At 50.0% G+C, this 69,440-nt stretch overlaps 4 protein-coding genes and 1 pseudogene across 5 annotated transcripts in view; 2 read left to right on the top strand and 3 right to left on the bottom strand.

The window, feature by feature from the left end:
- Positions 1 to 3,825, top strand: part of LOC129641715 (keratin, type II cuticular Hb1) — a 5,423-nt gene extending 1,598 nt beyond the window's left edge. The window contains exons 2-10 of one of the 2 annotated variants that reach the window (XM_055566349.1): positions 1 to 182; positions 940 to 1,000; positions 1,760 to 1,855; positions 2,082 to 2,246; positions 2,506 to 2,631; positions 2,830 to 3,050; positions 3,308 to 3,339; positions 3,581 to 3,637; positions 3,764 to 3,825. The exon at positions 1 to 182 is cut by the window's left edge and continues 27 nt beyond it. In XM_055566349.1, the coding sequence (XP_055422324.1) occupies positions 1 to 182; positions 940 to 1,000; positions 1,760 to 1,855; positions 2,082 to 2,246; positions 2,506 to 2,631; positions 2,830 to 3,050; positions 3,308 to 3,339; positions 3,581 to 3,637; positions 3,764 to 3,825 (1,002 nt within the window). Of the gene's footprint in view, positions 183 to 939; positions 1,001 to 1,759; positions 1,856 to 2,081; positions 2,247 to 2,505; positions 2,632 to 2,829; positions 3,051 to 3,307; positions 3,340 to 3,580 lie in introns of both variants that reach the window. The other variant, XM_055566348.1, reaches the window with a different exon arrangement.
- A 7,158-nt stretch (positions 3,826 to 10,983) lies between these two features.
- Positions 10,984 to 15,368, bottom strand: LOC129651775 (keratin, type II cuticular Hb1-like). The gene is made up of 4 exons (XM_055580361.1): positions 15,144 to 15,368; positions 12,952 to 13,172; positions 11,928 to 11,959; positions 10,984 to 11,443 (listed from the first exon to the last, which is right to left on the bottom strand). The coding sequence occupies exons 1-4, from the start codon at positions 15,366 to 15,368 to the stop codon at positions 11,253 to 11,255; spliced, it is 669 nt and encodes a 222-aa protein (XP_055436336.1). The 3' UTR covers positions 10,984 to 11,252.
- A 12,831-nt stretch (positions 15,369 to 28,199) lies between these two features.
- On the bottom strand, positions 28,200 to 33,477 carry LOC129641714 (keratin, type II cuticular Hb1-like). The gene is made up of 9 exons (XM_055566347.1): positions 33,058 to 33,477; positions 32,083 to 32,291; positions 31,428 to 31,488; positions 30,952 to 31,047; positions 30,560 to 30,724; positions 30,165 to 30,290; positions 29,692 to 29,912; positions 28,848 to 28,879; positions 28,200 to 28,312 (listed from the first exon to the last, which is right to left on the bottom strand). The coding sequence occupies exons 1-9, from the start codon at positions 33,475 to 33,477 to the stop codon at positions 28,200 to 28,202; spliced, it is 1,443 nt and encodes a 480-aa protein (XP_055422322.1).
- Positions 33,478 to 38,352: 4,875 nt separating this feature from the next.
- Positions 38,353 to 48,675, top strand: LOC129654389 (keratin, type II microfibrillar, component 7C-like; annotated as a pseudogene).
- Positions 48,676 to 49,447: 772 nt separating this feature from the next.
- KRT7 (keratin 7) lies at positions 49,448 to 63,545 on the bottom strand. Its single transcript, XM_055583835.1, has 9 exons — positions 63,184 to 63,545; positions 61,311 to 61,522; positions 58,864 to 58,924; positions 57,621 to 57,716; positions 55,856 to 56,020; positions 54,628 to 54,753; positions 51,568 to 51,788; positions 50,127 to 50,161; positions 49,448 to 49,755 (listed from the first exon to the last, which is right to left on the bottom strand). The coding sequence occupies exons 1-9, from the start codon at positions 63,508 to 63,510 to the stop codon at positions 49,598 to 49,600; spliced, it is 1,401 nt and encodes a 466-aa protein (XP_055439810.1). The 5' UTR covers positions 63,511 to 63,545; the 3' UTR covers positions 49,448 to 49,597.
- Between the last annotated feature and the right edge of the window lie 5,895 nt (positions 63,546 to 69,440).

Raw genomic sequence — 69,440 nt, 5'->3', positions numbered from 1 at the left:
CTGCTGGAGACCAAGCTACAGTTCTACCAGAACCGCCAGTGCTGCGAGAGCAACCTCGAGCCCCTGTTCAATGGCTACATCGAGACGCTGAGGCGGGAGGCTGAGTGCGTAGAGGCTGACAGTGGGAGGCTGTCCTCAGAGCTCAACAGCCTGCAGGAGGTGCTGGAGGGCTACAAGAAGAAGTGAGTGTGGCTGGGGGTGATGTTGGGCACAGGAAATGGACATGGATTCAACCACTGGATGAGACTGAAGCATTTCATAGAAGGGGATGTGACCATGCAGGGCAAGTTGGTGGTATGCAGCAGGATCTTCCCATCAGGCAGTCGTTGCTCAGATGCCTATGAGTAGGGCCATGATTCCCTAGGAGGTCTCTTTCTCTGCTCCTTCAGGCTTCTCTTCTGGAAGCCTGATCACCCAGCAACAGTGCCCTGTGCTCTGTGGGAGGAGGCTTCTGCATTCTCCCAGGCCTGGCCCCTCAGGCGCCCACCTGTAGCACTTGGATGTGATATGAATCTCAGTGTCTCTCAGGGCTGCCAGGTCCTAGGTCTCTGGGTTTTCCACTGTCTAGGTTGCTCTAGTGCTGATGGCCTCTGAGATTCATAGGTCCTCCCCCAGCTGAGCTAGGTTGGACACTCAGGTAGGGAGCGGCTGGGGCTGCAGTGCCCCAGAGGGGCTGCTGTCCACTCCTGGCTGGTGCTGAGTCCTTATTTTCCTCCAGAGGTGACCTCAGAGCAGTTTGGGCAGCAGGGCTGTGAGGTTCCAGAAGTGTCACCCCCTGGATCCCTCAATTCCAAGTGGAGAGAGAATCACAGACACACCCCAAGTCTAACCAGGGAGGATCCAGCAGGGCTGCCAGGGATCTTGCTGTGTGGGGAGGTCCTTAGTGTTGTCTCCTTCATTCCTGTAAGGTGGTGACCTCCCTCTATCCTCTTTCCACAGGTATGAGGAGGAAGTGGCTCTGAGAGCAACAGCTGAGAATGAGTTTGTGGCTCTGAAGAAGGTGAGTAACACAGGATTGGGAAGCACAGACATGAGGGAATATCAGAATGACAGACTCTTGTTGGGGAGATCTATGTTCTCAACCTCCCTGTGGGGTGCAGTGACCTTGCTGAGTCAACATGGGAAATTCCCATAGACCAGATCATCAAAGGCACATTCAAGGCTTTGACAAGGGCAGGAACCTTGTAAAATTCACTAGCACCCTGACCTGATGCAGGGGTATGACTGAATTGATCTCTGGATGTTCTGTGCTGCTTCAGAGTTGATAGTCTGTGGCTGGGGTCCCATGGAGGCATTGTAAGCTTCAGTCTCTCTCTTGAGGTATGGTGTCCTGTCTAGTGTCTCAGGAGTCTGGTTAAGAGGAGGAGCAGAGTCCCAGGGTCTAGGGGGAGGATGGAGCAGAGCCAACAGTGGCCAGGTGGAGTTTTGAAGGACTACAGGGAAACAGGGAAGGGTCAAGGTGGTTGAGCAAAGGAGCCAGTCTGGCAAGCTTAGGGTAAGAAGGAGACATGGGAGGTAAGAGATCTCAGGTAGGTGGAGTGAAAGGCTAGTGGTCCACCTCCAAGGCACAAGGCATTTGTTCTTAGAAGGGGAGGAGGTTGTGAGATGCCTCCAGGGAAGGGCAGCATGGAGATAAGACAGGAAGAGGAACACAGGGAATCCTTTCCTCCTCACCTCCATGTATTGTGTGAGGAGAGAGAAGAATTCAGGTGATGATCACCAGGGGTCCTCTTTGCTCAAAGACTCCCCATCTTCCCAGGATGTGGACTGTGCCTACCTCCGCAAATCAGATCTTGAGGCCAACGTGGAGGCCTTGATTCAGGAGATCGACTTCCTTCGGCGACTGTATGAGGAGGTGAGTGATTATGGTCCAGGCAGAAAGCAGCAGCTGGCCCGGAAGAGAGGGCATTGCTCTGCGATCAGAGTTGGATAGGGGTTTGGGCAGGAGCTACAGTCCAGGAGGCTGTCAGAGGGGGCCAGGGCTAGAGACCAGGAAGGGCTGAGAAGGCGGGTACACACTGTGGTGGGGGAAGCCAAGGTGTAAACAAGACCCTTCCATCCTCCCGCCCCACCATCTGCAGGAGATCCGAGTTCTCCAAGCCCACATCTCAGACACCTCGGTCATCGTCAAGATGGACAACAGCCGGGACCTGAACATGGACAACATTGTGGCTGAGATCAAGGCTCACTATGATGACATCGCCAGCCGCAGCCGGGCCGAGGCTGAGAGCTGGTACCGCAGCAAGGTGAGTGGTCCAGGACACCTGCCTTCTAGACATGATGGAAGGGATGCAAGGTATGCATTAACAAGATTTCTTTTGTCTGGAGATTCTGATTCCTAGAGGTGGTAAAAGAAGTACAGACAGCTCTCAGGTTATAGTGGCAGAACAGGGTTGCCATTATGGTTTCACAGGCTGTGTTGGGCAACCTGAAAATCATCCGTGTCGTTCTGAGTGGGTGGTACATCCCATCCTGAGTTACATGAGCCTTTCTGTTTCCCACCAGTGTGAGGAGATCAAGGCCACAGTGATCCGGCACGGGGAGACCCTGCGTCGCACCAAGGAGGAGATCAATGAGCTGAACCGCATGATCCAGAGGCTGACGGCTGAGGTCGAGAATGCCAAGTGCCAGGTAGGAGCTGTTTGAGGCCCACCCAGGTTCCCACAGGCAGTATGTGTGCCCAGCTGGATCTCACCTTTCATGCTGCAGTCCATTTGCATGACTTGAGACCAAGGCTGTGGTCACTCTGGGTGATCCAGGTAATGAAGGGGAGAGATTCCTGCTGTGTGGAGAGACCATAACCCACCTTGTTCTCTCCTGGGCCCTTAGAACTCCAAGCTGGAGGCTGCAGTGACCCAGGCTGAGCAGCAGGGCGAGGTGGCCCTCAACGACGCCCGCTGCAAGCTGGCCGGGCTGGAGGAGGCCCTGCAGAAGGCCAAGCAGGACATGGCCTGCCTGCTCAAGGAGTACCAGGAGGTGATGAACTCCAAGCTGGGCCTGGACATCGAGATTGCCACCTACAGGCGCCTGCTGGAGGGCGAGGAGCAGAGGTAAGGACCATCCCAGCCTGGCCCTGACTACCCATTCCCACCCTTTACACAAATACCTCCCTTGATTCTGGCTGAGCAATGGCCAGGTCTGGGGCAACCCTATCATTTATCACTTTGAAGTGGGGTATTCTGAAGACTCTTCCTTCTGACACTCTGCTCCTTCTTACCACTCGTGGACCACACTCCAAGAATTTGTGGAGCTCTGTTTGCAGCTCTGGCTCAATCACTAATGTTGCCTTTTTCTTCTTCCCTCTCAGACTGTGTGAAGGCGTTGGGTCCGTGAATGTCTGTGAGTATCCTAGGCCCTGTGTGGATGGGTTTACTCGCTTCCTGTAAAGGATGGAAGCAGTGTTTTCTCTGACACCTAAATATGAGTGGGCTGGCATCACAGGAAGAGGGATTTGGGGTCAGACAGCAGGAAGGACCGCTTCTTTTGGACTAGAGTTTTTAAGATGCTTGGAGAGGGTCATAGCCGGGGACGTGACACCCTCGGTCCCCCAGAATTTTGACTCAGTCTTTGGGGTTCGCAGGTGTCAGCAGCTCCCGCGGCGGGGTCGTCTGCGGGGACCTCTGCGTGTCTGGCTCCCGGCCGGTGACGGGCAGCGTCTGCAGCGCCCCCTGCAGCGGGAACCTGGCGGTGAGCACTGGCCTGTGCGCGCCCTGCGGCCCCTGCAATTCCGTCACGTCTTGCGGCCTGGGCGCTGGCGGCGTGGGCTCCTGCGGCATCAGTTCCTGCGGCGTGGGTTCCTGCGCCAGCGTCTGTCGCAAATGTTAGGCCTCCCAACTCAGGCCCCGCCCGCGCATCTCTCCCGCGCAGCCCAGCAGGGCCCTCCCTGCATGGCCCCGCCCCCTCCCCTGCATGGCCCCGCCCCCTCCCCTGCATGGCCCCGCCCCGCCCCCGCCCCCCCCCCCCCCCCGCTCTGGGTGGAGCAAGCCCTAGGCAACCTCTCTCGTACTTCAAAAGGTCCGTCCCACTCCTGGCCTCTCAAGTCTGTGCGTAATGCCCTCTTCCTGGGTTCTGCCGCCCGCTCTGGGAAAGGCTACCCTAAAAAAAAGTCCCTTTGGCCACCACAGGAAGGGACCCCAGGGCAGGGAGAACCAAGACCCCACTCTGGGTTGTCGTGGGGCCAATGGCCAGAGTCCCCACCCTGTCCCAGCATCTCCCTTCCTTCTCTGCTGTGTTCATCTCTTCCAAGATCTGTGTTTCCAATAAACCAATGTAGCCAACCCTGAGCCTTGTCTGTACTTATGTTATCCTCCTCAGGGTCGAGGTTTGGGAGAGTCCCCAAGCATGAAGCAGAGAAAGCCCCAGATCTGGGGTCTCCACTAGAGTCCTCTGTCCCTGGGCTCACAGCAGTCTCGGGTTTAGCCAAGGACGGTGCTAGGCCACTATATCCTGGAATTTTATCCACACCACCTTCACGCTATGTCTTGCAGAGGAAGAAACTAGAGCTCAGGGACCCACAGTAGGCAGGGCCAGCCTCTACCCTGAGTTCAGTGGCACACAGCTGGGGTTTGAACCTCATGTGCCTGTTTAGTGGTCATGTCACTAAACCACAACTGCCTCCCTCTGTGCACATCTGTAAACTTATGAATAGATTCACCAGTCACTCAGAGCTTAAGGAAACATCAATCTTGGCTTTGGTGGAGAAGACTCATGCCTGAGTAATTCACGAGAATTCTTTAAGGGGTGAATATATGAACATGACTTAAGCTTTCAAAAAGGCTTTGATATGACTGCCTTTTTTTTAAATGGAGTCCTTTTGGGGTTTGGAGACCTGCCATCACTGATAAATTACCTCAAAGCTGGACAACAACAAGGAGCAAAAAGACCATGTGGCCCAGAGGTGAGTACACAGACCCTGGATCCAGACTGCATGGGTCCAAAACTGGGCTCTGTTCATAGCTGAGTGACTTTGAGCAGTTTACTTACCCTCTCTGTGCCTCAGTTTGCATACATCTAAAGTGAAATGATAAAAAGAGCACCTCTCTTTCACCTCCTAGGGTTATTGGCAGGATGAAAGAATTTAATATATGTAAAATAATTAGTGCTTGCCACAAAATAACCACAACATGTGTTTATTGTCAGTGGTATTCTTTTGCAGAGTATAAAATAGAAATCCTTCCTGGGATAAGGGCCATGGCCTGCCTATCATTACACTTATATCTGTGATCAGAGATGCAAGCATAGAGAGAAATCCCTACATCTTCTGGGCCATCAAGCTCCTCCCTGCAGTGAACTGTCCCCCCTGCACTGATGAGGATATTACAAGTGCTGGTGCGAGTGGGACGATGGCCCCTCAGCTTCATTAGAGACCGAACTGAGTACCTGAATGTACACGTATACAGCACAGTGAATCTCAAAACTTCTGGACCCGGGCCCAGGAAGCTAACAGAAATGGAAGTCCCCATTCCATCACTAAGGGCAATAGAAATAATTGAGACCAGAAGTGAGAGGTCTGGAAAGACACAGGCTCTTTTATTTATTTATTTATTTTTTTAATTTTATTTTATTTTTAAACTTTACAATATTGTATTAGTTTTGCCAAACATCGAAATGAATCCGCCACAGGTATACCCGTGCTCCCCATCCTGAACCCTCCTCCCTCCTCCCTCCCCATACCCTCCCTCTGGGTCGTCCCAGTGCACCAGCCCCAAGCATCCAGTATCGTGCATCGAACCTGGACTGGCGATTCGTTTCATACATGATATTATACATGTTTCAATGCCATTCTCCCAAATCGCCCCACCCTCTCCCTCTCCCACAGAGTCCATAAGACTGATCTATACATCAATGTCTCTTTTGCTGTCTCGTACACAGGGTTATTGCTACCATCTTTTTAAATTCCATATATATGTGTTAGTATACTGTATTGGTGTTTTTCTTTCTGGCTTACTTCACTCTGTATAATAGGATCCAGTTTCATCCACCTCATTAGAACTGATTCAAATGTATTCTTTTTAATGGCTGAGTAATACTCCATTGTGAATATGTACCACAGCTTTCTTATCCATTCATCTGCTGATGGGCATCTAGGTTGCTTCCATGTCCTGGCTATTATAAACAGTGCTGCGATGAACATTGGGGTACACGTGTCTCTTTCCCTTCTGGTTTCCTCAGTGTGTATGCCCAGCAGTGGGATTACTGGATCATAAGGCAGTTCTATTTCCAGTTTTTTAAGGAATCTCCACACTGTTCTCCATAGTGGCTGTACTAGTTTGCATTCCCACCAACAGTGTAAGAGGGTTCCCTTTTCTCCACACCCTCTCCAGCATTTATTGCTTGTAGACTTTTGGATCGCAGCCATTCTGACTGGCGTGAAATGGTACCTCATAGTGGTTTTGATTTGCATTTCTCTGATAATGAGTGGTGTTGAGCATCTTTTCATGGACACAGGCTCTTTTAAAGGACAGGATTAATCCTAGGTCTTCTGACCACCAATGTGTCCCCTCCACCCTCCAATGGAATTCTGAGGACAGAGCCCTCAGAGAGTTCCAGAATCCACAACTGTTCTAACCAGCCCTCTGTGCTGTGACAACATACAGCTCAGAAGTAGACTTTGTCTGGAGTCCAGATCCAAGGCCCCAGTACCAGCTCCATCTCCCAACCCCCGTTCAGGAGCCACCGGTCCTGGGAGACAGCTCCGTCAACTGACCCCTCCCTCTGCATCTCCCTAGTCTCATCAGCTCAGCTGGACCTCGATGACTTGTCATACTTCACTCTCTCACCCTCCCTCTGGCTCTGACCTCTTACCTACTCCAGCTCCACAATCCTCACCTCCCTATAGGTTCCCAGTCCTGGACAGGCTTAGGCAGAGGCACAAGGGTGAATGAATCACATACATGTTGCCCATGATGCAGGATGGTAAAGAAAATGAAACATCTTGCTGTGTGACGTACAGCAAGTCACTTCTCCTTTCCGGGCTTCAGTGTATTCATTAGTGGGGAAAAAAAAAAAAATGATTGGACCAGATAGACGCTAAAGTCCCTTAGCCATTTAAAGTTCTATTTTTTTTAATTGAAATATAGTTGATTTACAAAGTTGTGTTAATTTCAGGTATACAACAAAGTGATTCAGTATATATATAGATAGATATTATTTTTCAGATTCTTTTACATTTTAGGTTATTACAAGTTGTCTAATATAGTTCCCTGTGCTATACAGTAGGACCTGTTGTTTATTTTATATATAGTAGTTTGAATCTCTTAAACCCGAGCTCCTAACTTATCCCTCCCCCTGATCTTTCCCCTTTGGCTAACTGCAAGTTTGTTTCTAACTCTATGAGTCTAATTCTGTTTTGTAAATAAGTTCATTCAGTTCACTTCAGTCGCTCAGTCATGTCCGACTCTTTGCAACCCCATGAATCGCAGCACGCCAGGCCTCCCTGTCCATCACCAAATCCCGGAGTTCACTCAGACTCAGGTCCATCAAGTCGGTGATGCCATCCAGCTGTATCATCCTCTGTCGTCCGTCCCCTTCTCCTCCTGCCCCCAATCCCTCCCAGCATCAGAGTCTTTTCCAATCAGTCAACTCTTCGCGTGAGGTGGCCAAAGTACTGGAGTTTCAGCTTTAGCATCATTCCTTCCAAAGAAATCCCAGGGCTGATCTCCAGAATGGACTGGTTGGATCTCCTTGCAGTCCAAGGGACTCTCAGGAGTTTTTTCCAACACCACAGTTCAAAAGCATCCATTCTTCGGCACTCAGCTTTCTTCACAGTCCAACTCTCACATCTATACATGACCACAGGAAAAACGATAGCCTTGACTAGACGGACCTTAGGATCAGTTTTTTAGACTCCACATATAAGTGGTATCATATTTGTCTTTCTCTGTCTTACTTCACTTAGTATGATAATCTCTAGGTCCATCTATGTTGCTGCAAATGACATTACTTCTTTTTTATGGCTGAGTAATACTCTAGTATATATATGCCACATCTTCTTAATCCATCTATCGATGGACATTTAGGTTGCTTCCTTGTCTTGGCTCGTGTAATCAGTGAAAGCTCTATTATTCTTTAGTAGACGTGGGATGGGACAAGGAGCTGGAGGGAAGTAGGGAGCCGTGGTGCCATACACTGTACTTCATCCCTCACAGCTCACTGTCTGTAGCTTTCTGTCTGTGAGTGGAGCAGAATGATCGCATCCAGGTACATGTACATGTCTGGGCATCTGTGTGGAAAGATGTACGTGTGTGAATATGTGTATGCCTGTGTATATGTGCTGCAGAGAGGACATTTGTGGATGCACGAGGGTATGACTGCAGTGTGAGTGAACAGGTGGACTGGTTTGGGTGAGACGGGGTCACATATGAAGAACTGGACTCTGCACTATGGCGAGAGTGGTGATAGGCAGGTGCTGCTGGGGGTCATGCTGGGGAGGTACCCTCTGACTGGGGAACCCTAGCTCTAACTTGGGCTCCTCTTCCTACCCTTCTTGCCCTGTAATTACTGCAGCTCCAGCCAGGGCAGAGGGAGACCAGCTGGATTTCTTGAAGTTGGACAGCCTTCTTCAAAGGTACTCAAAACTTTCCCCAAGAACTCCAGTAAGTGAAATATTGATTATATTCATAGAATGCCTACTATGTTTTCAGCTCTTTACATATAGTAATATATTTAATTCTGAAACCTCCCTGTGTTAGGTACTATTCTTATTTTACAGATCAACAGTAGAGAGATTCATTAGGGAGGAAAAATACAAGGGATAAATGAATCTTCATTAGGTGTACGGAGAGCAGTAAAAGCAAGACTGGAAAGAGAATCTGGGCCCTTGCTTCTTATTCCAAGCTGGACTGGTTGATATACTGTAGCTAGAATCACATCAGGAAGGGCTGCATTTAGATGCATCAGGAGACTCCCAAGGAGGTCCCTAGGGTTAATAGTGGGAGAACAGGGCCCGATTCATCCAAGGACAGAGTGGGCCACACAGGACCACAGGGCTTCAGCCCATGCGTATCTACTACATGGCAGACTCTGGAGATGGATGGATGAGGTAGGTCACGGTCCTCAAGGGATGCTATGAAGTTGCATGCAACACTCCAAGTGCTGCCATCAAGTGTGAGTCAGGGGTGGGGGCAGATGGGGGCTGACCCCTCAGGATCTCTTTCGATGAGAAGCAACTGGTGACACCTCCTCCCTTCAGAAGTCACTCGACTCACAAAGCTTTGTAAATAGATGAGGACTGACTCTCCATAAATGCCCCAGACTGGAATGTGGCCTGTGGCCAGGAAAGCCACTCAGAAAATAGGTCCCCAGACCACAAGCATTGGCCTGGGCCCAACAAGTGACTAAAATCTGACCCCATGGCCCTTGGCGTCTCTAGCCTGACATCAGGCTTGGGATTTGGAAAGAAAACCTGTGGTCTGCAACCAGTCCTCAGTGATAATGGTTGCAGGATGCTCACCATCAATCCTGCCTACAGCTCCTAGGGCGCATGGGGTGGGTGGGTGGGGGGTGCAGGGAGGGGCATAGCTCTTCCTTCTGTACTTCCCATAATCTTCCTTCATTGACATGATCAGCAGGGCAGAAGGTGGAAAAACCTGACTTTGAATATCAGAGAATCTCATCACCTCCTAGCAAAATGCAGGGAACACAAAATCCACCTGAAAAAGGTGTTGGTCAAAATGTTTATACCATTGGTGTCGGTCAGAAAGGATCAAGGAGGCTGATGCATGAGTCCAGTGGGGCCCTGTTCCCTGTCCCTCAGGTGGATGGCAGGCTGCCAGCCAAGTTCTGGTCCCATTCCTCTTGCATGAGACTACTCTGTTTATCCAGGAGGTAGGCATTTTGGGTACCTGTTCTCTGGGCAGGAACCCAGAAAACACAGCAGACACTCTGGCACTAGCAAACCTTAAAAGGTAAACCTGGGGCCTCTGGCCAGTGACTCACCTTAGCTCCACCCAGGGAAATAGAAAGCAGGGACCACTGTCCGCCAGATAGGTTGGTGATGTAATCCTTTGTGCAACAGAAAAGAATGTGAGCTCCTTGAATGGAGGCTTCTCTCAGGCCTGTGTGGCAAGGAAAGAACCCAGAAACCCAGCCTTTCTCAGGTCACCCCACCACAACAAACTGGCCTACCTTCTGCACCCTCTCCCAAAGGTGCCTTGTGAAAATGCAAATCAAACTACACCAGAGACCTGGAAGTAGCCAAACTGGAACTTCTGATTCCAAAGCTCATGTTTTCCTCCTCTGTGGTATGTTGTTCCCATCCCACGGTCAGATGATTTGTTCATTTAAAGCCTGGACCACCCAACTGTGTCCATGTCCTCCAGCCCTAATCTGCCAGGGTCATTTTCCCCTGGGCCTGTCCTCAAGTGCTCACACCAGGGCGGTAGAGTGAGGCTCACCTTCAACCCCATCACTGTATTTTTTCTGCTCCATTTCCTGTTTAAGGCCTGCCCCCCACCCACCACCACCAGACCATTGCCCAGGACTAGAGTGCCTTGCCCACCAAGCACTATGCCTGATCTTCAGTGGCCATTCGGCACTTATAGAGTGAGTGGATCAATGAATGCAGTTCTCAGCAGCTCTGGCAAGATTAGCTGCCTGTGGACCCCAGGCTGGGAATCAGTCCACCATCATGCATGAATCAACCCCTTCTTTCCCTTTCACTGGGTTTTCCTGGTAGCTCCAGGAGCCCACACACACACACGCACACACGCACACACACACACACACCACAGAATATCCCTAACCCTTAAGATCCTGGTCCTCTGATATCACCATCAACTGAAGTCATATGGACCCACACACCCAAAGTGGGGTTGCTTCCTGGTAATGTCTCCCCTTTTCTTTTCCCTCCCCCAAATCCAGCCAGCTTTTGTCTTTGCTCTGGGGATAGAGAGCCTGAAGAATCTAGGCACAAACAGCAGGAAGGCTCCAACTGCTACATAACTTTTTATTGCAGAGGAGGAGTCCCAGGAAAAGAAGGGGATGGGGCAGTTCAGAGGGGAGGGGTGCTGGATCCAGGGAAAACAAATACCATGCTTCCCAGTGGCACAGCATCCAGCCTATCCCCACACTGGGGATGGGTCTACCATGGTCCAGTAAACTACATTCAAAGACTTTATAACCTAGGGTGGGGGACAAGAGGGAGAGGTGAGACGAGGGTCGGAACCGTGGGAGCGGGCATCTGAGACACAGGTCCAAGTCACTGGGGAGGAAGCTAGGGTTCCTTGACTTCTCTGGAGTAGGGCAGGAAGGATTCAGCATCTGCGTGAGCCGCCGCAGCGTAAACCCCCGACACAGCCGGGGGAGCCGCAGAGCGCACAGACGCCGCCAGGGGCGCTCGTCTCCACGGCGCTGGGACCCGCTCTGGGCGGCCGCAGTGCCTCAGGGCCCGAGGCTGAGCCCGGCAGGCCGGTGGGAGCACTTCCCAGGGCTGAGCGGAGAGAGGCTGTTGGAGGAAAAAACCCTGCCCTTTCCGCCCCAGAAGACAGACATACAGACATACAGATATACAGATGTGCAGACACCTCCCCCTACCAGATGACAGACGTGCAAACTCCTCAAAGTGACAGATACACAGACCCCATCCCCTAAGAAACAAACTCGGGAATGTCCCCTCCCTGGAGTCAGCCCCAGATTCTCCCCCACGTGAGAATAAAACAGTCTCTTCCACGGGGATAAACCCACAGACCTTCCTCCCACACCCCAGGACACATCTACAGATCCCCCACCAAAGAGCAGACCACAGAACCCCCTTTCCCAATACACACAAACACCAATTAACCACCCCCAAGAGAAAAAACAGCTCTCACAAAGGGGAGACACACAGGGGAAGAGGCTCCCTACTCCTTCCCAGAGAGGATACATGCCCAGGGTAGGGAGGGGATGACATGTGGCCCCTCCCACCCCAGGTTACTCTCTTATTTACTTACTTATATTTCCTGCCCCAAATCCCAGATCAAGCCTGCAGGGAGAAGGAGGGAGCAGGTGAGTGAACCCATCTACCAGGCAGAATACTCACCATTCTTCAAAACAAAGCACTTCTGGCCCTCTCCAGACAGGCAGAAATCCTTCCCTTCTGAAAGCTACTTGGGTCTCTCAGATCCACTCAGCCCTTTTGAGTAAAGACTCCTTCTGGACCTTTACACTCAACCCTTCCTGTCTTAAATTCAAATAATTCTTTTACTGAAGAATTCTTAGAGAAGGGAGAAGGCAGAAGATTTACACTGTCTTTAGCCTAAACTTATCTTGAAATTAGACCCCAGGATGGGGGCATTTTGAAGGCAGATCCCAGAGGAGATAGGTCAGTTGTCTGGAGAATATTGTTCAAGCCTCACCCAGTCTGTTTCTACTGGTAGGTCCCTAAGGTGGTCTTTTACTCTCTGAGACTCAGTTTCCTCATCTGTAAAATGGGGATAATAGAACCTCCCTCCCAGGAGTTTAAAGGAGACAATACATACAGCTTGTCTGCTGCACGATGGGTTCCCTTTCCTTCCCCTCAGCCTAGTGGGCCCAGCTGGAGCTGGAAGCCCTTGGGTCTCTACCTGCCTAATGTTAAAAGCCAGGCCCTACCTCTTGCCATAAACCCTGCCTCCCCCAGGCCTGGAGGAGAGAGGAGCAGAGTTGAAGGCACCCACACCAGGGATCTTACTCCCTCTGGCTGGGCCTTGGTCCTTGCAGTTGTCTCAAGACAAACTGGCTCCTGCTTTCTGATCCTGAGAGTGAAAGAGTTATTCATCACAGGTGCTAAAATTACTTGTTAGCTGGGACCCTTGGTCTAAAGGTCTGTGAGATGGAGGGAAAAAAACTGACTCCAGGAGAAGAGATCCCTAGATACCCAGCTCACCTCTCCTCACCTTATCCCCAACCCCAGCTGGCGAGGACCCAGGCGGTATCCTCCCTTAAGCTTCTCTACTCCTCTCCTTGACCACATCTGAAGCACCGCCTAGCCCTCACCTGCTCTCCTCACCCTCCAGCAGCTTCCTGTAGATGGCGATCTCGAGCTCCAGGCCCAGCTTGACGATCATGAGCTCCTGGTACTCACGCAGCTGCCGCACCATGTCCTGCTTGGCCTTCTGCAGGGCAGCTTCCAGCCAGACCAGCTTGCCCTTGGCGCTTCCTGAGGCCCTTTCCTCCTGCAGAGCGGCTGGGTCCTTGCCTCTCTCTGGTTCACAGGCCTGGGGGCAAAGGGAAGACCACAGACGAGGACATCCTCAGCCCCTCCCCACTCAAGGGTCCAGACCTTTCTCCATAGCCGGAGGGCCGAAGAGAAGTTAGAGATCGCTAAGAGGAATGAGTGTGCCTGCTCTGAAATCTGTGTTTGTGTGTCTGCCCCACTCCCAGGGTGGAGGTTGTTGGGGACCAGCCATCTTAGGTGACTGAGAGCCTTTTGCATCTAGTATGTGGGTGTGCCTGCTAAGTCGCTTCAGTCACGTCCAACTCTTTGTGATCCTGTGGACTGTAGCCCACCAGGCTCCTCTGTCCATGGGATTCTCCAGGCAAGAATACTGGAGTGGGTTGCCCCGCCCTCCTCCAGGGGGTCTCCCCAACCCAGGAGTTGAACCCGTGTCTTCCGCAGCTCCCACCTTGGCAGACTGGTTCTTTAGCTCTAGCCCACCTGGGAAGCCCACATCTAGTATAGTCATACTTCCAAAAGGAGCTAGGGTCTGGGAAGCAGCAGATACATTTTAGCATGTCATTCTGGGGTTATTGTTTCATCAGGGAAATGAGCAGGAAAAGTATCCTTTCCTCACAACAGACTGGAATTTGTAGTCTCTAGAGAAAAAAAATATTGATAATAAAGGCCTGCCTTGGTGAGGCATACTTGCTGCTTAGGGAACCAGTCGGGGAATCAGAGCCGCTGAGGCTGCCGGGAGACTGCCAACAATGGGCCCACCCAGCCACCACTCTGTCACCCTTGGAGCCTGAACGGTTTGTCCCCTCCTCAAAGTCAGGGGTTCCTGGAGAAGGGAGAACCCCCACGAATATCCTGCAGAGCCTGAGACACTTGTCTCTGCAGAAAACAAGAACTGACTGGAAGCAGAACCTCTTCCCTTTGTGGGGTGGAGCATGGGCCAGGGCAGGAGCTTGACCCAGAGGGTGGCTGAGAGGAAAGAGGAGCAGGTGAGAGGGAGAGAGGTGGGGAGAAAGAGGGCATTCATGTGGGAACCTTCTCTTTCCGGAGCCTAAAGCCTGAGAAACACAAATGCCTACAGAGCCTGGCTGGAGACATCAAAAAGTATAGGCCAGCGACTTTCCTGATGGTTCAGTGGTGAAGACTGCACTCCCAATGCCCAGGGCCTGGTTCCATCCCTGATCAGGGAACTAGGATGCTGTAACTAAGACTGGGCACAGCGGGGTGGCAGGGAGGGAGGGGAGACGGAATAAAGGCCAAATATAAAGTGTATATGGATAGTACCCAGCTCCACAAAGAAATATACACACTCTAATTTTCCTGAAATCACAAGCATGTCTTTCCTGTTTTCAGTCTTTCATTTCTTCACCTTAGATAGAGAGCTAGATCCAGAGCCTAGCTGTATCTCTTTGACAAGCATGACAAGAGTACTAGCCAAGGTGAGGATAAATGGCAAAGATCCCTCTGCCTCAGTGTCAAAGGATGCAGTTTGGAGTGGTGGAGTCTGCGGCACACTGCAGGAGCATGACCCTCATGTGAAGATGAAAGAGAAGATAGAGGCCTCTCTTCTCTCACCAGATGTTACTGTGTGAGACCAGTTTAATATTGCCAGATCTGCATGTTTTTAGAGGGAATCCATGATACTGAATTTCTAGGTAAGGTCTTGACATTTCTGAAGATGGGTTCAAATTTCACACTGTAGGACAATCACAAAACATACAGACTTAAAAATATATATACATAAAAAAATGATATAAAAACAAGCATCCATATACATAGATTTTTACCTACATGTTAATTACTTACCCACATTAAAAAAAACTCAAAGTCCTGGGCAAATGCAAGTATGGTATATACACACATAAACACACTCCTCTTTGCTCAGACATTCACAAAGAGAAACTCTATCCAAAGGATGAGGGGTGTCTGTCTAGTCTAGTCTAGGATGCATCACCAACATCACCACTCAGCTACCCCAACGCCCGCCCCTCACCTGGCTCTTGGTGCCGTCCACCTCCACTGTCAGCCGCTGGATGGCCTGGTTCAGCCTGTTTAGCTCCTCCTTACTGTGTCGCAGGTCCTGCATGTGTTTCTGCACTGTTGCCTTTATCTCCTCGCACTGTGAGGTGGGGACAGCCAAGTGGGGTCGGGGGTAGATCAAGAAGATGAGGAAGCAGCAGGTGCACTCACTGGAGACCAGCAAGACCGTTCCAGCACCCACCCACCCACTTGCTATCATGGGTGGGTCATTTGACTCCTCTGAGCCTCTGCTGCTCCATCTATAAGATGGGCATGGTCATCCTTTCTATCCTCAGAGGTGGTTGAGAGAAGGAAGGGCACGTGGCTGGCACCATGGCACGTGGGCCACCAGGTCTGTGGATGCCAGAGGTAGTGTGGACTCAGCCACAAAGGGTAACAGCACCGCAGTCTGTTGAGTCTTTGGACTGAGACCACACAGAGCTGACCCCAGGAATCAGGGTAGCTGACCCTAGGACATCAGTTCTCGTCCTTCACTACACAGGCTCATCTAAATGAATACAAAAGGCAGTTAAAAAAATTCAACATTCCCGAATTTCAAAAATACTTTTTCAAATCTAAGAATATGAAGAAACTTTCCTAATTTGATGAAGGTTATTAATCAGTGACAAAAGACCCAGTTTCCAGCTACTTCCCCAAACCCAAGGCCACTCTGGGACAACATTATGGGATGACAAGGGACAAAATCAGTGGGCCTTTACCCTTCCTGCATCCTGTCTGTACATGCCAACATCTAACCAGTTGGGTACGGTGACCAATGCTTTCACAGTGCCTTACACTCTCCAGTATTTTCCCTCCACCATCTGCCTGGGGCTCAGGACCACCTGTGAGGTAGGCCAGGGAGATGTTCTTGTCTCTAGTATCCTCCCTCGGGCAAGCTGATGCTCAGCCACCATACAAGAAGTAGGGACCCTGAGGGATATGACCAACCCTGCCAGTCAATGGCTGAGCCTGGCTGCATCTTAAGTCCACACACTTTGCTCTGCTCCCCAAGGAACAGATAAAGTCAACAGGCCCTTCAACACAGAGAATAGGAACTGTTCACTCCAGCCCAGTGCAAATTTCCTTCCAAGGTATTGATAGATAGGGTGTGGGGAATGGATGAAAAGAGACTGTGAAACTTCATCTCCGACCAGTCTCTGCCCTATTCTTACTGCCCGCAACCGCTCTCATTCCCAAAAGCTGAAGACACAGCAGGCAAGCTTGTGCCTGGCAGGGTCCAACAGATCTGGGTGGAGTTCAAGACTCCTCCTCCTGTGTGAACTAATGAGCCGTACAGACAAGTCTCACCATGATGAGCAGAGCTGTTTTCTCCTCCAAGCCTCCCGTGGGCCCTGAAACTCAGCTCTAGCCCAGAGAGCTCCTAGAATGCTCAGCTCTGAGGGACAAAGCCTCTTCTTCCTGGGGGCTCTGTGACCTCATCTTGTTACATTTGCAGAGTTCTTTTTGGGGGGAGTGGTGGAAGGGGCCGTCCTGTGAGCCCAGAGGGGAACATGATAGTCTCTAAGCTGGAAAGGACCTGCAAAGAATAAGAGGAGGAGGAGGAAGCAGGGTAGGGGAAGGAAAATGACTTCAGGTGGGGGAAACCTGTGGAGCTGGGGAGTCTGGGCTTTGGGAGTGGGCCATGGGGAGCCACAGAAGGTGCTTGAAGAGGCCAGCAGCCTGGTGTACGTACGATGCAGTGTGGGAAGGCCTGTCTGGTAGCAATGCAGAAGACAGGAGGGAGAGAGACTACGGCTGGGAGTCCATTTCCACTAGTAGGTAGGAAATCTGGGAAAAGACAGGACTCCAAACTGAAGGAGTAACAGGGACCAGAGAACACAAGTTGATCGGCATTTTCTTTTGTTTGATAAATTTCTCATACATGCAAGAGTATATATAACATGCATTTAATGATTTAAATAGCGACATAATAAAACAAGCCCTTGTGTGCCCACCAGCACCTCCAAAGCCCGCTGTGGGATGGACCCTTCCTGCTTACAGCGTCCTCTCCCTCTGACCCCATTCAGTCTCCAAGGTGACCACTATCTTGGGCTTCTGCGTTGAGCACCCCCTTGCGTTTTCTTTATTGTTGTATCATATGTGTATGAATCCCTAAGCAACTGTTTTAGTTTTGCCTTCCTTTAAGACTTCTATATGGAGAAGGCAATGGCACCCCACTCCAGTACTCTTGCCTGGAAAATCCCATGGACAAAGGAGCCTAGTAGGCTGCAATCCATGGGGTCGCTAGAGTCAGACACAACTGAGCGACTTCACTTTCACTTTTCACTTTCATGCATTGGAGAAGGAAATGGCAACCCACTCCAGTGTTCTTGCCGGGAGAATCCCAGGGACGGTGAAGCCTGGTGGGTTGCCGTCTCTGGGGTCACACAGAGTCAGACACAACTGAAGTGACTTAGCAGTAGCAGCAAGACTTCTATAAATAGAATCACATGCAGGCTTCTATGACTTGCTTCTCCCTCCTCAACATGCTAATTGTGAGATTCAACCATTCTGATGTGTGTAGCTTAGTTTGTGTTGCAATGCTGTAGAGTATCCCAGTGTGATTATTGCTTCTAGGGGTATACACATGTGTGCTTTTTTTTTTTTTTTTTTTTGGTCATAGCAAACAATGCCACTATGAACTTTGGGGTTTGTATTTGCTAGTGTACTTTGGCAAGAGCTTCTTTAGGGTACTGGCTGTCAAATTTTTTTGTAGCCATAGCTCAAGTTATAAGAAATACATTTTAGGGACTTCCTTGGTGGTCCAGTGGTTAAGAATCTGTGTTGCAATGCAAGGAAGACAGATTCTATTCCTGGTCAGGGAGCTAAGATCTCACATGCCAAGGGAGCAACTAAACCCAAGTGCTACAATTACTGAGCCCACAGGCTCTGGAGCCCACGCACCACAACCAAAGACCCCACATGACTCAGCGATGATCTCATGTGCTGTAACTAAAACCCAACACAGCCAGTTAAATAAATAAAAATTAAATAAATTTTTTAAAAATATATTTTATATCATAGATCAGTACCTATACACATATCCACACACATGAACTGAAATAAATTTTATGAAACATTACTTCTACTATAAAGTGCCCTCTGATCCTCTAATTGATCACTTTAATGTTTCACTTTCAATTTATGGACCTAGGTTTTCAGTAAGGGCTTGTGTTCAGGTTTTCATATGTTTTAGTTTTTTCACCAAGCCTTATGTTTAGGTTTCATTTCTTATAAACAGCATATTAACCTCATTATTTGTTAAATAATGTAATGAAAATGAAATATCCATGAACTACCTTACTGCCACAAGAACCCATTCTGTCCTCTCCCTCTCACTCTGGAGGTAACCACTTCCTTGAATTTGTGTCAACATCCCCTTGCTTTTTTTTTTTAAGTTTTATCACATACATTACATATTTCTAAAAATATATCTGTAAGGTTTTCTTGTTTGTTTTTTAATAAAAAGGGTATCAGTTACACAGTGCTTGCTTTTTTTGTTGTTGTCTTTTAACATTATATAGCTAGGATTCCTCCCCTAGCATTCATAGTATTCTCTTGAGCGAATATACTACATTTCTATGTTGTTCTGTTTTATTTTTTCCTTTTACAAAGTTGGTTCTACAACCATTTTTCTAAATGACCCCTGATGCACATATGTGAGAATTTCTCTTTGATACACATCTAAGATCTAGGACTGGAACTTGGGGATCTTAGAATGGTCAAATGTTCAACATGACAAAACAAAAATTATCTGCCAAAGTTGTTATAGTAAGAATTTACACTTTGGTCAGCACTATATGACTTCCCAGGTGGAGCTAGTGGTAAAGAATCTGCCTTCCGATGCAAGAGAATCAAGAGACACAGATTCAAACCCTGAGTTGGGAAGATCGCCTGGAGTGAAACATGGAGACCCACTCCAGTATTCTTGCCTGGAGAATCCCATGGACAGAGGAGCCTGGTGGGCTACAGTTCAGTTCAGTTCAGTTCAGTTGCTCAGTTGTGTCCAACTCTTTGCGACCCCATGAATTGCAGCACACCAGGCCTCCCTGTCCATCACCAACTCCTGGAGTTCACTCAGACTCACGTCCATCGAGTCAGTGATGCCATCCAGCTATCTCATCCTCTGTCGTCCCCTTCTCCTCCTGCCCCCAATCCCTCCCAGCATCAGAGTCTTTTCCAATGAGTCAACTCTTCGCATGAGGTGGCCAAAGTACTGGAGTTTCAGCTTTAGCATCAGTCCTTCCAAAGAAATCCCAGGGCTGATCTCCTTTAGAATGGACTGGTTGGATCTCCTTGCAGTCCAAGGGACTCTCAAGAGTCTTCTCCAACACCACAGTTCAAAAGCATCAATTCTTCGGTGCTCAGCCTTCTTCACAGTCCAACTCTCACTTCCATACATGACCACAGGAAAAACCATAGCCTTGACTAGACGAACCTTTGTTGGCAAAGTAATGTCTCTGCTTTTCAATATGCTGTCTAGGTTGGTCATAACTTTCCTTCCAAGGAGTAAGCGTCTTTTAATTTCATGCCTGCAGTCACCATCTGCAGTGATTTTGGAGCCCAAAAAAATAAAGTCTGACACTGTTTCCACTGTTTCCCCATCTATTTCCCATGAAGTGATGGGACCAGATGCCATGATCTTCGTTTTCTGAACGTTGAGCTTTAAGCCACCTTTTTCACTCTCCACTTCCACTTTCATCAAGAGGCCTTTTAGTTCCTCTTCACTTTCTGCCATTAGGGTGGTGTCATCTGCCTATCTGAGGTTATTGATATTTCTCCCGGCAATCTTGATTCCAGCTTGTGTTTCTTCCAGTCCAGCGTTTCTCATGATGTACTCTGCATTTAAGTTAAATAAGCAGGGTGACAATATACAGCCTTGATGTACTCCTTTTCCTATTTGGAACCAGTCTGTTGCTCCATGTCCAGTTCTAACTGGTTGCTTCCTGACCTGCATATAGATTTTTCAAAAGGCAGATCAGGTGGTCTGGTATTCACATCTCTTTCAGAATTTTCCACAGTTTATTGTGATCCACACAGTCAAAGGCTTTGGCATAGTCAATAAAGCAGAAGGAGATGTTTTTCTGGAACTCTCTTGCTTTTTCCATGATCCAGTGGATGTTGGCAATTTGATCTCTGGTTCCTCTGCCTTTTCTAAAACCAGCTTGAACATCAGGAATTTCACAGTTCGTGTATTGCTGAAGCCTGGCTTGGAGAATTTTGAGCATTACTTTACTAGCGTGTGAGATGAGTGCAATTGTGCGGTAGTTTGAGCATTCTTTGGCATTGCCTTTCTTTGGGATTAGAATGAAGACTGACCTTTTCCAGTCCTGTGGCCACTGCTGAGTTTTCCAAATTTGCTGGCATATTGAGTGCAGCACTTTCACAGCATCATCTTTCAGGATTTGAAATAGCTCCACTGGAATTCCATCACCTCCACTAGCTTTGTTCGTAGTGATGCTCTCCAAGGCCCACTTGACTTCACATTCCAGGATGTCTGGCTCTAGGTCAGTAATCACACCATCGTGATTATCTGGGTCATGAAGATCTTTTTTGTACAGTTCTTCTGTGTATTCTTGCCATCTCTTCTTAATATCTTCTGCTTCTGTTAGGTCCATACCATTTCTGTCCTTTATCGAGCCCATCTTTGCATGAAATGTTCCCTTGGTATCTCTAATTTTCTTGAAGAGATCTCTAGTCTTTCCCATTCTGTTGTTTCCCTCTATTTCTTTGCATTGATCGCTGAAGAAGGCTTTCTTATCTCTCCTTGCTATTCTTTGGAACTCTGCATTCAGATGCTTATATCTTTCCTTTGCTCCTTTGCTTTTCGCTTCTCTTCTTTTCACAGCTATTTGTAAGGCCTCCCCAGACAGCCATTTTGCTTTTTTGCGTTTCTTTTCCATGGGGATGGTCTTGATCCCTGTCTCCTGTACAATGTCACGAACCTCATTCCATAGTTCATCAGGCACTCATCTATCAGATCTAGGCCCTTAAATCTATTTCTCACCTCCACTGTATAATCATAAGGGATTTGATTTAGGTCATACCTGTATGGTCTAGTGGTTTTCCCTACTTTCTTCAATTTAAGTCTGAATTTGGCAATAAGGAGTTCATGATCTGAGCCACAGTCAGCTCCTGGTCTTGTTTTTGCTGACTGTATAGAGCTTCTCCATCTTTGGCTGCAAAGAATATAATCAATCTGATTTCGGTGTTGACCATCTGGTGATGTCCATGTATGAGTCTTCTCTTGTGTTGTTGGAAGAGGGTGTTTGTTATGACCAGTACATTTTCTTGGCAAAACTCTATTAGTCTTTGCCCTGCTTCATTCTGTATTCCAAGGCCAAATTTGCCTGTTACTCCAGGTGTTTCTTATCTTCCTACTTTTGCATTCCAGTCCCCTATAATTAAAAGGACATCTTTTTTGGGTGTTAGTTCTAAAAGATCTTGTAAGTCTTCATAGAATCGTTCAACTTCAGCTTCTTCAGCATTACTGGTTGGGGCATAGACTCGGATTACTGTGATATTGAATGGTTTGCCTTGGAAACGAACAGAGATCATTCTGTTGTTTTTGAGATTGCATCCAAGTACTGCATTTGGGACTCTTTTGTTGACCATTATGGCTACTCCATTTCTTCTGAGGGATTCCTGCCTGCAGTAGTAGATATAATGGTCATATGAGTTAAATTCACACATTCCAGTCCATTTCAGTTCGCTGATTCCTAGAATGTTGACATTCACTCTTGCCATCTCTTGTTTGACCACTTCCAATTTGCCTTGATTCATGGACCTGACATTCCAGGTTCCTATGCAATATTGCTCTTTACAGCATCAGACCTTGCTTCTATCACCAGTCACATGCACAGCTGGGTATTGTTTTTGCTTTGGCTCCATCCCTTCATTCTTTCTGGAGTTATTTCTCCACTGATCTCCAGTAGCATATTGGGCACCTACTGACCTGGGGAGTTCCTATTTCAGGGCTACAGTTCATGGGGTCACAAAGAGTCAGACACGGCTGAGTAACAGGCATGGCATGACAGCATTGTATGAAAGATTCATACATTCTCCACATGTCTTAATTTTCAACAGTTTAATGGGGACTTCCCTGGTGGTCCAGTGACTAAGACTCCATGCTCCCGATGCCAGGGGACTGGGTTCAATCCCTGGTCAGGAAACTAGATCCCACATCCTGCAACTAAGAGTTTTCATGCAGCAGTTAAAGATCCCATTTGCTGCAACTAAGACCCAGAACAGTCAAATATATAAATAAATATCTTTTAAAAAACAATTAAATAGTATAATCAATCTTATTTTTGACCTTGCTTTGAATTTTCATGATTACTGTTGAGGTTGAATAGCTCTTTAAATGTTTATTAGCCATATGGATTTGCTTTCTTTTGACCATTTTTTCCTATTGGATTGTTTGCCTTATTCCTATTGAATTAAAGATGTTCTTTATATTTCTAGATATTACTATTTTATCACTTATATGTATCACAAATAGCACTTTCAAATTTATAGCTCATCTTTTTACTTTCTTTACGGCATATTTTTATCAATAAAAGTTCTTAATTTTAATGTAGTCTAACTTATCAAGCTTTTATATTAAGCACTCTGTGTGACTTGCTTAAAAGTCCTTTTCTATACCAAGATCAGAAAGGTAGTCTCCATTTTTTTTCTTCTTAGAGTTTTAAAGTTTTGCGTTTGACATGTATAATTTTAATTTGCTTGAAATTGGTTTTGTGTATCACAGAAGTCAGAGATCCAATTTCATTCTTTCCCATGTGGATAACCAATGTATAGTTCTTTCTCTGCCATTGATCTGTGGATCAAAGATATATATAGATATATATCTATATAGATATAGATATAAGGTATATTTAGCTTTATATATTATATAATGTTATTTATGTCATATTTATTTAATATATTTATATCATATATACACACAAGAATAAATTGACCAATGTAACAAAACAGAGAGCCCCCAAATTGATATGTATTATATACGTGTGTGTCATATATACATATGATGCAATATATTATACTGTATGTCATAAGCATAAATAATGCAATACATATGTTTTATATATGTATGTATACAATACACATCAATTTAAGGGCTCTCTATTTTGTCTCATTGGTCAATTTGTCTAATCTTGTATAGATACTGCACTGAATTTCTGTAGCTTTCTGAAAGGGCAAATATTCATTCTTTCTTTTACATCAGTGCCTAACTATTCTCAAACTTTTCTCTTCACCATAAATTTAAGAAACAGCTTGTTAAGATTTATATAAACCCTTGTTTGGAATTCAATTGTAGTGGCACTGATACTGTAAATCAATTTAAGGAGAATTAATGTCTTCTTTTCTCTCAACAATGCTGTATCTCTTCATTTAGTTAGGTCTGCATTTTAACTTTCATTTCCTATAACATTTCGTAAAATGTTTGTATTTCTCTAGGCATAGTTCTCTCACATATTTGTTAGATTTATTTCTAAGTATCTTATGGGTTTTAAAGTCATTAGCTTATCTATTTTATTGGGAGATAATTTACATACAGTAAAATACACACAGTTCAACAAGTTTTGATAGATGTTTGCCCTCATTCAACCATCACTGAATGAAGATAAATGACATTCCAGCAAGCATCTCAGTAGTTTCCTTCACACCCCTTTGCAGCAATCTTCCCACCTCATCCAAGACAACTACTGAACTAATTTCTAGCAATGGAAATTAGTATCACCAGTTGGAGAGCTTCCTATGAATAGAAGCACACAGCGTACACTCTGATTATTTTCACTTAGCATAATGTTTTTGAATCATTCATGTTATTTCATGAATCAGTAGTTCATTCTTTTTTCTTGCTGAGTGATAATCATTACATGAATATATCTCTGTTTATCCATTTACCTATTAATAAAATGTTTTTATTGTTTCTACTTTGGGGCTATTATGATTCAAGCTCCTAAGTAATTCATGTACAAGTCTCTGTGTAGACCTGTTTTCATTTCTTGTAGATAAATACCCAAGAGAGGAATTGCTGTGCCATTTGGCAAATGTATGTTTAAATTTATAAGAAATTGGCAAACTGTTTTCAGAGGTGATTATATCATTTTATCCTCCATGAAAGTTCCAGCTACTCCAGCTACTAGGTCAGTCTTTTAAATAATTAGTCTTTTAAATGATTAGTCTAGTGGGTAAGCTTTTTCTCATTGTGGTTTAGTTTAGGTTTCTCTGATGACTAATAATGATGAATGGCTTCTCACATACTTCAGTTCAGTTCAGTTGCTCAGTCATGCCCAACTCTTTGCGACCCCATGAACTGCAGCATGCCAGGCTTCCCTGTTCATCACCAACTCCCGGAGCCTACTCAAACTCATGTCCATTTCATCAGTGAAGCCATCCAACCATCTTATCCTCTGTCGTCCCCTTCTCCTCCTGCCTTCAATCTTTCCCAGCATCAGGGTCTTTTCCAATGAGTCAGCTCTTCACATCAGGTGGCCAAAGTATTGGACTTTTAGCTTCAGCATCAACCATTCCAATGAATATTCAGGACTGATTTCCTTTAGGATTGGCTGGTTGGATCTCCTTGCAGTCCAAGGGACTCTCAAGAGTCTTCTCCAACACCACAGTTCAAAAGCATCAATTCTTTGGCACTCAGCTTTCTTTATGGTCCAACTCTCACATCCATACATGACTACTGGAAAAATCATGGCTTTGATTAGATGGAACTTTGTTGGCAAAGTAATGTCTCTGCTTTGTAATATGCTGTCTAGGTTGGTCATAGCTTTTCTTCCAAGGAGCAAGAGTCTTTTAATTTCATGGCTGCAGTTACCACCTGCAGTGATTTTGGACCCCCCAAAAATAAAGTCTCTCACCATTTCCATTGTTTCCTCATCTATTTGGCGTGAAATGATGGGACCAGATGCCATGATCTTAGTTTTCTGAATATTGAGTTTTAAGCCAACTCTTTCACTCTCCTCTTTCATTTTCATCAAGAGGCTCTTTAGTTCTTCACTTTCTGCCATAAGGGTGGTGTCATCTGTGTATCTGAGGTTATTGATATTTCTCCCAGCAATCTTGATTCTCACATACTTACTCAACCTTAATACACCTTTGTATTAGGTTTGTAAAGTGTCAACTGAAGTCTTTTACCCATTTTGATTGAGTTGTTTGTCTTCTTGTTACCGAACCCAAGTCTGACTGCTCAATGCTTGAAAACTATTAAAGAGGCCAGGCTAGTGGAAAGAAACTTTGCTTTATTTTGCATGCCAGCAAGCAAGGAGGCAGGATGGGGGTGGGGGAGGTGGTCACCTGTCCAAAAACTGACTCCCCCGACCACTGACAGGGGGCAAGAGCTTTTATAGACAGAAGGAGAGGGTTACATGCAGAAATAGCACAGTCAGCTCTGACAGTCATCTTGAGGTTGGTCATCAGTGGTCTGACCAGTGTCAACTTGACTGTTTTAGGTATAGTTTATCTTCAGGTCCATGGTCTATTTGTTCTCATTTCCTTGAGGCCAAATCTTGGAATTACAGCAGCTTATGTCATGGCTACAGTCTGGTCATCATACAGTTACCTTCTTCCACCTGGTGAGGGTTTCAGTATCTATAAGATGGTTCATAGGATATGGCTCAGCATATTATCCACAGTCCTTGAGAGGGAACTAAATGTCCCTCATTATGCTTAATGACTATATTATTATTATGTTGTCTCCTTTGATTGTTTTCCTTTGTTTCTGCATTTTCTGATTTCTCTGATTAAACTTATTCTTTGGCTAAAGTTTTTCCATGGACAAAATGCAGGCAGAGGACACGAGGGGGCAAGGACTATGGGGTCCTGCTCCATTTCATTCTTATTGAGAGCTGAGTTCTTTACATTTACATTTAATGTAATCGTTGATATGATTGGTTTTAAGTCAGTAATTTTGTTGTCTGTTTCACATTTGTCTGGTGTGCTTTTTCTGTTCTCTAAAGTTCGTTTCCTGCCTTCTTTTGATTTAATCAAACATTTTTTAAATATTTCAAGATTATTTATTCTATTGGCGTTTTAGCACTTTTTTTTTTTATAATAAACACTGTTTAGTGATTGTTCTAGAGCTAAAACTGATTGTGCATCCTTGGGACTTGCCTGGTGGTTCAGTGGTTAGGACTCTGATTCCACCGGTGGGGCTGAGGTTCAGTCCCTGGTCGGAGAACCAAGATACTATAAGCCATGCAACTTGATTTAAAAAAAAAAGCATCCTTAATTTATCAAAGTCAATTAAGATCCCCTGGAGGAGGACATGGCAATCCTCTCTCCAGTATTCTTGCCTGGAGAATCCCATGGACAGAGGAGCCTAGCGGGCTGCAGTCCCTAGGGTTGCAAAGAGTTGGACACGACTGAAGCATCTGAGCACACGCACAAGTCATCTTCCTGGGGATTAGGCTGATGTGAGATGCTTCTGTTCACCCCACTTATGATAGCATCTTGGTTCACATTTCATGATTTTTGATTAATTGTGAGCTTCCGTTTGTTGTAACACTCTCTGGAAGAATTCCTAGAAGCCTGGGTTTGAATGGCATTCTTCTAGAAAGGATTTGTATTTGCTCTTGCCAGATTCAGGGGAGAACCACCAACCTGGGCTCATTTTAAACAATGTTCTCAAGTGCGGTACTGTGGGTATTTGCCACCAAAAGAAAAAAAAAAAAGTAAACTGCGGCCCAGAGCTGGATGAGAGCAAACTTGTGGTTTAAAGTTATCAGGAAAAACTTTTCTTTACCAAAGCCAAGGTCAAGACGTACATGTTTCTTTCCTCTCTTTTTGTGGATTCTTGTCCTGCTTCCCCCTTCACTGAGGATCATCCAGTTGCCTATTATGGACCTTGGGTCCTATTTTCCCTTTTATGGGCCTAGGCTTTGTGTCCTGTCCCCTAACCATAGTGGGCTTCCATCCATTGAATGCCAATCACCAACAGATGCCCCTTCCATGCCATCAGGCTTCATCATTCACATACTTCCCTGGAGTCATGCTTATTGTTATTGTTATCCAACTCTGATCATCTCCCATGTGTTCTTGCTAGCTCATGATGCATTAAAATATTTTTTAAGTATATTATCTAGAATTTTAATGACAAAAACTTTATTCAGAGTTCCTAGTCTAATTTACTGCAAGAAAAGAAGTTGCTGGTGGCATTCTTCAGAGAAAACAATTCATGTAGTTTGGTGACTCGTTAGATAGGGAAAATAGGTGTCAAAGAGTTTTAAGCTGGAGATATTAGAAAGAACTGATAGAAAGAAGGAAAGTTGATGAATGGGCCATCTGTAGACGGGAAAATGATGAGATATTTTAAGGCTGCTTGAATTTCAATTATCAGTGCAACATTCATGTGGAGGTGCCCCGTGGTCGATCGGAAACCTCAGAGATGAATTCATTCATTCTCTCAACATTGCTCAGTGCCTGCTATAAGCCAACATTGTGTCAGACACTTCCTAGCACTAGAGAACTACCTCAGAGAGCTCTGAGCCATCGGAGCGCCCCTCCTCAAGGTCCCCAGCCCTGACCACACAAGAGCACAGCCTGAGCAGCAGGCACCCCTACTCCCCCAACTCCCCACCCCCCACTTCCTGGAGATCCCACCCACCCATTCCAGGCCTGGAATAACGGACAGAAAGATGCACACATATGATGGAAACTAGATGGCTTTATTTTAAGCACAGTTAGCAAGGAGGAAAGATTTGGGAAAGGAAGTGACGAACATTCAAGAATGCAAGGGAAAGAAAGGTGGGAGGGGGACTTAGGTGTTGCCCTCTTTGTGGGATCAGAGAGCCCAGGATCCTCAAATAGACTACATCCACGGATCACTCCTCCTAGCAGTCTTTCTCAGCTGGAGGCAGGCAGGAGACAAGGAGGGGAGGAAGGGACTCCCACACAAGAATTGAGAGGTGGACAGTAGAGAAGGTGAGTCAGAATGATGGGTTGCACATGGTAGGGTTGGGCAGACAGGCCAGCTGGGAGGCTCGGAGAGGGTGAGATGGGCTGGGGCTTGGGTGCCTCCTCAAGTCCTGCCAACTCAACACTTCTTACAGCTGCTGCCACAGGCTCCCACCCCATAGGAACTGATGCCACAGGTACGGGTGGCTGAGAGGTCACCACATACAACTCCACCCTGGGAGCGGCTCACACCTGCGCAGAGACAATAATGGTAAGTCAGAACCTTCGGGGATGGTGGGGAGCTGGTCCCAAGCATAGCTCCCTCCCTAACACCCAGTAGGACATCTCTGGATCATCCACATCTCCAGAGAGAAAGACAATCTGAACTCCTGTGTGGTCTTAGGACTCCCATCCTCACTGGACAGGAATGACCTCAATATTTCTTAATCTATTCTTCTGTAGCTGATTTCAGGAAGACCTCCATGCAGACAACCACGCTGATAAAATACCTGTTTTGATCCAGAACAAGACAACTGGAGTATGGACAAGTGTGTTTGGACAAGGACAAAGTCAGAGCTTCCTATGATGGGGAAAATAAGACTGATACTCTAACAGGCAGGAGGTGAAGTGTTATTCCACTCATAACCTGTCAACCAGCTCCCTCTTTGTAACTGTGTGGTTGGAAATGAATGGAACTCTTCTCCCCGGGTCTTTTCACCCTCAGAGCTAAGACATTCTTCCCACTGTCTCACTTCAGTGTCTCCCCTTCAGGGCCCGAATTACTCACTGACATTCACAGCATTGATGCCTTCACACAGCCTAATGTGGGAGAGAAAAGAGCATTAGGACTGGGTGTTAGTTTCTGACAACGATCCCAGAAGTCACATGGTCACCCACTCTGAACCTGATCACCTAAGGAGCCACCCAAGTTCCTCACCAGAAGGTCAGAGAAGGTCTGGGGTCCAGCACCCCTAGAGGCTCAGCATCTCCCCAGCTCTGTTTCAAGAGAACACAAGGGGCAGGATCTCCCAGTCCCTCTAGGAAGACGGTCCTACTGAAGTGCAGTGGGACTGCCCCCAGGACTCCAGCTTCAGACTGCCTACCCCACTCCTACTGACTAGCTCTACCATCCTGAACAATCCAGTCTCCCTGGGCCACAAACTTGTTGTCTCTGTAATCGAAATGTATTTTTCTATTTGCCCTTTCAGTTTGAGGCCATTTTTATCCTGTCCCTTAAGCAAGGGTGTTCTGGCACCAGCTCCTACCAGTTGGTTCACAGATACTGTTTTGTACATTTCTAGCCAACTCTGCATGAAGTCACAGTGGTAGCTTGAGCCCAGCCATGATTGAAGTATTTATACCACTAAAATATGCAAATATTATACATCATAGACTTTTTATTCCCTCAGAGAACCAGCAAACTATTGTCCCTAACTAAATGATGTAGGAGCCCATTGGAAATCAGACAGGGGGCTCAACTGAGACTGTTCTCCTTAGCCTCTCCTCAGAGCAGAGAGGGAGGCAGAAAGGGTTCCAAGATGTGAGCAGAAGAAGGAATGGGGGAGTAGTAGAGGAAAAAAAAAGGGACAGGTCTATGCAATTGAGGCCCCAGCTGTGCAGACTGTACCCACCTCTGCTCCTCGCCCTCCAGCAGGCGCCTGTAGGTGGCGATCTCGATGTCCAGGCCCAGCTTGGAGCTCATCACCTCCTGGTACTCCTTGAGCAGGCAGGCCATGTCCTGCTTGGCCTTCTGCAGGGCTTTCTCCAGCCCCGCCAGCTTGCCCTGGGCATCATTAAGGGCCGCCTCGCCCTGCTGCTCCGCCTGGGTCACTGCGGCCTCCAGCTTGGAGTTCTAAGGGCCCAGGAGAGAACAAGGTGGGTTATGGCCTCTGGGTCTCTGTGTCCATTTCCTGGATGTGTCTAGTCTCTCTACCTAGATGAGATGGCCCCAGAAACAGACCTCTCCCCTTCATCAACTGGGGCTCCCTGAAGGGCCATAACCTGGGACTCAAGTCATACAAATGGGCTGGAGAGTGAATGGTGAGATCCAGCTGGGCACACACACTGCCTGTGGGACCCTGGGTGGGCCTCAAAAAAACCCTACCTGGCTCTTAGCATTTTCAATCTCAGCTGTCAGCCTCTGGATCAGGCGGTTGAGCTCATTGATCTCCTCCTTGGTGCGGCTCAGGGTCTCCCCATGCCGGATCACTGTGGCCTTGATCTCCTCATACTGGAAGAGGAAGCAGAGAGGCTTATGAAAAATCAGGACAGACCTCCCACACATTCAGGACAACCTAGATGATTTGCAGATTGTCCAGTTCTCAGCCTGTGCAACCATACACGGCAGCCCTGCCTTTCTACCCCAGCCTGAGAGATGTCAATACTTTATTTACCGTCCCTAGGGATCAGAATCCCCAGACAAAAGTAGCCTTTTTATAATAAATGCCTTGAATCCCCCCCAGCGCCACATCTAGGAGGCAGGTGTCCTGGACCACTCACCTTGCTGCGGTACCAGCTCTCAGCCTTGGCCCGACTGCGGCTGGCGATTTCATCATAGTGAGCCTTGATCTCGGCGACAATGCTGTCCATGTTCAGGTACCGGCTATTGTCCATCTTGACAATAACTGAGGTGTCTGAGATGTGGGCTTGCATGACTCTCAACTCCTGTGGGGCCAAGAGTCATTCACATTACATACACCATCCAGAGCCAAGTAGAACAGAGTTCACATTCTACCTTTACACACACACACACACACACACACACACACACACACACAAGCCCACAATTTCCAAAACCCTCACGCCTGCAGGCACCCCTGTCTATTTCCTCTGTACACAGGCCGGCCTGGGAAGCAGGAGACCTGAGTAATGTTCTCTCTGCTGGTGCTTACCTCTTCATACAGGGTCTTCAGGAAGCCCACCTCCTCTACCAGGCTGTGTGCGTTGGCCTCCAGATCTCCCTTGAGCACATAGGCACAATTAACCTCCTGGAGATACAAACACACAGCAATCCCTGGTCATTGCAGAGGCTTTCCAGCGGGGGCTCCACCTCCCCCAACCCCATCCCCAGCCCTGCAAAGCAAGTCATAGGCATAGATCAGTAAGTCAAGAATAAGGGAACTAAGGTCTCCCACCAACTCTAGCAAAACGTCCTGTGTGACTTTAGAAAGTCCTTCCATCTCTCTGGGCCACCCTATTAAGGAAGAGCCAAAGAATGCTTGCCCTGTAGATCTCCCAGAGTGTGAAAAGGGAAATGCCCTTCTATCGGTTGGAATAAAATATAAGTTTATTAACTGAACAAGGGCATACCGATGCCCTGAGGGCTACCAGACTCCCAGGCAACTATCCCCCAAGCAGACCTACTCACCTGCTTGATTTTGACAAACTCATTCTCTGCCGTGGTCTTCAGGGCGACCTCTTCTTCATACCTCCACAAGGGAAGGGAATTTGAAACAAGAGATTTAGCTAGTAATGGAAAGGAGGGCTCAACCTGACCCATCACATCCAGCCCCCAGGATATCTGAAACATCCCTCTCACCCATATCCCTAATTACACATTTCTCTAACTTAGACATGATTCACTTTAAAGATATTGGTTTTGTTATTACTCAAGTATAATAAACTGCCTGGAAAGGTGGATGGAACTAGTAAGTTGAACCAGTGATTGTGAACAGTGGAGAAGACATAGTGTCATTTCTTTGTACCTCCAGTACCTAGCACAGTAAAGCAAAAGAGTGAGTGTTCAGAACAGGTTTATGGGATGGGTCAATGGATGGATGGATGGATGGATGAAGAGGGATATGGTCGCTAGCCTAAGAAGTTCATAACGCAATAGAAAAAGACTCTTTGCTGACATTTCAGCTTCTCTTCTTTTCGTGTGTCTTCCTGTCACTGCCTTTAAAGCTGATAAAAGCAAAAGCAGGTTAATGAAGAAGTTTCTAAGGCCAGTGTGCTCAGTGGTTCCCCAATTGTCGTATCATGTCAACCTTCTGAGAGAAGTGGACCTTCCCAAATGCACTCACTTCTTCTTGTAGCCCTGCAGCACCTCCTGCAGGCTGTTGAGCTCTGAGGCCAGCCTCCCGCTGTCGGCCTCCACACGCTCAGCCTCCCGCCTCAGCGTCTCGATGTAGCCATTGAACAGGAGCTCCAGGTTGCTCTCGCAGCAGCGCTGGTTCTGGTAGAACTTCCACTTGGTCTCCAGCAGCTTGTTCTGCTGCTCCAGGAAGCGCACCTGCCGCCCAGAGGAATAGTCACCCAGACAGCCGTAATCCCAGCATCCTGCAGGACCTACCCTCCAAAACTTCCGCCCATCCCTTCCCCCATCCCACCCCAACACATACATGAGGATCTCTGTCACTGAGATGGCTGCAGATCTGAGTCCAAGTATCCATGATCAAGCGGAAAAGTCCTTTCTCATGCCTGGCTTCACTGTGCCAGGAATCAAAATCCCCTCCCAAATGACTAAGCCTTCCCCTGGAAAACCTTCCCCAGTTAGGTCTCCTGCTGGCCCATTCCTGTCTGAAGTGAACATTACTGGGGAAGCCTCAGCTGGCCCCAGAGTTCAGTGTGAGAGTGTGTGAGTGAGTGAGTGTGGGACGGGGGTGCGGAGAGAGAGATTGGCAGGGGACAACTAAGCATTCCAGGTGTCCGCAAGGATGACCCTATAGTCCTATTTCTATTTCTTTTTTTCTTCTGTTTCTATTTCTGACGTAAATTTTGTATGTGTCCCATGGGGGACAGGGGTCTGTGTCCGCTTCCCTCTGACATGCAGTTCCAAGCCTGTTCTTATCTCTCTTGTACGTTATAACAGTGCTATCATACCAGGAGCCCCTGCTCAATGCTCACATCTCTCTAGTCTGTCTGTGCCCTGGAAATGTGTCCATCTCCTCCATCGGACTTGGGGTTCATCTGGTCCACATCTCTCTTACTCCCTGACTAACCCTTCAGTGCCTACCCAGGAAAGAAGGTTCAGGAAGGGTGTGATCAAGGACACCCACCTTGTCAATGAAGGCAGCAAACTTGCTGTTGAGGCTCTTGATCTGCTCCTTCTCCTGGTGCTTTATGCTCTGCACATTGGGGTCGATCTCCAGGTTGAGGGGCCTGAGGAGGCTCTGGTTGACTGACACAGAGGTGATGCAGGGAGGGCTGGGGCCACCAGAGCGGTACCCAAAGCTGTGGCTGCTGGAACCAGCACGGGAGCCCCCACAGACACTGCGACTGCTGAAGCCCCCAGTGAGCCCACGGTAGCAGGAGACACCGCGGTAAGGAGCAGCCGTGATGCAGCAGCGGCTGGGCCTGGGCCCGCAGGCCGAGACACAGCTGAAGGTGCGCCCAGGAGCGTACCTTTGAGTGGTCACACAGGAGCTGGAATTGCGGACTCCACTACGGGAGCTAAAGCAAGCTGATCCACAGGTCATAGTGACTCAAGCCTGGAGGAGATGAAGCCGGAGGAAGAGGAGAAGGGTTCTGAGCTCTCCCTCACTGTCTGTGCCTTTTATAAACCCAGACACCTGGCGCTGTCTACATCACCACGTGGAGCAAACTTCTTGTCACCTTTATGGGCTTGGGGAATTTCTCAGTCATTTCTCTGCTCTTGGGATAATATCATCAAGATGGGGCTTTGGAAAATCCTATACTCAGGCAACTCTGAAGCCTTGGCAGAATTTTTTCCATAGTTCAGGGCCTGAGGGTGCCAAGGAGCCTAGGTCAACCAAGGCCTAGGGACTCTGCATTTTGCAAGATAATTGAGGAGAGGAAGGGAAGCTGGGTTGGGATAATGGTTTTCAGGTCAGCTGGACTCATAACCTCTGACTTTTAGTTTGGGCCACAAGATGCACTAAGACCAGGGACAAAGGGTGGGCCAGCCTAGGGTGGGAAGGTGAGCATGGACCCTGGCAGCTTTGAGAGCAAGAGCCTTCCAGGGGCTTCACAGGTAGGTCTTGGGGGCCAACTCTTCAGGGCAACCTATGACACTTGACCCTTGGCATGGCCAGAAGGAAACTGTGTTTACTCCCACCAAGACATGGAAAAGCCAGTCATACAACCAAAAAAAAGTATTTGTTCAGCCACTTCATGCTGGGGGATCCATGAAGTGAGTAGATGTGTGTGAGCAGTGTGGTGTGAGAGTTCAGTATCTGAATCCCTAAAACCCCCTCTGTCCACCCACCTCCACCCCTCTTTGTGTGCCTTCAAGATTCCTCACCCACACCTAACACAGAGTGTCTTCCTCAACTAGACTTTAAGTGCAAGGCCACACTCCCCAGACAGTCTCTTTCAAAGGCCTCCCTGTTTTCTGGGGCATTTTCAGAAGAGCTTCTCCAATAAGCTCTGGGCCTGGACTGAGTGGTGGGACCTGGGATCCATTCCAAGAAACTTCAATGGGCAGGAGGCCCCAGCTCCCAGACCTGGAAGACAAGGCAGGCCCAGGGTGGGGGTGAGGGGAGTGCGGAGGCCAGGATGGTTGGAAGGGAAGGTATCTGGGGCAACCAATGGGCCATAGAGGGGAAATAATAACAACAACAATAATGATAACAGCTGATATTTATTGACCACTTACTAGGCACCAGGCATTGTATTAATGCTTTACATATACACTCACTTTATCCACATCACATCCCCGGATAAGTTTGATTATCTTCATTCTAGATACAAAGGTAACTGAGGCTCAGAGAGGTTATGGAATTTTCATCCAGATTGCAAGGTGCAGAGCCCAGGCTTGAACCCAGGTATGTCTGATTCCAGAATCACTTTGACTATTATTCCATGGAGAAAAAAGAAGTGTGTCTCTGAAATGGGCATGCTGATGTTCAAGATGTTTCATAAGGACGCCTTGGGTTACCAAAAGTAGACACACACACACACCCTCCACATACTATCCTCACATCCCATTTGGTCACACACGGTGAATACAGCCTTCTCCCGGTCAACTACCTCTCACACTCAGCTTGACAGTCTAAGCCCACCTTACCCACCCACCATTTTCACCATCCCCCTGCCTCCTTTCCCCCTAACCTCATCCATCCCCCATTTTCCAACCTAAGTAGACTCGCTGCCAGCTGTTCCCCCACATCCTCTGGCCTCCCTCGCTTTGTGTCTTTGCTTACATGGTTCCCTCTGCCTGAACCCTCCTCCCCTCTCTCTTCCCTGTACATCCAGCTCTTCAGTGTTTTTCATCCCCAGCCAAGCTGTCATTTCCTGTAAGACCATGCCCTGACCTCTGGCCCCAAGGCACTGGAGGCTGACTCTCCCACCAAGTACCCTGGCATTAAAGTCAGATCCCCTGCAGCCTTGATTTAAGTCCTTTGCATGTGCCTGCCCTCCGTGGGGACTGCAGACTCCTTCCAACTCTGAGCCTGGCTCCTGTTGGGTATCTATTTGCTCCCTGCCTTGTATCGGCTCCAGGGGCCTAGGGTGGGGGTAAAGAAGAGACACGACACCAACTTTCCATCCGTTGACTGGTGGGTTGGAGATAAAGGGGGCAAGGGATCAATTTCTAGAAGATGTGGCTGAAAATGGAGCAGCCCCCCTCTTCCCCATCACTGTGACCACCAACTGTCTTTATGGGGAAGTCTGTCCTTGAATGTAACAGAAATTGGAGCTGGGTCAGGGATTGGTACTGACACTTGGAGGACCACTGTGCTTTAGTTGTCAAACCTGTCATTTCCATCCTTCCGGTCATGTTAGAGAGCACAACTCAGCCTGCAGGCCTCTGGTCTCTTGGGGCTTTAAATGCACTTAATTATCAGTGTGAACAAAAGCTGATTATTAACCTCCTCATTGATTGTGATAGCACAGAAAATCTGCTCCATCCATCCACCAAAATGCAGAAGGAGATCCAAGCAAGCATCATGAAAGTGCTTCTGTAAGTCTAATTTAAATCTTTAAATTAAGGAAATTAAATACTTTGGGGTAAGTCCATTTCCTCTTGTGAGGGAGATACCAAGGGAAGACTTCTTCAATACCAGTTTAGTCCCTAAAGAAAATTGGAGTAGAGGGCTTCCCAGGCGGCTCAGTGGTGAAGAATCCACCTGCCAATGCAGGGCACACAGGTTCAGTCCCTGGTCTGGAAAGATCCCTCATGCAGATCAACTAAGCCCGTGTGTCACAAACTACTGAGCCCGCTTGCTGCAACTAAAGAGTAGCCCCTCTCTCTACAACTAGACAAAAATCCGCACAGTGACGAAGAGCCAGCACAGCCAAAAATAAATAATTTTTTAAAGAAGAAAACTGGAGTAGAAATTCATAATCCTGAAGCCATTAGTCACACAGCTACAGCTGGGAGCAGAAGCAAAAGACACTGGAGGTGGGGCTCCATCTTCTACAGAGGATGGCACTAAGGTTACACTGAAACCCCTGCAAAATCAAAGCTGGACCAAAGGGATTCAGGCCCACAAGAGAATTGGGAAAGACAGCAAAGGGAGCAGTGAGGCACTCCCTAGAAATGGGACACCAGGCCACCAAAGCCAGGCATGCCCGGCCAGGGTGACCTCTGCTGTTCCAGGATTTAATTACCCCTTTGCATAATAACAAGTCATATTTAAAAGCAAAGGAAGCCAAAGATGATTTGCGTATTTCTCTTTAATGCAAGCTGCTGAGTTCACACTCTGGTTTCCTCTGTCCATAATTGGACACATAATTAACTACCATTATGACAGCTTGTAGCCTTCTAGGGTTTTGGCCATGAGCAAGCATCAGTTGAGGAGAAGGCTTTGGATCAGACTTTGGATCTGATTTCTCTAAGACCCCAAAGCCTAGCAGTCTGGGCTCCTGCCTCCATGAGGAACTTAACTCTCATTCAGTCCTGAAGACTCAGACCCTTGAGTCTTGGCAGAGGGCTAGGAGCCTCCTTCCAGATTCTGACTTTGCCCTTGATGGACCCTTCTGTGCTTTACCTTGTTTTTTTTTTTTAATCATTATTTTTATTTGTTTGTTTCTGACTGTGCTGGGTCCTTGTTGCCGCGAGGGCCTTTCTCTAGTTGTGGAGAGCGGGGGCTACGCTCTAGTTGCAGCAAGTAAGCTCAGTAGATGTGGCTCTCAGGCTCTACAGCACAGATTCAACAGTTGTGGCACACAGGCTTAGTTGCCTCACAGCATGTGGGATCTTCCCAGACCAGAGCTCAAACCCGTGTCTCCTGCGTTGGCAGGCAGATTCTTTACCACTGAGCCACCAGGGAAGCCCCCGTGCTTGATTGTAAATAAGCCATTGGTTCACTCTGAGTTCACCTTCCTAATCAAGTAAATGGGCACAGTAATTCGGACCTCAGAAGAATGCCCTCGGGGTTAGATGAAATAATGCAGTATAAATTCCTCACACATTGTATGTGCTTGTGTCCTCAGTCGCTTCAGTCGTCTCCTGCTCTTTCCAACCTCACAGACTGTAGCCCACCAGGCTCCTCTGTCCATGGGATTCTCCAAGCAAGAATACTGGAGTGGGTTGCCATGCCTTCCTCCAGGGGATCTTTCCAACCCAGGGATTGAACTCGCTTCTGTTGCGTCTCCTGCCTTGCAGGCAGATTCTCTAACTGCTGAGCCACCCAGGAAGCCCACACATTGTAGGTACTCCATAAATGTAAACTCCCTTTCTCCTCACCAGTAGAGTGGAGAGAAGTATGAGGGGTGGGGGTGGAGGATCCAGCCTTACTGGGTGAGGAGCTATGAGCTGAGTTCTGACAGAAAGGAGAGAGAGTTTTTGTCCCAGGGGAAACAGGAGGAATGGCAAATTAATAATAGAATAAACAGAACAAACAACTAACTAACATTTATGGAGCTCTTATTAAGAGCTAAGTAGGGCCCTAAATGCTACCCTGTCCATTGCGCCCCAGCGGGTGCTGTTAGGATCCCTATTTTGCACATGAGGAAACTGAGGTTCGGAAAGGTTATTCACCTGTCCCAGATCACGACAAGAATCTCCAGAACTGACCTCTAAGATGCCTCCCCTTCAACACACACACAGACACACAACACATACACACACAGAGACCTCGCAGAGCCGCACGGGCAACTAAGACCAAAGCTGCCCAGCCTGCAGGGCGGTGGCGCAGGCTAGTGGGGCCGGGGTGCCTAGCTGCCCAGTTTGGGACTAGAACCAATGCCCCCGCGCTTCCCGGCCCAGTCCCGGCCTAGGGCCGCGGGCGGCCGGCCCCAAGCCCGCAGCGCACGGCCGGCGAGGCTGAGCAGGCGCTACCCGGTCCCATAAAGCGCGCGCGGGCGGGAGGTGAACGCCGTTTTATGGAGGCAGCCGGGAGGCCTGGTTCACTTTAATTCCGGCTCGCAGAGGCTCGCAGCCCGACCTCCAAGCTCATAAACGAGTGGGCCGAGCGCTCCTCCTTCCGGCCCGCGGGCCGCGATATAAGGCACATGGTGGGCTTCTGGGTCCAGCTGCCCTCTCCCACCGCCGCTCGCCGCCACAGCACCATGTCCTGCCTCTCATAGCGCGTCTGCATTCCCGGCGGGGTCCGAGCCTTCAGCTGCGTCTCCGCCTGCGGACCCCGGCCCGGCCGCTGCTGCATTACGGCCGCCCCCTACCGCGGCATCTCCTGCTACCGCGGCCTCACCGGGGGCTTCGGTAGCCGCAGCGTCTGCGGGGGCTTCCGCGCCGGGTCCTTCGACCGCAGCTTCGGGTACCGCTCCCGCCGCGTGGGCGGCCCCTGCCCTCCCTGCATCACCACGGTGTCAGTCAATGAGAGCCTCCTCACGCCCCTCAACCTGGAGATCGACCCCAATGCGCAGTGGGTGAAGCAAGAGGAGAAGGAGCAGATCAAGTGTCTCAACAACAGGTTTGCTGCCTTCATCGACAAGGTGGGTGTCCTTGATCACACCCTTCCTGAACCTTCCTTTCCTGGGTGGGCACTCAAGGGTTAGTCAGGGTGCAGGAGAGGTGTGGGCCAGGTGAGCCCCCAGGCTGATGGAGGAGATGGACACACTTCCAGGGCACAGACAGACCAGAGAGATGAGTCTAGAGCAGGGGCTCCTGATTAGAGCACTGTTACTATATACAACCTCTTTCCAGACAGGCAGGGTCCCCATAAACAAGATCCCACCCTTCCTGAGCCCGGAAGTCCTGGCAGGACCTGAGAATTTACCCCTGAAAGTTCATTCCTGGTGGCTCAGTGGTGAAGAATTCGTCTGCAATGCAGAAGACCCTAGTTCAATCCCTGGGTGGGCAAGATCCCCTGGAGTAGGAATGGCAACCCACTCCAGTATTCTTGCCTGGAGAGCAAGAATACACAGAAGAACTATACAAACAATATCTTAATGACCCAGATAACCACGATGGTGTGATCACTCACCTAGAGCCAGATATCCTGGAGTCCGAAGTCAAGTGGGCATTAGGAAGCATCACTAAGAACAAAGCTAGTGGAGGTGATGGAATTCCAATTGAGCTATTTCAAACCCTAAAAGATGATGCTGTGAAAATGCTACACTCAATATGCCAGCAAATTTGGAAAACTTAGCAGTGGCCACAGGACTGGAAAAGGTCAGTTTTCATTCCAATCCCAAAAAAAGGCAATGCCAAAGAATGTTCAAACTACCATACAGTTGCACTCATCTCACATACTAGCAAAGCAATGCTCAAAATTCTCCAAGCGAGGTTTCAACAGTATGTGAACCGAGAACTTCCAGATGTTCAAGCTGGATTTAGAAAAGGCAGAGGAACCAGAGATCAAATTACCAACATCTTTTGAATAATCAAAAAAGCAAGAGAATTCCAGGAAAACATCTACTTCTGCTTTATTGACTACACCAAAGCCTTTCACTGTGTGGATCACAACAAACTGTGGAAAATTCTTCAAGAGATGGGAGTACCAGACTACTTTGCCTGTCTTCTGAAAAACTTGTATGTGGATCAAGAAGAAACAGTTAGAACTGGACATGGAACAACAGACTGGTTCCAAATTGGGAAAGGAATGTGTCAAGGCTGTATACTGTCACATGCTTATTTAACTTCTATGCAGAGTACATCATGCAAAATGCCAGGCTGGATGAAGCACAAGCTGGAATCAAGATTGCACGGAGAGAAATCAATAACCTGAGATATGCAGATGACACCGCCCTTATGGCAGAAAGCAAAGAAGAGCCTCTTGATGAAAGGGAAAGAGGAGAGTGAAAAAGTTGGCTTAAAACTCAACATTCAGAAAACAAAGATCATGGAACCCAGTCCCATCACTTCATGGCAAAAAGATGGGGCAACAATGGAAACAGTGAGAGATTTTATTTTCTTGGGCTCCAAAATCACTGAAGATGGTGACTGCAGCCATGAAATTAAAAGACGCTTGCTCCTTGGAAGAAAAGATACGACCAACCTAGACAGCATATTACAAAGCAGAGATATTACTTTGCCAACAAAAGTCCATCTAGTCAAAGCTATGGTTTTTCCAGTAGTCATGTATGGGTGTGAGAGTTGGACTATAAAGAAAGCTAAGCACCAAAGAATTGATGCTTTTGAACTGTGGTGTTGGAGAAGACTCTTGAGAGTCCCTTGGACCACAAGGACCTCAAACCAGTCAATCCTAAAGGAAATCAGTCCTGAATATTCATTGGAAGGACTGATGCTGAAACTGAAACTCCAATACTTTGGCCACCTGATGCGAAGAACTGACTCATTTGAAAAGACCCTGATGCTGGGAAAGATTGAAGGCAGGAGGAGAAGGGGACGACAGAGGATGAGGTGGTTGGATGGCATCACCGACTTGATGGACATGAGTTTGAGCAGGCTCCTGGAGTTGGTGATGGACAGAGAGGCCTGGTGTGCTGCAGTCCATGGGGTTGCAAAGAGTCAGACATGACTGAGTGACTGAACTGAACTCTCCTGGAAATGGGGAATGAGGACCCTTGATATTTTATGTGATAGTTTTAGATGTTCCACTGAAGCATTAAATAACATTGAAACACCTGATGAGAAAATTAATCTCTTTAATTTATTAATTTATTAATTTAATTTATTTAATTTGATCCTTAAAATCAGATGCGGGAAATCTCATTAGGTATTAATATGTCTTTAATATCCCTCTAATACTTGCTACTCTCATGCTTTTAATGAAAGAGAGCAAGCCTCAGCTTCAAAGCTGTCTGGGGCAACAGTTTCAGCTAGAATGTCATGCTTTCTGTTTTCCTCTTATGTATCCCCAGTGATACTGGTTTTACAGCTATGATGCTAATATAAAGTTATCCCTTTAAGCCCCATTTGTGTTTAGTGAAATGCTAAACAAATCCATTTGTAGATAAATCATGAGTAAAACAGGCAAAATCCTGAAGTTAGCCTATGAAGGGTTCATGTTTGAGAATCACTGCCACCAGAGTAGTCCTCTGAGTGCACATAGAGGAGAAAGGAGATGGGGAATTACGGCAGGACCGGCCCCAGCCCCCACCCACATTCCCTGAGAGTGGGTGGCAAAGCAGGAGTCCAAGCCTGGCCCTTCCAGGCTCTCCAGGCCCCTGAGGCTAGAGAGTTCAAAGCTTGGGGCCCAGCTCCCCCACTCCTCTCGAGCGAGAGCTGGCCACTTCAGCAGGCACTCTATCCTGAGTTGCTGGAGCTCACACCCAGGAAAGGTGGACAGGGAGTGGAGCAGAAAGGGTCCTGGCCCAGGAGCAGGCAGCAGGGGCTCTGTGTCCAGTTTCTCCACTGATTCTCTGTGTGATGCTTCTCTGTATGTGGCTTCCCCTCTCAGCCCCAAAGCTGTGCTAGCTGCAGTGTGTGTGCTGGCCACGACTCTGAAAGGAAACTCAGGGATCAAAACAGACAAGCAACTCACCACCATGGTTTGAGCCCTGCCAGCTAAGACCCCCTAAAATGATCCCACGTAACATCAGAAGTCCCCTTTCCCCATTTCTGGGAGCTCCACAGGGATTGCCTAGCTGCATTCATCAGGTTGGATGAAAGGATACCAGGCCTATAAAAGGCAAGCTGCTGCTGCTGTGTCGCTTTAGTCGTGTCTGACTCTGTGCGACCCCATAGACAGCAGCCAACCAGGCTTCCCGTCCCTGGGATTCTCCAGGCAAGAACACTGGAATGGGTTGCCATTGCCTTCTCCAATGCATGAAAGTGAAAAGTGAAAGAGAAGCTGCTCAGTTGTGTCCGACTCTAGCGACCCCATGGACTGCAGCCTACCAGGCTCTTCCATCCATGGGATTTTCTAGGCAAAAGTACTGGAGTGGGGTGCCATTGCCTTCTCCATAAAAGGCAAGCCAATGTCCCAAATCCAGCTAAAAAAAATCTGAGAAGGGGAAAACTGGAGACCAGGGAGCCTGGTCCTGTTTGCTGATTCCTTTCTGGCGGCACAGTGATTGCTGCTGTCACATCTGTCCGGTTTGAATGATTTCCAGCAGAGGTTTGCATGCTTTACTTCCCTAAGCCCCCACCCTCCCTATTTTTGAAAATCATCCCCCCTTCACATTACCTGCCTGGCTTCCAGACACATAAGAGTGTGTCTCCTCACACAGGCGTGTGTGTCATCCTCCACCAGGCCTCTTCAGACCCCAGCCATTCTACTTGGTGAGAAACTGCCCTCTCCAACCTCCCTCCCCAGCTAGGAAGCTCTGCCCAGGCTGACCATCCATTCAAGCCCCAGACTGGCCACTGAGGACAGAGCTCCCCTGCACTGGTGAGGTTCACAGTGAAAGGCTTTCCTCTTACTCTAACCCTCTCAACCCTCCTCTACACGCCTTTCCTCCAGGAAACCTTCCCTGATTGTCACTACTGTCAACCCCTATCTAGCTCCACCCCAACCCAACCCAGCACAACCCATATGCCCTTCAGTGTCTCACTTACCCCAGCCAGGCCCAACTGGACAGACCCTCACTCAGATTCAAGCAAGTAATCAAGAAACAAGGAGTCTCCAGCTGCCTCCTAAGGCCAGGAGAGTCTAGCAAGGATGATGCCATCCACCCACCCTCTGCCTCTGCACACCTTGCTGTGAGCTCCAGTTCTCTCACTCTGCCTGCTCTTGCAGGAGGGCTGGGCTTACTGGCTCCTCTCACTGTTTCTCCCACCTCCACACCAGGTGCGCTTCCTGGAGCAGCAGAACAAGCTGCTGGAGACCAAGCTGCAGTTCCACCAGGACCGCGAGTGCTGCGAGAGCAACCTGGAGGCCCTTTACGAGGGCTACATCCAAACGCTGAAGCGGGAGGCTGAGCATGTGGAGGCTGACGGCAGGAGGCTGGCCTCACAGTCCAACCACATACAGGAGGCACTGGAGGGCTACAAGAAGAAGTGAGTGCATCGGGGAGGAGGCTGTGGAGAAAAGAAATGGGGTGCAATCAAAGCAGGGTAGATTTGGGTTTAGACCCCTAGAAGAACTTTCCACTAGAAAGTAGAGAGTGACAGAAAGACTGTGGGGAAATTTTTTTCTTTTCTGAGATGGGAGAGGAATCACTGGCAAGTCTGTGCTTCTCCAGCCACCTCATCATTCTGTGTTTATTTTATTTTGATTTATCAAGCATTTATCTATGTTCCAGGTGCTGTGTTGGGCCCTGAAGAGGGGTAAGGATAAGAAAGTCAAGAGGACAGGAAAAGGAGACACCTAAACTAGATCAGGGTGCCGCCGCCACCACTGGGGAATTAGCTTCAGGAACAGAAAGGAGGCCTACAAGAATGTGCATGGCACCCACCCTACCTCTAAAACAGGAAGAACAGTGGGTGACATGGCTGGTTTGGGTGCCCATAGGAGAGGGATGGACAATTTTTGATTCCATGACCACGTCCAAAAAATCCAGTTCCTGGAATGTGTTTGTCAGAGCCTTCCTTCTCTTTGCTTCTCTTCAAATCCCAGCCTATTGAAACTCTGGCCACTGAAACTTGTGCCCTTTTTGTCCCCAGGTATGAAGAGGAGGTGGCCCTCAGGGCCACTGCTGAGAATGAATTTGCGGCCCTGAAGAAGGTGAGTGGCCCCAGAATACACATCCCACAACTCAGAACCGTGGACAGAGGTGGAGGGAGCACTCTGTGATTCATTGAAGCTAAGTGACTTCCCCGGAATCACACAGCCCAACCTCTCCCCTATTTCTTTCTCCAAATGTCCCAGTGCTCCCTGAGTGGCCCTGGACATCAGAGCATTGCTTCAAACAGGGCAATCTTCCACCATCCAAGCTAACTCCCACCTGCCCAATGGCTTCCCACCTCCTCCTGCTCTGAGCCTGGGAGAAAACAGGCACTGCATAAATTTTTGTGAACGGAAGAGCACCTGAATGCTTGGGGATGGCTCCATCCTTGGCCAGCAATGGTTGGGAAATGCTGGCATGAACAGAGCTGTTGCTCCTCACCTCTTAGGACTTGACTCAGCAACACCACCCTCAGTACACTGAGACACAGACCAAGCAAGGGTCTTGCCCTGAGTCACATTGGTTTGGCAGCAGAGTTGATCCCTGGGATGACTACTGACCACACATCTCTAGATTTCTTTCCATAACATTCCAGAGCAGGGAGAAGTGGGTCAGCGTTAGAACTGAGCTATTTTACATTAGATCCTACGTTTCATGATAGTGCCTTCTAGAGGGATCATCCTAGTACCAAGGGGAATGCCTGGAAACATCAGGACCCCCTCTCACCCAGACCTGCTCCTGACCCCTCAAAATGAGTAAAGGACTTCACTAACACCATGACACCAGGCACCGGAATGAGCAGCTAAGGAGGGTCCAGGGAGTGCGCCCTCCCTGCTGGGGAGAGCTCTGTGTTGTCTCCCCACTGAGACTCTTGCTCCTCCCTCTCCCTGTAGGATGTGGACGGAGCCTACCTCCGTAAGTCAGAGCTGGAGGCCAACGTGGAGGCCCTGACCCAGGAGACTGACTTTCTGCGCAGATGTATGAGGAGGTGAGGGGCCACAAAGCAGCTGGGCACCAAGGAGGATGGCAGTTAGACACTGGAAAGCACTCGCCACCATTTGGCTCCTGAAACTCTTGGTTTGGGGACACAGGGCAGAGTTGAGGGACCCGAGGCAGGTTTACTGTCAGAAGGTGAAAGGCATAGCTTCGTGTCTTACCTGCCAAGCCCAGACAAGCTGGTGCTCCCAGTTAGCATGGTGACAATTATCATAAATTTCAAGTTCTAGTCCTAGATCCAAAGGATCAAGACAGGAGGCCCTGACTGAAATCAGGTAAGCAGGCCTCAGAGCTAGACTCCTCTCAGCCTCAGGCCTCTGGTCCTGAGGAGCACTGAGAGCTTCCAGGGTTGAAGGGACGATGTCACCTTTGAACTGAGGTTTCAGACAGTGAGGCTGTGGAAGAAGCAGGGGCAGGGGACAGGAAAGGAGGTGAGAAAGCGGACTGCCTGGAGGGGGGATATGGTCCAAGGGGCTCTTAACACTCCCTACTTCCCCTCAGGAGCTCCAAGTTCTCCACACCCACATCTCAGACACCTCGGTCATCGTCAAGATGGACAACAGCCAGGACCTGAACATGGACAGCACTGTGGCTGAGATCCAGGCTCAGTATGACGACACCGCCGGTCGCAGCCGGGCCGAGGCTGAGTCCTGGTACCGCAGCAAGGTGAGTGGTCCAGCACTCCCTTCCCAGAACAGGGATGCTAAAATCTGAAAGCATTAGCAGAGTGGGGAGGGATGCTGAAAAAGCGTTGACCTTTGTCTGGGTGGGCAAGGGAAGGGCGGGCAGCTCTCGGGATGGGGTGCAGATGTGCAAGCTGTGGAGTTCAGTCGGATGACATAGCCTGTGTTTCATGAGCATCTGTGCTTCTCCCCAGTGTGAGGAGATCAAGGCCACAGTGATCCAGCATGGGGAGACCCTGCGCTGCACCAAGGAGGAGATCAACGAGCTGAACTGCATGATCCAGAGGCTGACGGCCGAGGTCGAGAATGCCAAGTGCCAGGTACAGGATCTTGGCCCACCCCTCAGTGTAGAAAGAGAACAGGGTTGGGCTGAGGCAGGGAGATTGAAGTCAGACACCTTGCCAAAGTGTGGGAAAAGGAGCAACGTGAAACTTCAGGCAGGTCCCCTCCATAGACAATGTTCTCCATTCCCCCTGAATGTGGGTTGTGGGGGGAGGGCTATGGAAGAGAATGGAGTGACCTGGTCTTTCATGGTCTCTGAAGCAAAATGAGGCAGGGGAAATAGCAGTCTGAGGGGCCGGAAACCTACGCTCTCTAACCAGCCCTGCCACTAGCTCGTCACGTGACTTGGGGGGCCCATTTCACCTCTCTGACCCATTGTTTTAGGTCAGCGATCACACACTGAGATGTCCCCAGAGATTAGTGAACGAGCGAAGCAGGCCATACCAAAGGCACTAGGGTTTGGTAAACTGGAAAGCACAATGGGCAAAGCTCATCAGATCAAACTGCAACAGGCCCTGTGGAAAAGCAGGCCCAGTGTGGCCAGATCCTCGGATTTTTCAAGAGACGCCAGGAATGTGGGGCTATACGTTAAATTTCAAAAAGTTAAGGACACTGTGCCGACATTCCCCAAGAGCACTAATTTGCAACCCCTGACCCAACAAACCAGTAAGGCCCCTTCTTCCCCTGACAGTCAATGGCCAGTGGATACCTGGTCTCTGACCCTAAGTCCCAAAGAAGGAGCCTTAATAACTTTACCCTCCCCCCCAGAACTCCAAGCTGGAGGCTGCAGTGACCCAGGCTGAGCAGCAGGGTGAGGCGGCCCTTAATGATGCCAGCTGCAAGCTAGCAGGGCTGGAGGAGGCTCTGCAGAAGGCCAAGCAGAACATGGCCTGCCTGCTCAAGGAGTACCAGGAGGTGATGAACTCCAAGCTGGGCCTGGACATCGAGATCGCCACCTACAGGCGCCTGCTGGAGGGCGAGGAGCAGAGGTGAGGACCACATCTGTGCAGAGGATGTCTCTTCACCCTCCAACCTGTGTTCAGAGCCAGGAACTGTCTGCATCTTATTTACATCTAATTTGCATCAAGATTATTTGGAGGAGGGAATTTGCTGGTTCTGCTCTCCCCAACTAATTTTTGTCTCTTTCTTCTTCCCACAAGGTTGTGTGAAGGCATTGGAACTCTGAATGTCTGTAAGTAATCTGTACTGTGGGTCCTAAAATAAGAGCCTGGGGTTCCTGGTGGGCAAACTTTTTACCAAATGGCCAAATAGTAAATATTTTAGACTTGGTGGGTCACGCGGTCTCTGCTCAACTGCTCTGCTTGTTGTAATGTGAAAGCAGCCACAGCCATAGCAATACTTAATAGATATGATTAGGTTTCAATAAAGCTTTATATACAAAGACAGGAGGCCCTCAAGGGGCCACAGCTTAAGACCCTGAAAGGAAGGAGGGGGTGTGGCAGTGAATGATTGTAATTACTTAAATAGATGTTCCTGCCTATAGGGAGGGCCTGGTCTAACAGTTTTTCTAGGATGCTTGAGGTTGGACTACAGGAAGGAGTGTTCGGATATGATGGTGTTTGACGGGGAAGGGGAATAGAATGGAGGGAAGGGGCTCTGAGCAAGAGAAGAATGGGTGGGGGGACTCTGGCTAGCAGGCAGGAGCCGCTGACGACAGCCTTGCACGAGGACTGAGCCACATCTTTCTTGCCCCGCAGGTGTCAGCAGCTCCCGCGGCGGGGTCGTCTGCGGCAACCTCAGCGTGTCTGGCTCCCGGCCGGTGACGGGCAGCGTCTGCAGCGCCCTCTGCAGCGGGAACCTGGCGGTGAGCACCGGCCTGTGCGCGCCCTGCGGCCAGAGCAGTGGTAACAGCCGCCTGTTGCGCTTTGCATAGCGCCTTCCGCTTTGTAAATTCACCGCTCCGCAGGCCAATCCTACCTGCCTCGAGCGGCGGGGGGTCTTGGAGCTTCTGGAACTAGCCGGCTTGACCTGCCCCAACGGCTGCTTTCTCCTCCTGCATCTCTCCTCCGCTTTGTCTCTTCATTTCTTTCAGGGAGAGGGGCGGGCTACTCGCCCCCAACCCCCCAGAGTCAGAATGACCGGTTTTCTCCAGCCCTGGGCAAAGAGCCCATCCAGACTCGGGCTTGGACGCCCTTGGCTTCCAAGGGACAGACTGGCCCCAGGGCCCCTCCGGTGCCTCCTAAACCCTCCCACGGTGCCTGAGTTTGCGTCCCCGGGGGTGGCGGGAACAACTGTATGCCCCCGCCTCCCTCCCACTCTCTCCCTTGTGCTTGGTCTCCAAGTTTCCAGTTAAGCTCATGACCCAAATATAATGCTCTCTGAGAATCTCCCTACACATGTGGACTGCCAGCTCCGTTTCTGCCCTCTTCCAAGGGAACAGAGGAACTGTTCTAAGCAAAGAGGGAGAGAGGGCTGTCTCTAAGGTACCCTGCCCCTAGGACCACACTGTACAACCTGAAGGGTGCCTGGGGGTGTCCTGCAGCCCCCAAAATCCAGACACACAGAGGCATAAGGGGGAGCTGGGAGGGAAGTGAGAGGGGCTGCAGGGAGGAGTGGTAGCCAGCAGGGGAAGGGTCTCATCACGTGTGGCCGCTGAAACACCAGTGGTCCCCTTCCTCTACTCCCTCATTCCACTCCCACCTCAGTATATGAAAATTCCTGACCATGGGACCAAACACACAGCCTTCACCTCTTCCCACAAACCAACACTTCCTAGATAGTCCCCTCCAACCCTGCCCCCACACCCAACACCACCATCACCTCCAGGACATCCCAGTCAGAGACCTCCTACCTCCCCTCCAGTACCCAAGATATGAGCTGCTGTCCATCAGAGATGGATACTCCCAAGCACAGACCCCCCAAACACCCCACACACTCACAGACACACACACCACGTCAGAGACCCTGACATATACAGACGTCCCATCAAGTAGAGCTTTAACATACCGATGCCCGACCCGATCCCCATCCCATCAGGGATCCAGATCCACAGCCCGTCCCTGGGTGAGGGGGGTGAGACAACCCCCTACCAGGGATCCAGACTCTGGGACCCCCTCACCCTAAAGTCCTCCCAAACACACACAGACCTCCTCCCACTTCCATCACTCCCACAGAATCCCAGAACCCCTCCAGGACCTCAGACACACACCATCCAGGGCCAGGGCCTGGCCAACTCAGCACCAGGAAGGGCTGAACCGCCAGTTGGCTGGTCCACCCGAAACCCAGGCCCGGGGCAGCTGAATGTTTGTGGTCTTCTCACCACTGAGGAATGTTCTCTGACAGCACAGGGCATTGGCAGGAGGAGGGGGTGTGCAAACAGCCCTCCCACCCCCTCAGCAGGAGAGGAGTCCTGTGCCCACTTCCTGGCAGAGCCAGAACTTCCAGGGCTTTCTGGCTTGTTCAGGAGAGGAGCTGGAATCAGCCCCAGCCTTGAGAGGGGCCACGGCCTCACTCTAAGAGCCAGTTTCGGTTCAGCAGCGCCCCACATCACCAGTGTGCTCTCCCAGTGCTCTCTAGAGCCCTCCCTCTCCACACCTTCCCCTCCGGGCCTAATGAAGCCAGGATACCAGGTGCCAGGCAGGGGCTCATCCAGGCCTCAGAAAGCAGCTGCTTTATTGGAAGCTATTCTGATATCTTTTTTCAAACTGCCTTGCAGTTCTTGGGATAAGGGTGGGACCAGGGTTGGGGGTCTCCTTGTGACTATGGGAGGAGGGGGTGTGTATCTCCCCACACCCAGGGCTCATTTGCGGGGGCTCCTGCTTGTGGCGGATGTGGTCCTCATGGAGTAGGCCTTGAGGGTCCCAGGCCCTCCAGCGCTGGAGAATCTCAGGGCGTTGTTGCCCATGGTCCCCCCAAAGGTCAGCCGGCTACCAGAGCCGCCCGCGGAACTGACCACAGCTGAGAGAGAAGAGAAGAGGTCTCCATCAGCGTGAGGCCCACTACCTGCACCCCCAGCCTCCTGCCACAGCTGCCTGTTTCCCTCCCTCTACCCACTACGCTTCCCCCACCAACAGCCAGGGGCCAACCCAGAAGTAGCCTCAGACAGAAGTGAGGGCTGCTCCACACTGCCCAGCCCCACCCTGCCCTCATGCATGGCTTTGCTGGGCTGTTGAGCCTGTATGGATGGAATCTCCAGGCACCTGCTGAAAGCTATTTAAGGGAAGGAGGTGCAGGGCCTCCATGAGGCCAGGTCTTCAGGCCAATGTGCCATCTAATAGACCCAGCCTAGTCTGGACAGCACAGGTGATGGGCCGCAGCCAAGGACTTACAGATGTTCACGGCTCCCACTCCATCTCCGGTCAACCTGGGGGCAGAGGAGAGACCTGTGAGGGCTGCTCTCTCCTCAGCACTGGAGGAGGCACTCCTGCATCCCTCCATCCAGGCCGCAAGCAGGACTCATGTTCATTCCTGTGTCCCCACACATCCAGCCTTCCTGCAGCCTTTCACTTCTGGCTACAACAATCTTGGGAACGTCTCAGAGCCTCCATTTCCTCACTTGTAAATGCAGTCTTAACCTGTCCCAACCTCACAAGGTTGTTTGTGAGGGTTAAACTCATAACTTACCTAAAGCCCTGGGCACACAAGATTCTGTAAATGGTAGCTGCTCTTATTATTTATGTAGATGGCTGCCTCCCTTAACCAGATCATAAAATCCTCAAAGAAGGCTGTGGCTTATTGATTTCTGCATCTCCAGTCACCAGCATGAGGTCTGGCACATGCTATTTACTTAATATGGGTTGAAATGGTTAATGAAGTGTAAGTGTTGACTGAGTGAATTCAGCTACAGTGGGAACTGCGAGGGGAAGAGGAGGCAGCGGTGGCTTTAAGCAGCCTGGGGAGCTGAAACAGGTCTTGTACTGGAAATTAAACATCTATCCGAGACAGGTATGTTTGTTCTGTGACTCATAGCCCCATTGTCACCAAGCCCTTGGCCGTGAGGATGAATTTACGCTGCAGGGAGGAGGGAAGGCCTCAATTTAGTGGAGCAAGTGAAGGAAGCCCAGCTGACCTCAGCAGCCCCATGTCCTGGAAGGGGATAGAGCAAAGGGCAGGGGCAAGAGAGGTAGACACTAGGAATCTTCCAGGCCCCTTATCTGTTGACAAAATGAGTCAATCAAGCCATCAAGGTATGAATGAAGACCCAACTTTACGGACATAGGTTTTGAGTCTTTTGTGAAGAATTTCCTGTAAGACTAACCCAGCCCAGCTTCATCACAGGCTGCAGGTAAGCATGCAAATATCTCTGGGGACAGGGGAAATTTACCTCCTCACCATGCTCAGTGAACACCCCATGACTTAGCCCTCAATTATGTAGTGAGAAGCAGACTGTTGCCAAGGAAGATGGCTGGACCAGGACTCAGCAGAGCTCAATTGCATACTGGCTCTGTCCCCTCAGTTAATAAAACTAACCAGTTTCCCCTCTGTATACTCAGAAGTCAATAATACCTGTCTTGCTTACCTGATGTGTTCTGAGAATCAAATAAGATGACCTTGTTAACACACAAAAATGCTGTTATCAACTTTCCCACTGAGCTTATACCACAAGGTCTTCCCTCCAGAAAGCCATCAAGGGCAAAGAAGCAAGCATTATCTGTACCCTCCCTGCACTTCCCATCCTCAGCACCCTGCAGAAGGAGGGATACAGGAAATGCTTGCAGGTGGATGGGTGTCAAGCTGCAAGCCCCACTGAGCCATCTTGTACATCCTCACCGGCTCTCCTCGCCCTCCAGCAGCTTGCGGTAGGTGGCGATCTCGATGTCCAGGGCCAGCTTGACGTTCATGAGCTCCTGGTACTCCCGGAGCTGCCGGGTCATGTCCTGCTTGGCCTTTTGCAGGGCAGCCTCCAGATCCTCCTGCTTGGCCCGTGCATCCTTGACAGCCAGTTCCCCACGCTGTTCAGCATCGGCAATGGCGGCTTCCAACTTGGCGCGCTGTGGGGAGTAGCGGGGCTCTGAACCGGGGTCGCAGGCCTCATCAGTCACTGCCTTCCTGCCTCCCCATCCTGCGGTGAGCGCCTGGGCAACTTGCTTACTGTGGCTTCACTGGCACCAGCCTCCTTCCCCAAGCACCAGGGAATCCCAAGGGTTTAAAACATGGGCTTTGAGGGACTTCCCAGGTGGTCCAGTGGTTAAGAATCCACCTGCCAGTGCAGAGGACACAGGCTCCCTCCCTGGTCTGGGACGATCCCACACACCAAGGGGCAACTAAGCCAGTATGCCACAGCTACTGAACCCGTGCGCCCTAGAACCTGTGCTCTGCAACAAGAGAAGCCACAGCAATGAGAAGACTGCACATCACCACTAGAGAGTAGCCCTCGCTTGTCACAACTAGAGAAAGCTTGCGTGCAGCAACTAAGACCCAGCACAGCCAGTAATTAATTTTTAAAAACATGGGCTTTGGTACCCAATGCCTAGCTTTCAGTTCTAGCTCTACCTCTTACAAGCCATGTGATCTTGTATGAATAAACCCTTCTAAGCCAAAAGTCTCCTCTTTTCTAAAATAACATTAATCACAGTATATAAATATAGATGGGAATAGCTCAAGTAATGAAATGAAATAATATACAAGTCCTTGGCACAGTGTCTAGTATTCAGTAAGCACTTAATAAATGCTACTATGAGTAAATGCGATTATGATTTACAAATGCTCACATACCCGACCCCTAGCTGGAGGAGCTCCAAGGCCATGGGATTCTAGCGTAGTACTCAAATTTCAGGCAGATGACCAGGCACCTTTCAGGTACCTTGAAAACAGGAGCCATTTTGCAACAGGCCCAGAACAGGGAGACTTGGAGCACAGAAATGCTTCCTGGAACCCCTAGATTCCAAGTCAACAGCCCCCCAGGTGCAGGGAGGGGTGGTGTGATTCAGAGGGACCTGAGCAACAGCTGTCACTTCCTGCCTGGCCTTCATGTTCCCTCTTGTGGCCCATCCCCCACTAGAGGCGCCTATATAGTGTTTTGTGTGTGTGTGTGTGTGTGCGCACTCAGGCGTGTCTGACTTTTTGCGACCCCATGGACTGTAGCCTGCTGGGCTCCTCTGTCCATGAGAATCTCCAGGCAAGAATACTGGAGTGGGTTGCCATTTCCTTCTCCAGGGGATCTTCCCAACCCAGGGATGGAACCTGCATCTCCTACCTTGACAGGTGGACTCTTTACTGTTGCACCACCTGAGAAGCCTGAGCCGCCCCTTACTCATTTCCAAGGGCCACCATCCCATCCCCTAGCCCAGGGCTCCTTCTCCTTCATTCTCACAACCACCTTCTGCCCTCAGATCCTCTCTCCTCAGCGCATGCACTCTGCCTCTCTGCCCGATCCTCCCAATCCTGCCCTGAAGGCTGGCTGATGCCCTTGCCCCATCCACCAGTCAGCATCCTCCCCATCACATTGGTGCCCCCTTGGCAGGGTCATTCCACTGTGTCTGAGCCACAGCTTCCAGGCCTGAGCCTGCCCTGCTGTGTGAGAGGAGAACCGGATATAGGAGAAGCTGTGGGGTTCGGGAAACTGCCACCCGTTACTCTGGGCCTCCCCGCCTGGCCTGGATGCTGGCTCACTGCACCACTGACTCATGGCTCCGATTCTGTGCCAGGAGGAAGCCTCCATCCTCACCCACATGTAGACAGGCCTGCAGGGCTCCAAGGGGTGGACATTTCTGGGTAGATCACCCTCACATCCCATCCCGCAGCTGTCAACCATCAGCTTCTTTCCCTTCCCACTGCAGATGCCTGCTGAAGCTTAGCCTCCTCCCCTACTTCCATGCCTTCGTCAGATCTTAGGGGACCCTTTCTCATCAGTGCCCCCCGCCCCAGCTCCACAGGATCTCCTCCCATCAGTCTGTCATCTGAGACCTGTGCCCTACTATGCTGGGAAGGGAGGAGCAGTGAACCAGATGGAAGGGGGGCCCAGCTACTACGGCATTTTTAATATCCCAGTGGAGGTGGGGGACAATATTTACTTACACTTAATTAATAAGACTTACCTAGTAAGTCAACGGACTTCCCTAGTGGCTCAGACAGAAAGACTCTGCCTGCAATGTGGGAGACCCGGGTTTGATTCCTGGGTCAGGAAGATCTGCTGAAGAAGAGAATAGCTACCCAGTCCAGTATAAGACAGAACATTTCAGAGAGTGTTAAGTGTTTCAGGGATCTTCCCACAGACTGCTAAGAGAGTGGCTAGGTGGCTGAGGAAGCCATCTCTGAGAAGAGGTCTTTTGTCCTCAACAAAAGATGATGAGAAAGAGGCACGATGTGCAGAGCTGGGAGAACCACATTCTAGGTGGAGGGAACACCGAGTGCAAAGGCCCCGAAGCATGAAGATGCTTGGCAAACATCATCTCCAGCAAGCGGCAAGAGCACGGCCAGAGAGGGAGTGGTGGGGAGTGAGGTCAGCGGATGTGGCAGGGTCTTGGGAGTCACAGCAAGTTGGCCCCAGACCCCGTGGCCCCCATCCCAGGTAGACATTGCACCCAGAGCTAGGTGCAAGAAGAGGGCTCAGGACCAATGTGATAATGAATGGTGGTTCTCATCTGGCCAGCAGCCTGAGGCTCCCTCCACGAGCTCTATGCCCTGCTAGGACTCCTGTTCTCCCTTAGGCCAAACCAGCACCTGGTCAAGAACATTTCATCCTGGAGGGTCTGAGAGGCTAGAGCTGCCCCAGCCTCATCCCCAGGGCAGCAGGGGCAGGACTGATGCCCCTGCCTCCTGCTTCTCATCCTGAGCACGGTCCCAGCTGGCTGCCCTTCACCTGCCCCAAGGACAAGCACTGGTGCCCACCTGGTTCTTGATGCTGTCGATCTCGGCCTGCAGCCTCTGGACAGCCCGGTTCATGTCTGCAATCTCATTCCGGGTATTCCGGAGGTCGTCCCCATGCTTCCCAGCCTGGGCCTGGAGGGTCTCAAACTGGAGGGACCACACAGAAGGGTATGGCAAGGGTGGGCTATGATTACAGGGGGCTTGTCTTCTCCCCACCCAAAGAAGGCCCCAGGTTCTGAGTGACAAGGCCTCCCAGCTTATCATGCCAGGGAGGGACAGTCTGACTCCCAGCAAACTTTGCCCGATGCCAGAGGCCAGACTCCTGGACAGTGGGGTGGGGCAGGGTTCAGCTTCCTCCCAGCCAGGACAGGGAGGACAACGATGGCTCCCTGGGCCCATCCCCACTGATACCAGTGCTCTTCCCATTTCCATCATGTCCTAACGCTGGAGAACCACAGAAAGTCTGAGATCCTCACCTGTTAACCCCTTCATCAGCATCATCCATCTCACAGATGAAGAGAATGAGTCCCAGAGAGTGGAAGGGACTGCCTGAGAGTCACACAGCAAGTCCTTACTGACATACCTGTGTTCTCACGTGCACCATGGATGACCCCCTATATCTGCAGAGGCATCACTCTATGCCACTTTTAAACCCTCAGGCTCCTTCCCTCAGTTACCCCAGCATCCCCCACCCCACCCCAGCCCCACCCACTCCCTCAGCTCCTACCTGTCAGCTGCCCTGCCCTTGCCCAGTGCATATAATGATTAAACCTAATCTGGAGCCCTTGGATCCAGAATCTGGTCTCCGCTCTTCCATTCACTACCTGTGTGGAGCTAGAAAAATCACTTAACCTCTCCACACCTCAGTTTCCCCACCTGTGAAAAAGGGATAATATTGCCCACCTAACGGGCTGTTCTGTGGGTTATATGAGTCAATACAGGTAAAACATTTGAAATGTTGCCTAGCACTGTGCTTACTTGCCAAATTTCAGCTATAATAATTATTACTCCATGTCCATTTCCTCTGCTTTGCCCCCTACATCAGGCTGGAATCTCTTCCTGGGCAGGGGCCTGGCCTTCTCTTCCTCTTCTTCCCAGGACACTGGAGACCCCCACAGACTTAATCCCTGGTGCCTGTCAGCACAGTGAGACACAGGCCCCAAAGGCTCGAGACAGGGTGAGGGGTAAGGGAAGCCACCACCCAGGACCCTGCCAGGAAGAGAAAATAATGGCTCCAGTGAGCACACACCTTGGTCTGGTAACAGGCCTCGGCCTCGGCCCGGCTGCGGTTGGCGATCTCCTCATACTGGGCCTTGACTTCAGCAATGATGCTGTCCAAGTCCAGGGAGCGGTTGTTGTCCATGGACAGGACCACAGATGTGTCTGAGACCTCAGACTGCAGCTCTTTCAGCTCCTATAGGGACCAGACAGGGCATCAGGGCTTGGGTGACACATTCCTGTCCCCACGCCCATCCTGGGATCCCTTGCACTAGGGAAAGATAAAAGGAGAAGAGGCCAGAGTGGGAGCGAGTCACCAGGCAGCCAGAGGGCACAACAGACCCAGCACCTACTAAATGGCTCCGCCAGCCCTGGCTCCCGGAGGAGCCCATCAGCAGCTTGTCAAATCAAAGAGTCTGGTGGGATCACAGAGGAAAAACAGAGTGTGCTGAACTGCGGTGGCTCCTGGCTGTGAGTTGCTGTGCAGGTTGAGCTCTATTATGAAGAGGATCACTAGGGGGTGGGTAAAAAAAGTCATATTCCACCCTAGTATGGATGGAACACTCTGCAGCCTTTAACACTGATGATACAGCCATATTTATGGACAGGGAACTACATCCATGATATACAGTTATGTAAAAAAGGTATGATTCTATTTTATTAAATGTGTATATTTCTGTATCTTTATGTGTGTGTGTGTATATATATATATATACACATATATATATATATATATATATACATACACACAGAAAGAGCCTGAAAAGGTAGCTATCAAGATGATAAGAGATGGTATAGGAAGCTTGTTTTCAATTTTATGCTTTACTTAATTTTCTAGATTTTTTGCAGTGAGTATGTATTTCATAACAAGAGGAAAATAATTACATATACATGTATATACATACACACACACATATATAACATGTGATAGACATATAAAAGCCCACAATGAGACTAGGAGGGCCCAAAATCAGCTTCAAGGATCCAGCCCCCAAAATTAACACACATGGAAATTCTCTCAGAGATGCAAATGGAAGCTGGATGTTCAGGTAAAAACGAGACTGAAGAAGTAAGAAGTAAGAGAAGTAAGAACTGAAGTAAGAAGAACTGAAGAAGTAAGAAATAGGAATAAGTAAGCCCTTATTCCTAAGGCCTTCCAAACTCAACTTACTTGTGTAAATATGTGTAACTTGTGTAACTAGCCTCTTGTGTAACTATGTCCCAGACCAGCCTGATGATCAGCCATACTATCTTCTGCCTAAGGCCAGAGCCTCACACTAATGGGATGAAGTGTTTTTTAACCCCCTTCAGGGAAAGGATCTGAAAGCTCAGGGCAGGGCAGGAAAGGAGATGGGAGGGGTAGGCAGAGAGAGAGGCTGGGTGGTGGGCGTAAACCCTCAGGCACTCCAATCTCTCCTGACCTGGCTCCCCTGCCAGCCCACCAGCGCACCCATGAACCCTGTCACAGCCCAGATCCCTCAACATCCTCCTGGTTTCTTCCAGCCCCTCCCAATCCCTCTTCCTTACAAATGGTCATCCCATGTCTCTAGAAGGCCAATTTTGACTGACACACCCCCCCACCCCCCTTCTTCACCCCCCTGCTGCACTGCCTCAGCTCTTCCTGAGCTCCTCACCCACCACAGATTCCTGAATCTAGAAAAAGTAAAGAGCAGGGTCATCTCCCCTACATCTCCCCAACACACACCCAGACTGACCCAGAGGCAGAGGGTAGACCAGATGGCCCCCTGGCTAGGACATGTAGGATATGGCATATTTCCCATCTCTGAGGTCTTCACCTGCTCATAGAGGGTCCTGAGGAAGTTGATCTCATCATTCAGGGTATCCACCTTGTCCTGCAACTCCACCTTGTTCATGTAGGCAACATCCACGTCCTGGGAGGGGGGGTGGCAAGAAGGGGTAGATAGATAGCGTGTTCTCAGTACGTGAAATATTTGGCAGCCAGTACTGTCCAACCCCAGGACCAAAGCCCATTGCCCTACCAAGAAACATACAGCAGCTCCATGCTGCCTGACACATCCACAGCGGAAAGTTCCCTCCAGTGGACCCGCCCAGGCTTTGAGATAGACATTTTCTCCACTCATCCCCAGGACTGGAGGTGCCTTCTAAGCACTGACAGCCCAGAGCATTCTGAAGCCCCAAACCTAGCACTTCACCAGTTCCTAAAGGCTTGTTTAGACACACCCCCGGTTCTGCCCACTAGAGGCTATGTCACCTTGAACAAATCACTACAACTCCAGGAGCCTCAGCTTCAAATAGGAGAGCATGAAATCACTCAGACTCCAGGATACCACCCCCAGAGATGAGAAATCTCCAGCCCAAATGTGTAACTGGCAACTTGGGTGATACTGAAGCAGGCAGGCCACAGATAACTCCACAAGTCCAGATGATGCCTGGGCCCCATCCTCTGCTGTGGGTTAGCTCCTGTGGGGAGCGCTCACTTCCACTCATCCCTGAATTTCCAAGGGCCAGCACTCCAGGGCAGGTTACATTTCTGTGGATGGGCCTGGGACACTGAGTAAGTGTACTTTAAATCATAGTCTTAAGTCAAGCCCTTATTCCTAAGGCCTTCCAAACTCAACTTGCACACCTCCAGGTATGGGAAGGCTCCCTCTGCCTCAAGGCAGCCCATCCATTCCATATTTCAGGCCTGCCATGTGCCACCTTCTTCTGTAACTGAATGTTTTAACTGATAGAACACTTATTTATTGTGGGGTTGAAACTGCCCTCTCTAACCTCCAACTTGTAGTCTTAATTCTAACCTTTCCAAGCCCAGAAACAAGTCTACTGACTTGCCAGACACACACACACCACACACATGCACACACATACATGCACACAATATAGCCTTATAAAGGGCCTGGCTTTCAGATCTTTCCTTCTCCAAGCCCATCATTTCCCTCTTATAGACCCAGCCAGACTCTGACCCAGGTTCCTATTGGTTGCTTTGGTGAGAGGCATGTGGTCCCCTGACCCCTCTGTTTCTACAATGATCCCTACCCTCCCTGTCTGCCCCCTCACCTTCTTCAACACCACAAACTCATTCTCAGCAGCTGTGCGACGGTTAATTTCATCTTCATACCTGCAGCAAAGAAGGGAAGCATGGTGTTGGTGCAACTCTGCCTCCATCCCCTCATATCCAAGTGTGAAGGTCTGCCATGCATCGCCTTCACTCCCTCCTTAATGACACAGTAGCTCAGTTGGTAAAGAATCTCCACAATGCAGGAGACCCTGGTTCGATTCCTGGGTCAGGAAGATCCAGTGGAGAAGGGACAGACTACCCATTCCCGTATTCTTGGGCTTCCCTGGTGGCTTAGCTGGTAAAGAATTCACCTGCAATGTGGGAGACCTGGGTTCAATCGGGTTGGGAAGATCCCCTGGAGAAGGGAACGGCTACCCACTCCAGTGTTCTGGCCTGGAGAATTCCATGGACTGTATAGTCCATGGGGTGGCAAAGAGTCAGACACGACTGAGCGACTTTCACTTTCACTTATGACGCAACGTGTCCCTGACTCGTCCATATGGCTATTCCTAGGACTTTGAGTCTTGGCAGGAGGTGGGGGTGGGAGAGCAGGGAACATATGTGAATTAAAGGACAGAGGCTACATATCCTGGGAGTGAGACGGCAGAGAACAGCCATGCTTATGGACCGCTTCATATGGCCCTGCCCCATTACGTGCTTCCTGCGCATTTGCTTATTTAATGTCCACAACAATCCTGTTAACAATGGTGCTGTGACTCACAGGAAGAGGAACAGAGGTGCTGAGAGGCAAAGTACTCTGTGCAGTCATCAAGCTGCTAAGTGCAAAGCCCAGACTTGAGGCCTGGTCATCTGACGCTTGAGCTTAACCTGCTTAATCCCATTGGCTGAGGGTGAAGAAGGGGCCTGAAGAGGAGGAACCTTGTGGACTCGGGAAGAAGAACCAGGTCCCAAGTAGGTGGGGAGCCCCCATCCCTACTCTCACAGCCCCCCTCCCATCCTTCTTTCTCTCAAGGAGCCAGCCCCTTGCCCGTAGAAGGACACCAGCAAAGCCAGGCACAGAGCAAGAGGGCAGCTGGGCTTGACCCAGTGTTTACTGGAGGATTCAAAATAGGTGTCGGAAACTGAAACTCAGCAGTGCACACAAGCTTCCAGAGAACAACAGGAGCAATGTGGGGCAATTTCAGTGGGGAGCAGGATGCTCAGACAGGCAGAGGCCCTCCAGGAGCCCAGACCCCCAAAGTCCACTCCCCCTACCCCAGCCTCTAGAATAGTTAGAAAAATATCTACAAGGCTGTCTGTCCATTCCTGCTGTGCCACTGGGCCCAGAGGGCACACAGAGGAGGGCTCCCTGGGCAGCTGCATCAGGACCCCTCCGCACATTCCCTTCCAGCTCCTCCTTCAGCCTGGCCCAGAGCTCAGCCTGGGGCCCCAGGAAAGTGCTCTGGGGCTTTGGCTGGGGGGGAGCATGTGTGCACACACACAGGGCAGGGGAGGCCTGGACGACAGGGGCTCACAGGCTGTCCCGAGCCTCCCCTGCCCTGCACCTGTCTGGTTCCACCTGCTGTGGGATTAATCCTGTTGACTGTTGCCCTAGGGAAGTTGGGGGAGGGGGGAAGGGACGCTCCCTTCTGAGGCCTTTGTTTGTTCTACCTCCAGTCAGAGGAAGTGGCCCTGCTCGCTTAGTCATACACCCCTAGGCAGAGCACAGAACTCACTCATTACCCACCCCCAACCCTGTGCCCACAGGGCAGGGATGCCCACTCAGCCTCTGGCTTTGGTTTCTATTCAGTGAGAACAGCAGGTACGTCAAAGGCCTGCCCTCAAAACCAGCTTCCATACTCCCTGCCCCTCCTCATAGCCTCCTTTCCAGTTCCTGCTCTGGCCAGAAGCCCCCATCCCCACCCCCACCCCAGCCTCTGCAACCTCACCCACTGCTCACAGTGATCATCCTCTCTGCTTCTTTCCTCCTCAAGTTGGCTCCATGTATGTCTCCTCTCGGGAGTCAGGGGCCCCAAAGCAAGACCCAGCACTCCCAATGATCTACTCTGCAACCTCAATCAAGTCCCTGCAACTTGCTGGACTCTAATCCTCACAGGAAAAAAATGGAGTTGTTCTAGAATAATCTGAGGGTCATACAAGTTCTGACGCACATCTGTCATAGGACACTTCTTGCCCTGCTGTCTCCTGGGCCCTGGTCAGGCTCCCAAAGGGAACAGTGTGGATCAGGAAAGGGCTGAGAGAGTTCTTTGGAAATAAGTCGGGAGAAAGGACCAGAATGACTTGAAAACGGCCCCCAGAGACAAAGAGAAGCAAGCTGAGGAGAGGCAGGGAACCTGTGAATCAAGACCTTCCTTCCCTTGAGGGAGGTATTGTACTAAGCAGCAGCACCCCCTGACCTCTGACCCCAGAAGGATTATGAGGTGAGCTGACAGGGGCACATTGGCCCAGGGCACGAATCCCCACAGGTTGCACTGGGGGACCATACTTATTCTTGAAGTCTTCCACGACATCCTGCATGTTCCGAAGCTCCACCTCCAGGCGACCCCCATCCAGCTGCAGGGCCTCTAGTTGCTTCCGCAGGCCAGCAATCTGGGCCTCAAAGATGCCGGGGAGGCGGTTGCTCTTGGCAGACTTCTGCTCCTGCAGCAGCGCCCACTTGGTCTCCAGCAGCTTGTTCTGCTGCTCCAGAAACCGCACCTAGAAGGAGCAGGAGGAGGGAACTCATGGAGGGCAGACTGTGCCACTCAGCGCAGTTGGGAGGATCTCCAGCCACCTGGCAGAATCGCATTCCCACTGGCTCTTCCCCCAAGCTGGACCACTAGTCCTTGGCCCTCTTCTCCAGGAAGCCCACCCTGAACAAGCCTCTCCTCCAGGACTCTCTGTCTCCAGTGTGTGCAGGGCTCAGATCACAGACATGTCCCAGTGCTTACACTTTAGGGTCTCCTCCTTCCTCTGCTCCCCATCACACCACAGGTGATGGTCTCCACCACCCTCTCGGAAGGGCTGCTACTGCTGCTAAGTCACTTCAGTTGTGTCCGACTCTGTGCGACCCCATAGATGGCAGCCCACCAGGCTCCCCTGTCCCTGGGATTCTCCAGACCAGAACACTGGAGTGGGTTGCCATTTCCTTCTCCAATGCATGAAAGTGAAAAGTGAAAGTGAAGTCGCTCAGTCGTATCCGACTCTTAGCTACCCCATGCACCTACCAGGACATACCAGGCTCCTCCATCCATGGGATTTTCCAGGCAAGAGTACTGGAGTGGGGTGCCATTGCCTTCTCCACTCGGAAGGGCTGCCTCCTTCCTATCTTCATCCTGAGCCTGACTTGGGCCCCCTCCCTTCAGGCTGGGACCTTATCTCTTCCTCTCTCAATATCCTCCCTTCCCCTCTTCCCTCTTTGTCCAACAGGGCCTCAGGACAGGATGCTAGAATCAAGCCAGTGTAAAAGGAGCCCTAAGAAGCACCAGTATGACTGGTGGTGGGAAGCCAGCCTCCTCAAGACCAGCCATTCAGGCAGCAGAACCCTGGGGCTGCAGCTAAGTTGCAGGGGGAGGAAGCCTGGGCCTGGGGCTTTCGGTGGAGGCTGCCCCAGAACCTGAAGGATGTGTATGGTCTGAAGGGTGAAGGAGAGGAGGAGATGGGGAACAGAGAAGCGGAGAGTTACACAAAGCAGGAGAGGAAAAGCCTGCTTCATGCCCAGGGAGGAGACCCTGGCTCTGCTCCAGGGAACTAGCACTTAGTTCCTGGGTCCAGCCCCCACAAGTCTGCGCCCCCATCTCCATCCCCCACTCTTTTGGGACCTGAACAACCGAGAAAAACACTTCCTAAATGGCCCTTCCAGGGGGCACTCAGTGCCCCCAATGGGCTCTCTCCAAGGGCAGGAAGAGCCTCACTTGCCACCACCAAACAGAGGGTTGGAAGACCAAGTAGGTGGGGCAGCCAGGGTTGGGAGCCTCCCTCTCTCCAGCCCTTTATTTCCAGCAACTGCTAGATAATAACTGGAGAGGACAGGTGGGAGGGTTCTCAACCTATCCCATCTCCGACTCCACACAGCCCCCTCTCAGAGAAAGGGGCCCAGGGAAAGGTGTTTGGAACTCAAAAACTGGGCCCAAGAACTCCAGCTCACAGGACAGCCCCCGGCACACATTAGGGGAGGGAAAAAGCAGGTTGATTTGGGTAGCTTGCCGGAAGAGAGAGGCTGAGGTTGGCAAAACAGCCACAGGATTCATGGGGAGGGTTCAGTCCCCGATATCGGAGGAAAGAGAGCCGTACCAGCCCTCCCAGCGCCCGGCTCACGTTGGCACGGCGGGGCGGCTACTGGGGCCTGGAGCCTGGCTCCTGGCAGTGAGGGAGCTCACCTTGTCGATGAAGGAGGCGAACTTGTTGTTGAGGGTCTTGATCTGCTCGCGCTCCTCCTGGCGCATCTGCTGGATGGAGGGGTCGATGTCCACCTGCAGCGGGGTCAGCAGGCTCTGATTGATGGTGACCGCGCGGATGCCGGGGCCCACTGGGGCCCCGTAGGATGAGCGCGCGGCCACTCGAGGCCGAGAGGCGCCCAAGCCATAGAGACTGCTGCTGCTGCCGAAGCCGCCGGGGCGCACCGAGCTCAGGCGCACCTGGGTGCCGCGGCCCGGGAAGGCGGCGGAGCGCGAGCTGAAGACCTGGGAGCCGAAGTGGAGCGACATGCTGAGCTGGGTCGGGATAGAATGAGCGGCTAGAGACAAGGGGCTGAACTCGCTGACCTCCGGGGAACAGGGCCTCTTTTATCCGCTAGGCGCGAGCGGATCGGCTTACACAGGTAGGGGCGGGGCTGGCCGCGCGCCACCTTTCTCTGCCCGCTGGCCCCTCCCGGGACCGCGCTTCCGCCCTCCGCGCGGTCCACCTGGGGGAGGCTTTCTGTCCCAGCCTGGGCCAGTCCAGACCGGGGAGGAGGGCTGTAGACCCCCAGACCCCTTGATGCAGGCGAATGCAAAAAGCGGTGGAACACAGCGGGCCCAATCCATCTGAGAGTTAGGGGAGGCTTCCTGGAGGAGGCATGGGAAAGAGGTGAAGAATATCCAGATTTCTGACAGCAGAAAGATCAAGCGATAAAAGATTGAGCTAAGAGGTGAACAAAATGTTCCAGTGCAGGAATCAGCCTCCCAACCCGGGTCCCTTCCCCAGGCTACTGAAAGCCAGAAAATCATTCCCACCCAAGTTCATCTCCAACTTGAGAGATCAAGCAGTCCAGTTCTTGAGTCAGCTAACCCCAAGATGAGCCCACCAGAGCTTGGTTTCCCTGGCCACAGGCCCCACACCTCATTTCTATACAGAGACTAGCCCAAGTGGGGCAGGACCCCAGTTCTTGCCCCTCTCCTCCCCACCCAGGAGCCATCTGAAGCCCAGAGGCCCCTGATAATAGTTACCCTGGGCCTGCCCTTCCCCCCACTCCCAGATCACATTCCTGTCCACTTACTTCACTTGTCTCAGGAGAAGGGGACACCTGTGTGTGTGAGACGCTTGGCGCTAGTGTTTCATGTGTTTTGTGTGCACATGCCCGCAGGTTCCTGGGCTCGGCGGTATACACATTCTAGGCATTTGTGTTTACATATGTGTTTGCATGATTGGGAATGAACTTGTACAAATGGGAGTCTATTTTGGGGGAGCAGGTGGATAGGTGCCTCTGTGGATACACACTTGCACACTTTTGTAAGCACATCTGTGCAATATGCTTATATTTGCACTCAGACACTCCTGCCTATTCCCCACCCCTGCCACTTTCCTGTTTAAAGGTCCCACAGCTGAAGCCACCACCAAACAATGCCCAGCAGTTTCAAACCCAGGATGAAGATGGGGATAAATGTGCTGGAACAAGGAACACTGGACCAAGGAGCTAAGCACTGGCCTCACTACCTAGTCTCCAGCCACACATGCCACACCCTCTGCATGGCTCTGCTGCCCTTTTAGCTCTGCTAGAGAGGTAGCCAGAGAAGCTTTTGGAAAAGACAACTGACAGGGCTGTTGTCATCTTTAGGCCACTTCTAGCCCCACAGGCCAAGTTGTCACTTCAGACCAAGCCCTTGGGGGCATCCTGGGTGGAGGAGGGTGGGCATGGAATGCCCTTCCTGGTTTTCATTTCAATTAGACAAGGAGGACAAATCAGCAGCAACCCTTTCTCAGTGATCTCAGTGGAGACCCAGGCCCCTTTCCCTCCCTCTCCTCCATAGCTCAGGCCAAGGGATGCCCAAAGAGACCTTCAGTGTGTCTGCTGCAGGGTGTGTGTGTGTGTGAGAGAGAGAGAGACACACACACACTCACACACATACACAGTCACATACATATATGCATATATACATACACGCACATACACATTCATACAAACATTCACCTACATGCACACCATGTCACTTACAGACACACATACACACACAAACCATATCACTCACATGAGCACATGCACATCACACACACACACACTCTCTAAAGTCCTTATTCCTCAGTGTTCATCCTCAACTCTTTTCCCCTCTACCTCCCACCCAGCCCCCTAGCCCTCCACCTCCTAAACCCACCCAAGTTCCACAGCTGGCCCCTCCTCCCCCCAAGACGCAGCTCCCCCCTCCCAGGATCTGCCCTCTGGAGTCTACGCCCCACCCATGCCAGGAATTCCTCCCCCTATACCCCACACCCCCACTTCTTTCCTGGTCTGGGAAATCTCTGGCTGGGCAATGCTGGTGACCTTGAACAAGTCACTGCCCCACCCTGGGCCACAGCGTCTTCACCAGAGGTGAAGCCCGCAGGTTAGTGGGGAGAAGGAGCTGGGAGGACACAACAAAGGAGGAAAGGCCTCTGGGCTTTTCAGGCCCAGGACGCAGCCTGGCTTCTGGCCACATTTCCCCATTCCAGACCTGCCCTGGGCCCGCCCCTCAGCTCCCCATCTCCTCCCTCATGTGTTCTGGCTGCTCCAGCCCTCCCCAGCCTCCTCCTGTCCCTCCATTCCCAGGCCAGCACCATGAGCCCACTGGGTGCCCAGCTGCCCACGCAGACACCTTCTGGAGGGCTTCACACGGAGCTATCGACACTAAGAGGCCAAGGATCAAATTCCTGCCCTCAAGAGTGCCCCATCCAGGGGTTCCCACCAGCCGATCCGGTCTCCCATCAGCCGATGCCTCTGCTGGCCTCACAGAGACCCCCTTAGGAGATTCTGGGTAGCATCTTGAGCTGAATTAATTTCCAAAACCTTTCCCAGTTGTTCCTCCCCACCCCAGAGGCTCGCTTCATCTGTGTAGTGTTCTGTCACACACACACACACACAGGCACACCATGCACATCACCATGCGCACACACACACCATGCACATCACTTGTCCTCCCGCTGCCCACCTGACCTCCCCTGCACCTCTGGACCCAGCTGTGAACAAGCAAGCCGCCCCAGGTCCACAGTCCTGCTTGGCTTTACCAAACCTGCCCAGAAACCGCAGTCCCACAGCCCTCAAAGCTGGAACAGACTGTATCTCTGTGAGAAGTGGAGTAGACATTCTTTCTGGCTCCATTACTCATCGTCCATCCCCTCCAAATACCTCCTTAGATTCCTAAAGAAAACAAATGTTTAAGGCATAATTTGTTTTCATTATCTTGGAATTCCAATTATTGCAATCATAACAAAAGCCATTTAACATTTCCACATGCAATGTAATACTTTAAAAATAAAGCCAAAACAATTTTTTTAAATAAAGTCAATTGACGAAACACATATATGGCAGCCAACTTTCCAAAAGAGACAAATCCATAAAGGAAAGAAAAGTGGGCAATGAACACGTATCGTATCAGCCAGTGCTTACCTCGTACATACTTTACCTGAGCCCAACTCTGTTCTAAGCACTTTGCATAGTGTATGTTATTATCTCATTTTAAGAGACGTAAAGCGAATGAATTTGAGTAAATGGCCCATGGTCACACAGCTAGTATGCAGAAAAGCCAGGATTTGAACCTTGGCAGTTTGAACTGCTGGATTACTTCTAAAAAAGAAGAGAAGAAACAAAATCAAATACTAAATATGAAAAAAAAAAGTTCAACTTCACTCAAATTAAAGAAACACAACTAGAATAGCAATAAAAAGCCATTTGTACCTGTAGGGTTATCAAATGACTAAATCATTTGCTATTGGTGTTAGGGAGTGTGTGGGTAACAAAGTTTTGTCCCTTATTGGCGCATCCTCTTTAGGTCACCTATTGGTGCATCCTCTTTAGAGGGTAAGTTGGCGACAGCTATCAAAATTAAAGGCATTTCCTTTACCTCCATAACCAAAACTAATGAAATGAATATGCTTGTCCTCGGCCAAGCACATTCGCTGCCAGGAACTTATCCTACAGATGTTCTCACCAAAAGTGCATACACACACACACACACACACACACACACACACGGCCTCTGTTGCCATTATTTTATATCAGCGAGACACAGGGGACAATATAAATGCCCATCAGTTGGATCTGATTCAATGCATTGAGCTGCACACATTCAGAGAAACGTTATCTATTAAAAGGAATAAAAGCCTTTGTACACTGATTGAAATTTTACCTTTATATATTGATTGTACAAATCATTGTGATTTTTAAACAAACTCTCAGGAGGCTCATACCATCAGCTATACCACATCCACCCTCTACCCTGTGGCTGGTCCCAGAGGGCCCCACAGTCACCTCCTGATCCCCTGGCCACTCCCTCACATGCACCAGTGACTCTGGATGCTGGTTCTGGGTGCTCCTCTCCCCTCCCCACCCAAACCTAATCTCCAGGCATATGACCCACTCAGCGTCTTAGCCTGATCCAGGCTCCCCAGTTCCAGTGCCTTCTGTGTCCATCCTTTTTCTCTTGTCTCTGCCTGTGTCTTCTCTCAAGACCCCAAACTGCTCCGTCTCTGAAACCTCAAGCTCTGACCTCACACTACAGGGCCGTTCATACCTCTGCCACTGCCAGCAGGTGGACTCTTCAGCCACAGCAGCATTTCCAGTCCTGAATCCAATTATTCCATTTTCTACCCGCTAGCCTCCTTCAGTGGAGAAGGCAATGGCACCCCACTCCAGTACTCTTGCCTGGAAAATCCCATGGATGGAGGAGCCTGGTGGGCTGCAGTCCATGGGGTTGCTAAGAGTCGGACATGACTGAGCGACTTCACTTTCACTTTTCACTTTCATGCATTGGAGAGGGAAATGGCAACCCACTCCAGTGTTCTTGCCTGGAGAATCCCAGGGACGGCGGAGCCTGGTGGGCTGCCGTCTATGGGGTCGCAGACAGTCGGACCCGACTGAAGCGACTTAGCAGCAGCAGCAGCAACCTCCTTTCAGGGCTTCCCTGGTTGGGGGGAAGCTTCATCTGGTGGCTCAGATGGTATTGAATCTGCCTGCAATGTGGAAGACCCAGGTTCAGTCCCTGGGTCAGAAAGATCCCCTGGAAAAAGGGAATGGCTACCCACTCCAGTATTCTTGCCTGGAGAATTCCATGGACAGAGGAGCCTGGCGGATTACAGTCCATGGGGTTGAAAAGAGTCGGACATGACTTAGCCACTAACACTGTCACTTTCTCCATCTGTGGGTCAGTCTGTACCTTGGATGTGTGCCCACCTCTCCCTGGCTGGAAGCTCTTCTGTGCAAAGCTTTCCCCAGTTCCCAAAATGGGACGGCAAGTGTTGAGAGCCGAGACAAGACAGAGCAGACTGATAAAGCAGAATCATCTTGGTAGGTAACGCTTGTCAAACCACCGGTGACCAATTCCAAGGTGACTGTCTGAGCTGACTACTGTTTCTGCATGTAACCCCCTCACTCTGTCAATAAAAGCTCTTGCCCCATGATTGTGGGAGAGCGAGGAGGAAGTCAGCCTTTAGACAGGCGTCTGCCCTCCCCACCCCCAGGTTGCGGGCATCCAAAATAAAGCAAACTTTTGTTTCCACCCACCTGACTTCTTTATCGGCTTTTGAGTGGCAAGAAGCTGGACCCCCACTTTCAGTAGCAGAAGGGATCATCTTCACTGCGTGCTCGGCCTGTAGAGCATGGGACTGCATAGACACCTGTGGGCTTTAGGCACGGCTCCCATGGGCCTTGGGCAAGTCACTTCTCTCTTTCCTTTATTTGCTGATTTAGACATTTAGAGAATGTTGACTCTGTGTAGCAATGTAGTATTTACGGGGTGAGAAATGAGCCTCAGAAAGGGTAAAGGGACTCACACAAAGATAGATGGCTCACAAAAATGGCAGAGATGCAACAAAAATCCAGGCACCCTAACTTCTAGGTTAAGAAGATCTGGGCTAGAGATCTCCCTACCAAGCCACCCTTCTAGTAGCTTCCAATCTGGGGTCACCTAAGTCTCATCAGAGTCTGATTTCCTAACCTTGAGAACACTGAATCCCCCAGAGGGCTACCAGATCATCTCCTTCTGCAACAAGCGAGAACATGTAAGTACACAGGTAGCCACCTACGTTTATAGCATATAGTCTTCACTTTTCACCCTGGGGCCTCAAGAGTTATCTACATACGATTCCCTAGCCCTTTCCTTGAGCAAAATTCCTTAGTCATTTGTAGAAAATGAACAGTTATGCTGAGAAAGAAAAGGCGAATCAAGGGGACTTCCCTGGTGGTCCAGTG

Source organism: Bubalus kerabau, chromosome 1, assembly GCF_029407905.1.
Source record: "Bubalus kerabau isolate K-KA32 ecotype Philippines breed swamp buffalo chromosome 1, PCC_UOA_SB_1v2, whole genome shotgun sequence".
NCBI lineage: Eukaryota > Metazoa > Chordata > Mammalia > Artiodactyla > Bovidae > Bubalus > Bubalus kerabau.
This window is presented reverse-complemented; position numbering and strand designations above follow the sequence as displayed.

Bases quoted from the DNA above. Each gene is read 5' to 3' on its own strand.
- LOC129651775 (XM_055580361.1), bottom strand. From the start codon at position 15,368: ATGATAGCAAGTGGGTGGGTGGGTGCTGGAACGGTCTTGCTGGTCTCC. The intron at 13,173-15,143 runs GTGGACGGCACC...CTTTGCCCCCAG, and splicing joins TCCAGCGGCTGACAGTGGAG to GCCTGTGAACCAGAGAGAGG. The intron at 11,444-11,927 runs GTAAGTAAATAA...TTCCTCCAACAG, and splicing joins ATTTGGGGCAGGAAATATAA to CCTCTCTCCGCTCAGCCCTG.
- LOC129641714 (XM_055566347.1), bottom strand. From the start codon at position 33,477: ATGACCTGTGGATCAGCTTGCTTTAGCTCCCGTAGTGGAGTCCGCAAT. The intron at 31,489-32,082 runs GTGAGTGCATTT...TCCCTTGTGGAG, and splicing joins CTGCAGGGCTACAAGAAGAA to GTATGAAGAAGAGGTCGCCC. The intron at 28,313-28,847 runs GTGAGTAATTCG...GTCTCTGCGCAG, and splicing joins CATCAATGCTGTGAATGTCA to GTGTGAGCCGCTCCCAGGGT.
- KRT7 (XM_055583835.1), bottom strand. From the start codon at position 63,510: ATGTCGCTCCACTTCGGCTCCCAGGTCTTCAGCTCGCGCTCCGCCGCC. The intron at 58,925-61,310 runs GTATGGTCCCCC...TCTTTGCTGCAG, and splicing joins GTGGAAGACTTCAAGAATAA to GTATGAAGATGAAATTAACC. The intron at 49,756-50,126 runs GTAAGTCCTTGG...CTTCTCTCTCAG, and splicing joins AGTGGGAGCCGTGAACATCT to CTGTGGTCAGTTCCGCGGGC.